This window comes from Gorilla gorilla, chromosome 14, assembly GCF_029281585.2.
Source record: "Gorilla gorilla gorilla isolate KB3781 chromosome 14, NHGRI_mGorGor1-v2.1_pri, whole genome shotgun sequence".
Taxonomy (NCBI): Eukaryota; Metazoa; Chordata; class Mammalia; order Primates; family Hominidae; genus Gorilla; species Gorilla gorilla.
The window spans coordinates 56,712,275-56,784,363 of NC_073238.2; the positions used below are offsets into that span (position 1 = coordinate 56,712,275).

The window sequence follows — 72,089 nt, forward strand, 5'->3', positions numbered from 1 at the left end:
CAGCTGCAAAAGATTCTATTACTACATTTAAGATGGAAATAAAAACAATGGCTGCCTGGGGGATGCTGGCGGTGCTGGCATGGGGGGTAGGATTCAGCAAAGGGGCAGGAGGAAACCGTCTGGGGGATAGAAATGTCCTATATCTTGCTCTTAAAATCTATGTATTTTATTGTAGGTAAGCTGTACCTCACTGAAAAAATATTTTAAAAAGCAAGGACCAAAGAGCTAATGCAAATGTGATGAAATGTTGGTAATTGTTGAATCTGGGGAATGGGCTTATGGGGGTTTATCAAACCATTCTCTCGACATCCTAATCCCTAGAATCTGTGGCTATGTTACCTTACATTGCAAAAGGGAATTTGTATTTGTGACTAAGGTTAAGGACCTTGAGATGGGGGAGATAATCCTGAATGAATCCTTAAAAATGGAGAACCTTTCTTGGCTATGGTCAGATGAGGTATGACTATGGAAGAATGGTCAGAGATGCAACATTGCTGGGTTTTGAAGATGAAGGAAGGAGCTGTGAGCAAGGAACAGGGGTGGCCTCTAGAAGCTGGAAAAGGCAAGAAAAGGGATTCTTCCTTCTAAGCTCCATAAATGCACCCCAGTCAACCCTATGATTTTAGTTCATTAAGACCCATGTTGAACTTCCAATCTACAGCAATGTGAAACAATAGATATGTGTTGTTCAAGCCACTAAGTTTGTGACAGTTTGTTACAGTAGCAAAAGAAAAGCAATATATGCATATAACTGATAAAATATTGATATCAATAATATATTAATAACTCCAAATCAATAAGAAATGCATTAAAAGCAATACAAAATGAAAACAGGATATAAATAGACAATTAACAAAAAATAAAATGCATATGGCCAATAAACATATTTAAAAATGCCCAACTTTACTAGTTAACATTGAAATAAAAAATTACAAAATAGCTGAAAATACTCAATGTTGTGGATGTGTGGATAAACTAGAACTCTCCTACAGTGCTAAGTAGAATAACAAATTGGTATTAATGCAACCACTTTTCAGAGTAATTTGATAAGCTCTGAAAATACATATACTTATGATCTAGATATTCCACTTTTAGGTATATTCTCCAGAGGAACTTGCACATGGGCTCTAGAAGACATGCTCAAGAATGTTTATTAGGTCGTCATTTGTAACAATAAAAGATTGGAAACAATGTAGATATTCATCAACAAGAGTATATACAGCTAACCTGGGGTATTCTGGTCAAAACTGCAGTTGATCTTTATTGCACTCAGAGTCAAAGTCAAAAGTTCTTACCATAGCCTTCAAGGCTGTCTATAATCTGGCCCTCATTATAATCTTATTGATCTTCCTTTGATTTGCTTCATTCCAGCCACACTGGCCTCTCTGCTGATCCTTAAACATTGTAGACATTCCTCTACCTCAGGGGCCTTTGCACTGGATGTTTCCTTCTGCCTGAAGCACATTTCTTCCATATTTCTCACCTTCTTTAAGTATTTGATCCAATGTCACAAACTCAATAAGGCCTGCCTTGACCACTCTATTTAAAATTGCCACCTCCTCCACAACTGATACTACCAACCCACCTTACTTGCTTTCATGACCTTTTGTATAGTATTTATCACTTTCTAACATGGCCAGGCACGGTGGCTCACGCTTGTAATCCCAGCACTTTGGGAGGCCGAGGTGGATGGCTCACCTGAGGTCAGGAGTTCAAGACCAGCCTGGGCAATATGGTGAAACCATGTCTCTACTAAGAATACAAAAATTAACCAGGTGTGGTGGTGCACACCTGTAATCCCAGCCACTCGAGAGGCTGAGGCACAAGAATTGCTTGAACCCGGGAGGTGGAGGTTGCAGTGAGCCAAGATCGTGCCATTGCACTCCAGCCTGGGTGACAGAGCAAGACTCCATCTCAAAAGAAATAAATAAATAAAAATGTGTGTGGCACCCCATCTTCACACTCTGTCTCCTGCTGCCATGTAAGACATCCTTGCTTTCCTTTTGCCTTCTGCCGTGACTGTAAGTTTCCTGAGGCCTCCCCAGCCATGCATAACTGTGAATCAAAAAATTATATAGTCTCAGGTAGTTCTTTATAGCAGTGTGAAAACAGACTAATACACTCATTGTTTATGATGATCTAATTCCATAAAAAACAATAAGGTCCAGAAGGGTGAGGGTCTTGATTGTGTTTCACTAATATATTCTAAGATCCCAAAGTTGTGCCTGACGTGTAGTAAGGAGGCAATACATATATTTTGAATAATTAATAAATGAAATGTATTCAGACAGAGGAATATTATTTACAAAAAGTTTCAAAAACTTATGAATTGTATATGAATATACATGTTTGTATTAGTAATATACAGCAACTTTCATTAGACTGATAGATATTAAAATTAGGGTGCAATTATTGTTGGAGAAAAGGGGAAAGTAAGATGATGGTGGTATATACAGGAACTTCAATTGCACCTGAAATGTTGTATTTCTTAAAAAGTAAGAGTTGAAGCCAATATAAAATTTAAGATTTAAAAATGTGTGATATGTATATGAAGTGTTATTATTCTGTATGCTTGTCTGTATGTATAAATTTTGTCATAATAAATTTTTCAAAAATAACAGAATAGGAAATGTGAAAGTAGAGATAACTCTACTTTAAAATTGTGCTTTAAAATTGTGCTGACACAATTTTAAGGAAAGTTAGCCTGAAAAGAAGGCAAGAAAATGGAAGATAGAGAGAATGTAGGGTTTGAAGGAAAACTTTTTTTTTTGAGACGGAGTCTTGCTTCTTTGCCCAGACTGGAGTGTAATGGCAGAACCTGGGCTCACTGCAACCTCTACCTCCCCAGTTTAAGCGATTCTCCTGCCTCAGCCTTCCCAGTAGCTGGGATTATAGGAATGTGCCACCACCCCCAGCTAATTTTTGTGTTTTTAGTAGAGATGAAGTTTCACCATGTTGGCCAGGCTGGTCTTGAACTCCTGATCTCAAGTGATCTGCCCGCCTCAGCCTCACAAAGTGCTGGAATTACAGGCATGAGACACTGTGCCTGGCCAGGAAAACTTTTTTTAAGATTAAAGACTTGGACATGTCTACATATTGAAGGGAAGGAACAAATAAAGGAAGATAAAGGAATGGTGAGAAGTGATTTAAGACTTTAACTTCTGAGAAGGGTGGGAGATATGGCTTATCAGGGGCCACAAAATGTTGCAGAGCCACACTGATGGACTGGCTCTTATTCACTCATTTATTCATTCATTCACTCATTCAACCAATATTATAGGCCCACTGTTGAGAAAATTTCAGCGTCTCTCTAGAGGATTCCCAGCAGAAGGGGTATCCTTTAGGGAGAACCAATATTCATTCAACATTCAGGGGGGTGGAGAATGTGTTTCTGGAAGAGTTTGAGAATAGAAACATCAAGAGCTAGGAAAAACAAGTTGGAAGGGAAGATAGAAGAGAGAGCACAAAAACTTGAAGAGAAGTTATGAGTCCCATGAAGACAGGAACAGAATCCAACCCTGACATAATGAAGTAGGAGATTTGCCCATTGATAGAATGAACTAGCTTGGTGGCTCCTGCCATGACTTGATGGGGCTGGAGACAATGAGTTTGAGTTGTGATCTGGTACTCTCTGTTGCCCACGGTGCTGTACTGGCTCTTGAGGCCATTCCTAAGTGTAGCGTTAACTCTGTCACCTCTTTTACAGGTCTCACCTACCAAATCATAATAAATATCTATATATTTGGAGATAGAGATGAAAACCATGTGGCCTGTATCCAGTTGGAGTGAAAAATATGAACTGTAAGTATTTTTTTTATTGTGGAAAAAAGCACATGTCATAACTTTCTAGTGTTAAGTGTACAGTTCAGTAGTGTTAAGTATATTCTCATTGTTGTGAATCAGATCTCCAGGATTTTTTCTTCTTGCAGAACCAAAACCATACCCATTAAAAAACAATTCTCATTTGTCTCCTATCCCCATTCCCTAGTAACTTTCATTCTACGTTTTATAGCTATGAATTTGACTACTTTAGATATCTAATGTAAGTAGAATCACACAGTATTTGTCATTTTGTAACTGACTTATTTCACTTAGCATAACGTTCTCAAGAGTCATCCATGTTGTAGCATGTGACAGGGTTTCCTTCCTTTTTAAGGCTGAATAATATTTCATTATGTGGATATACACATTTTGTTAATCTATTCATCTGTCCATGGACACTTGGGTTGCTTCCACCTCTTAACTGTTGTGGATAATGCTGCTATAAACATGGGTGTGCAAATACCTCTTTGAGACCCTCCATTCCATTATTTAGGATGCATACCCAGAAGTGGGCTTACTGGATCATATAATAGTTCTATTCTTAATTTTTGGAGTAATTACCATATTGTTTTCCATAGCAGCTGCACCATTTGCAATTCAACCAACAGTATGCAAGAGTTCCAACTTTTTTTTACATTCTTGTCGCACTTGTTATTTTCTGAGTTGTTGATAGTAGCCATCCTAATAGGTGTGAGGTGATATCTCATTGTGGTTTTGAAGTGCATTTCTTTAATGATTAGTGATGTTGAACATCTTTTCATATGTTTCTTGGCCACTTGTACATCTTCTTTGCAGAAATGTCTATTCAAGTCCTGTGCCCATTTAAAAATCAAGTTATTTGATTTTTTGTTGTTAAGTCCTAGGAGTTCTTTATATATTTTGGACACCAACCCCTTATCAGATATATAATTTGTAAATATTTTTCCCATTCCATAGGTTGTCTTTTCACTCTGCTGATTGTGTCTATTGATGAACAAAAGTTTTTGAGTTTGAAATAGTCTCATTTACCTATTTTGCATCTGTTGCCTATTTCGTGTCATTTCTAAGAAATCATTGCCAGATTCAATATCATAAAGCTTTCCCCCTTTTTCTTGTAACAGTTTTGTAAGTTTGGGTTCTTACCTTTGGGTCATTAGCCCAAGTTAATTTTTGAACATGGTGTAAGATAAGTGTTCAATTTCATTCTTTTGCATGAGGATATCTAGTTTTCCCAATACCATTTGTTGAAGGGACTGTCAATTTTTGATATTTTCAAAGAACTAACTCTTAGTTTTATGTAGTTTTCTATTATTTTCCTATTTTCTATTTCATTTGTCTCTGCTCTAATCTTCATTTTCTCCCTTCTGCTAGCATTAGGTTTAGTTTGTTTTTCTTTTTTGGGTTCCTTGAGGTGTAAAGTTAGGTTTTTAATTCGAGATCTTTCTTCTTCTTTTAATTGTATGTTTATAGCTATAAACTCTCCTCTTAGCACTGCTTTTCCTACGTCTAGTAAGCTTTATTTTTATTTGTCTCAAGATATTTTCTAATTTCTCTTATGACTTCGTCTTTGACCTATTGGTTGTTTAAGATGGTGTTTTTAAATTTCCACTTATTTGTGTATTTCCAGTTTTCCTTCTGCTATTGATTTCTAGTTTATTTTTACCACTTTTAGAAAAAGATATTTTCTATAATATCGATCTTTTAAAATTTGTTGAGCTTTGTTTTGTGGCTGTATATTTTTTTAAGGAAGGACAGCTTAATTGCTTTTAGGTCCTGCATATGAAAATTCAAATTATAGTTAGGTGTGAATTCATGGACACAGTCATTGTTGTTACATCTCTAAATGGGGAATCTGGGAAGTATTACATAATCATGAATCACAAACATAAATCCTAAGTTAAGTCATCTATTTTACAACCTTTCACTCAACGAAAATTATGTATGGAACCTACAATCATAGTCTCATAAAGTTATGTACTGGTCAAATTGGCCTTAGTGGTCACTTAATGTGTTCCCTTATGTTGCAGATGAAGAAAGAAGGAGTTCTGCTTCTTCCAAAGGAGTGATTCCCAAAGGAGCGACTCCCAAAGGAGCAAGAATTGACCATAGGTTATGGCTTGTGTTACAACACACTGATGTTGTCTCTGAGGCCATCCACTGACGTCGTCACCCGTGGCATAAGCAAGTTTTTCTGAAGGTATTTTTGGATGTTTACAATGTTTGCATAGTCTGAAACTCAGAACTATTTTTTAACTAGATTTATTCTTTAGAGAAGTTTTAGGTTCACAGCAAAATTGATCAGAAAGTATAGAGAATTCCCATACCTTCTGCCCCTACACAAGCATAGCCTCCCAAACTGGCAACATCCTGTACCAGAATAGTGCATTTGTTACAACCAATTAACCCGAACTGAGAAATCATTATCACCCAAAGTCCATAGTTTAAATTAGGGTTCACTCTTCGTGTTGGTATGTTCTGCTTTAAAAAAATACGATATTAATACTTATTTAAAATTTACCACTTAGCCATTTATAGCATACAGTTCAGTAGTGTTAAGAATATTCACATTGTTGTGAAACAGATCTCCAGAACTTTTTCGTCTTTCAGGAGTTTAAATAACAACTCCAGTTTTCCTCTTCTCCTCAGCCCCTTGGTAACCACCATTCTACTTTCTGTTTCTATGAATTTGACTACTCTGGGTACCTCATATGAGTGGAATCATACAGTATTTGTCTTTTTGTGACTAGATGATTTCATTTAGCATGTCTTCAAGGTTCATCCATGTTGTAACATGTGACAGGATTTCCTCCCTTTTTAAGGCTGAGTAATATTCCACTGTATGTATATAGAACATTTTGTTTATCCATTCATCCTTCGATGAACACTTGGGTTTCTTCTACCTTTTGGCTATTGTGGGAATAATGCTGCTATGAACATGTCGAGACCCTGCTTTCAATGCTTTTGGATATATACCCAGAAATGGGATTGCTGGATCATATAGTAGTTCTATTTTTAATTTTTGAGGAATTACCACACTATTTTCCTCCATAGCAATTGCACCATTTTACAGTCCTACCAACACTGGTTCCAGTTCCTCCACATCCTTACCAACACTTATTATTCTTTTTTCTTTCTTTTTAAATAACAGACATTCTAACAGGTATGAGGTGTAGAATTTAGAACTTGTTAATCTCTCTCACGGATTTCTTTCTCATGACTGAACTTCCACAGAATTTTGTTTTTTCATTGTGTTAGGGTTAACTGCCAACTTCCTATTTAGGATTGGGACAAAAATTCTACAGACAAAATGTGGGGGAAATGAAATGTTTCCTAAGGAAGAGAAATAGATTTGTGAGATACTATGTATCAATGAATTATTCCTAAAAAGCTTTAAAGTAGGGCAATTATCCTGGATTACCCAGGTGGGCCAGATGTAATCATATGAGCCCTTGAAATCATAACAGGAAGGTACAGGGGAAGTCAGAGAGCTGTGAACCATGACAAGTGCTAAATCCACCATTGCTGGCTTCAAGACAGAGGGGAAACATGGGAACCATGAGAAGGAAATGAATTCTGTCGACAACATGAATGGACCAGAGAGTGGATTCTCCCTTAGAACCTCCCGTGGAGAGCCTTGACAACCTGAGTTTGGACTTGTGAGATCCTAAGCAGAATCCCAGCCTAGTCTGCTGGACATCTGACCTATAAAACTGTGAAATAATAAATAAGTGTTGTTTTAAGCTGCCAGGTTTGTGGTAATTTTTGTGGCAGCAATAGAAAACCAAAGCACTAGATATTCATTATATGTGTTGAAAACAGTAGAATGTTCTCTCCAAATGAAATACTTGGATCACTGCAGAGCTTCTTTGGTCACATCTAGGGAGTGTGTGTGAGACTCCACTGAACATATCTTCCAGGCATCCCCTGAAAGCATTTGAATAGATTTCGATATAGACATCCTATGAGTAAACCTGATCTCAATACTTAACTGCAGTGCACTGTGGCTTCTGTTACTTCTTCATCGTTCCCACTGGACTGTATAGTCCATAAGGGCAGGAGCCATTTCTTCTTAATTTTCATTCCCCAAGAGCAAAACACAGTGTTGACAAAAGGTAGGCACTCAATAAACATTTTTATGAATGAATGTTAAGAGAGTTTGACAACTAATGTCTCCAGAGGACAATATTGGTTATGGGTAGAGGCAGAGCAAAGAACTAGAAGCACAGCAGTGAACAAGATAGGGAAGGAAAGAATTTCATGGACAAAGGAATGTAGAGTTTAATACATGCATAATTATTGTTTGTTTAAAAAATTTCCATGATATATTTCTCCTACTGGTACCACCAGTGGAATCGATTTCAGGAAGTAGGCTGACCATTGCATAAGTGGCTTGTGAAACATCACATCGTAGCTCACATTCCCAACAACTTGAATAAATATGTGTGTGTGTGTGTGTGTGTGTGTGTGTGTGTGTGTGTGTGTAGTTTACCCCCCAAGGACAATTCTCCTGGCTTCCCTGCAGCTGAAGTCAGATTTGTGTTTAGTAATCTCGTGGTGACTATGTTTTCTCTGCGGGAATAGAATACACCAGGGTTGATGCCCCCCATGTGGAGAGGAGCTGAGACTCCGTGCAGCTTGGTGAGCTGTGGGTACACAGACAGTCCAGGGAACTTGGTTCAAGCTCCGAGAACCTGAAGATGGCCTGTGAGGCTGCAGCAGGAGAACACATATTACTGGTTATACCCCAAAGGCAAGCCAGAGGCAGGGGCTGTGAAGATGGCAAGCCAGATATGTCTGTGAGGAAGGCAAGCCGTGGGAGCATGCAGCAAATGGGAGGAACCTTAAGCACACACACCCCCAATTCATTTTTGTGAAGACTGACTCTGTCTTGAAAACTAATTAAATAAATGCCAGCCCATTCTCTCTTCCCAGTGCACTTCTTACTATTTTAGTCACTGTAATTGAGAGTAGAAATAATCTCCACTGTGCCTGAAAAACAGCTCTTGGATACTCTATTTTACATGACGTAGAAAAACATGAGGTGAATGTGACAACTGGCCTTCAAGGAATGGCAACTGGCTGTATATCCAGTTTCACTGGTTTTGCTCTGCAGTTTGTGATTTGTGCAGTTAGTGAAGTAGATCGCCACATGCTTTCAGGGTTTTTGTTGCCCCTGGTGCTGGAGCAGAGAACTATTATCAGGAGTGCATTTTATGACTTCGATCTAGGTTGTGAATTTGGGTCAGCCATTTTACCATTTAAAGTCTCCACTTCTTGTTCTTAAACAAAGCAAAACAAAACAAAAAAACAGAAAAAGTCAAAGAGGAGATGAGAGGTAGAGGAACTTGAAAGTGCTCGCTTTTAAAGCTAGCTTCTGGACTTTTCTTATTTCATCACTTGATGGTTTTGTCTACTTTCCATGAAGTTTAAATTTTATGGTGGGTTTGGAAGAAACATGTCTTCTATATATGGGCAGATCCAGGTTTTGTGGAGCTTGAGCCTTAAGCAATGTTGGAAACCCTCTTTAAGAAAAAGAATACGGGCCGGGCATGGTGGCTCATGCCTGTAATCCCAGAACTTTAGGAAGCCGAGGAGGGAGGATCCCTTGAGGCCGAGAGTTTGAGACCAGCCTGGGAAACATAGAAAGACCTTATCTCTACAAAAACAAAAAGTAAAAAAATTTAACCAGGTATGGTAGAGCACACCTGTAGTCCCAGTTACTTGGGAAGCTGAGACAGAAGGATGGCTTGAGCCCAGGAGTTAAAGGCTGCAGTGAGCTGTGATCAGGCCACTACACTCCAGCCTGGGTGAGAGAGAGAGATCCTGTCTCAAAATAATAATAATAATAATAAGAGAAAGAAAGAAATAATTTTTAAAAACACACAAAGGTACCTACATTGGCAAATTTTACAAAAATATATGACCCTGTGGACACATCATCACCTCCAGGGCCCGGGAATAGTTTGTGCAGATGAGTGGCCCTGAATCTCATGCTTTATGACTTCCTGGTAAATCCAGCTCTGCATCTACACGTGAGAATCATGTTGCTTCCCTGAGAAGAATGGAGTGTGGCAAGAGCAAAATACTGTATTAATCCAATCAGACCTAAAATGAATCCTGCCCTTTTACAGATGAACAGAGGAGGAAACTGGGGTTCAGAGAGGACAAGTAACACCCAACATCACATATACAATCAGTGTTAGAATCTGCTTCCTTTAACTTCAATTTTCAGACTGGTATTTCTGTGCTATTTCCCAGGAAAGCTTGTAAAACCAGAGAAAACAATAGGAGTAAATATGTTACAGTCTATTTTTCCTTATAGAGGTACTGTATACACACAGCCAACAAGGAGGATATAGCCAACCCAGTAGAATCTGAGAGAGGATGACTGAGAGATTTTGCATCATCTGATCCCTTCCTCTTTCCTGTTTTCAGAGGCTTACAAGGTGTGACTGCATGCTTTTTTTTGGTCAAGTTCAAAAGGACATTCATATCCAAATGAATGTTATCTTCTTGTTCCTTTCAAAGTAGGTTCTTATTCCAAATTGCTGCCATTTTTAGAAACTTCTTTTTGAACTAACATTTTGTCAGTTTGAGTCACCCAAGAAAATAGTACTTTGGGCAATTTTCTGTCTTCCTCCTTTCTTCTCTCCCTTCTTTCCTTGTTAATGAAAAAAGCATATTATCTAGTTTATTCACCAGGCTTGGTGCTAAATGATTTTTAGATATTTCCAAAGAATCATGCCCATGATTAAAGGTTTAAAATTTGGTATCATAAAAATATTAAAAATAATTTGATATGGATTCCGAAGAGGACTATAATTTTCACCTAAAACCTATGAGAGGAAGGGAAAAATTTGTTTTAAGTTCAAGGTAGGTAGGATTTATACCTTCTTATATTAAAAATACCTATGCAAGGTGAAAGAACATCTGCCATGTGCCAGGCATTGTCCTAGATGGTTTCATGTGACATTTCTTACAATAATTTGCACTTATTCCTCCAATCTTAGGGAAACTGAGGCACTGAGAAGTTAGAAAACTTTCAGTGGTAGAGATGAGATTAAAACCTAGTCTGCTAGTTCCCAAATCAGTGCTCTTTCCCCTAGTCAACACACTTTACCTTATGCAGTCATCTACATGAATGTCTGCCTTGAATTCACAGTGGGTCTGCCAGATCCTATGTGCTCCCAGCACAGGTTATAACCGGGAAGTGAAGTCACAAAATCAGCCTCAAAGAAGTGCAGGCCAAGTCCACCTGGCAGCCTTCAGGGAGAATTCATGAGCTAGAAATTACCCAAGGACAGCTCTGGGGAAAGATGTAAAGGCCTTGTTGGTATTTTTTCCTGACACAGAATGCTTGAAGCCTGTTTATTTCTCTGATCTGTTTCTGTCTGTCTTTGCCACCACCCCTTCTCAGGCATAGTTCTTTTCACAATTGTCCACATCCCTTCCACCCCAATAAATCTCTTCTTCCAGAATAATTTTATGTTAACACCTTTAGTCATTGCTTTGAACTTCATTTCAACATTGGCTGTACCCTATTTTCCACACTCTGCACTCCTAGTATTCATTATTTCATCAGAATAAGCAATATAAGCAATTATGTATATATAGCAAATAAGACTGGAGCCTTCTCTCAATAACCAAGCCCCTCCTCATCATACACTGAAGTGTGGTGATGGTGAAATTTAGAGAGAGACATTTGAAGGTCAGCATAGTATTATTGATGAAGATTAAACCCCAGACATTAGGTCAACTTTTATCTTGAGGAGTGGTCCTTGTGCATTTTGTACATATTTTCTGATATTCACCCACATTATTTATCCTGGAATGACCCATCTGCTGAAATAAAGGTCTTTGAGAGGAGGGCATCTCTTCAACTCCTGCCAAGGGTCAACAAGTAGGAACATAAGGGCTTTATACTAAGGTAGACCTGAATTTGAGGAAACTGGGTTCATCACCAATTGGCTCTGTGACAAAGAGCAAATTACTTAACTTTTTTGAGTCTCAGTTTCCTCATCTGAAGAATGGGATTATTATAGCTGTCTTAGAGGACTGTGTTAAGGACACAGGTTTTGAAGTTAGATCAAAGTCTGACTCTTACTCTGCCACTGATTAGTTGCATAGTACTAGGCAAGTTAACTTCTCTAGCCTTGTTTCTGCCTAGTAAAATGAAAGATAATAATACTTATTTTATAGGATTGTCAGTAGGATTCAAATAAGTAATATATTTAAAGCTCTTAGTCTAGAATATGGCACAAAGCAAGCACTTAACAAATGATAGCTATTCTTAGAACTAATGAGATGGTGAATATCAAGTTTCCAGCATAACTGCCCACAGTTGAGTTTCAATAAATGTTAATTCCTTTTCTTCCCTCCCAGGAAGAAGCAGCAAAATAAATTGGATACTTAATGATTGTCTACCCCTTCAAGCTAATGTGCATAAGATTAACACTTCTCCATTTCCCACTACTTTGCATCTGGGGACACTTCTTACAAGGATTCATATGCCATGAGGACTGGCATTATGTTCAGGCGGAATAAAGAGCTGGTTACATCCTATAATTTCAGAAGCACTGCAAGCTTTATTTGCCACAAATGCCTATCCTCTAGCAGACTTCTTAGAGTTGGAATAGAGCTTTTTAAGAGGATTTCCTTTGGGTTACAACACTATATCCAGAAAGTTTTTGTTAAAGTGCAGTTGTCTTACCTGAGTAGGATAACATATACCCTGTTATTCACACATCAGCATGGGTTAGTCCAGTAAAGACCATGCAGGACTAGAATATGGGAATGGTGAATTTTAAGAAAGAAGAACTATAAAATCTGGAGCTGTCTAGAGAAGCAGTAATAGGCTTAAGCAGACAGGAGTTTCCTAAATGGGCCCAGGGTGGACTTGGTCTACTTCCACAATTTGCCTTGGGAGCTCCTCTGTAAGAAGGAGCAGAGATTGAGAAGATCCAGAGAACCTCTCTCTGGAGGCCTCTAAGGACTCTGTGGATGGTGGAGTTCAGTAACATGGACACTGCTCACTAATCCTAAGGCAGTAGCAGATTATGATGATAGGTTCTGATGTGGCTCTGTCATGTCTTATCAAATGCAAATTGGAGAGTGCCTAGCTTTGATGGATGTTTCTGTGAAATGGGTCACAGAAAGAATAAAGAGCATGACAGAAATACCAAGTATAGCTAGATCAGGTCAAGTACTCACAGAACTAATAACTCACAGAGACTGGAGTTCGTGGGGACTCAGAAAACAAAGATAATGATGTAACTCCAATGTCACACATAGAAGTGGGTGGAAAGTCAGGATGTCTGAGGATAGGTTGATAGCAAATAAGAAATGGAAATACAGAGTTTTTTTTAAGCTTTAAGAAATAGGGTTTGAGGAACAGCAAGCTATGCAGAAAGAGCTCCTTTTGTATTTAAACTCTGATGTTGAGCTTAAAGACTGGTCTTTTGAATTAATCCAGTTGGACAAAAATAAAGGAAAAAGAATTTAAGGAAATGGACAAAGTCTTCAAGAAATACGGGATTATGTAAAGCAACCAAATCTATGAATTATTATTGATATTGCCAAGAGAGAAGGAGAAAAAGTAAACAACCTGGAAAACATATTTGAGGGAATAATTCAATAAAATTTTCTTAATCTCGATAGAAAGGTAGACATCCAAATATGAAAAATCCAGAGAACACCTGTGAGATATTATACAAAATGAGTATCACCAAGGCGTATGGTCACCAGAATGTCCAATAAAGAAAAAATAGTAAAAGCAGCTACAGAAAAAGGTCAGATCTCATACAAAGGGAACCCCATCAGTCTAACAGTAGTCTTCTCTGCAGAAACCTTACAAGCCAGGAGAGATTGAAAACTTATTTTAAACATTCTTTATGGAAAGAAATTCCTTCCAGAATTTTCATACCCTGCCAAACTAAGCTTCATAAACAAAGGGGAAATAAAATATTTTGCAGACGAGCAAGCACTAAGGGAATTTGTTACCACTAGACCAGGCTTATAAGAGATCCTTAATGGCTGGTCTGAGTACACTGGTGTTTACAACTAATTGATCACAAGAGACCCTTAAGAGAGTTCTAAACATAGAAATGAAAGAATGATACCGGCTGATATGGTTTGGCTTTGGGTCCCCACCCAAATCTCATCTTGAATTGTAATCCCCACATGTTAAGGGAGAGACCTGGTGAGATGTGACCATAAGGGTTATTTCTCCCATGCTGTTTCTGTGATAGTGAGCAAGTTCTCACAAGATCTGATGGTTTTATAAGAAGCTCTTCCCTCTTCACTGCCCCCTCTCTCGTCTGCTGCCATGTAAGATCTGCCTCTTCCCCTTCTAGCATTATTGTAAGTTTCCTGAGGTCTCCCCAGCCATGTGGAACTGTGAGTCAATTAAACCTCTTTTCTTTATAAATTACTAAGTCTTGGGTAGTATCTTTATAGCAGTGTGAGAATGGACTGGTATAGTTAATTGCTACTGGTAGAGTAGGTCACTGGTATAAAGATACCTGAAAATGTGGATGTGACTTTGAAACTGAGAAATGGGCAGAGTTTGGAACAGTTTGGAGGGCTCAGAAGAAGACAAGAAGATGTGGGAAAGTTTGGAACTTCCTAGAGACTTGCTGAATGGTTTTGACTAAAATGCTGATAATGATGTGGACAATGATATTCAGGCTGAAGTGGTCTCAGATGGAGATCAGAAACTTCTTGGGAACTGGAGCAAAGGTCATTCTTGCTATGCTTTAGCAAAGAGACTGGTGACATTTTGCCCCTGCCCTAGAGATCTGTGGAACTTTGAACTTGAGAGAGATGATTTAAGGTATCTGATGGAAGAAATTTCTAAGCAGCAAAGCATTCAAGATGTGACCTGGATTATTCTGAAATCATTCAGTTTTATGCATTCACCAAGAGATGGTTTGAAATTGGAACTTATGTTTAAAAGAGAAGCAGAGCATAAAAGTTTGAAAAATTTTCAGCCTGATGATGTAATAGAAAAGAAAAAACCCATTTTCTGGGGAAAATTCAAGCCAGCTGCAGAAATTTGCATAAGTAATGAGGAGCCAAACGTTAATCACCAAGACAATGTGAAAATGTCTCCAGGGCATGTCAGAGACCTTCATGGCAGCCCCTCCCATCACAGGCCTAGAGGCCTAGGAGAAAAAATGGTTTCATAGGCTGGGTCCAGGGCCCTTCTGCTGTGTGCAGCCTTGGAGCTTGGTGCCAGCCACCCAGGCATGGCTAAAAGGGGCCAAGGTACAACTCAGGCCATTGCTTCAGAAGGTGCAAGCCCCAAGCCTTGGCAGCTTCCATGTGGTGTTGGTCCTGTGGGTGCACAGAAAGACAAGAATTAAGGTTTGGGAAACTCCGCCTAGATTTCAGAGGATGTATGGAAGTGCCTGGATGTCCAGGCAAAGGAGTGCTGCAGGGGTGGAGCCCTAATGGAGAACCTCTGCTACTGCAGTGTGGAAGGGAAATTTGGGTTGAAGCCCCCACACTAACTTGCTTTTGAGGACTAATTTGCTTTCGAGTCCCCACTGGGTGGAGCACTATCTAGTGGAGCTGTGAGAAGAGGGCCACCATCCTCCAGATCCCAGAATGGTAGATCCACTGACAGCTTGCATTACATGCCTGGAAAAGCTGCAGGCGCTCCATGCCAGCCATGAAAGTGGCTGGGATGGGGGGCTGTATCCTACAAAGCTACAGGGGCAGAGCTTCCTAAGACCATGGGAGCCCACCTCTTGCATCAGCATGATCCAGACGTGAGATATGGAGTTAAAGGAGATAATTTTGGAGCTTTAAGATTTAATGACTTCCCTGTTTGATTTCAGACTTGCATGGGGCTTGTAGCCCCTTTGTTTTGGTCAATTTCTCCCATTTGGAATGGGAGCATTTATCCAATGCCTGTACCCCCATTGTATAATAAAGGAACTAACTTGCTTGGGATTTTACAGGCTTCCTTTATCCATCCTTTGGAACAGATTGCTTCACAGTCAAATTCCACAAGATGCATGAAGAAGAGCTGGTACGAATTCTACCAAAACTTTCCAAAAAATTGAGAAGGAGGGGCTTCTCCTTAACTCATTCAATAAAGCCAGCATCACCCTGATACCAAAACCTGGCAAAGACACAATGACAAAAGGAAACTACAGGCCAATATCCCTGATGAACACAGACACAAAAATTCTCAACAAAATATTAGCAAACTGAATCCAGCAGCACGTTAAAAAATAAATTCACCATGATCATGTAGGCTTCATTTCTGGGATGCAGGTTTGGTTAAACATATGCAGAAGGAACTTCCTTGTTTCAGATGAGACTTTGGACTTGGACTTTTGAATTAATGTTGGAATGCATTAAGACTTTGGGGACTGCTGGGAAGGCATGATTGGTTTTGAAATGTGAGGACATGAGATTTGAGAGGGGCCAGAGGTGAAATGATATGGTTAGCTTGTGTCCCCACCCAAATCTCATCTTGAATTGTAATCCTCACATGTCAAGGGAGAGACCTAATGGGAGGTGATTGAATAATGGGGGTGGTTTCCTTCATGCTGTTCTCATGATAGTGAGTCAGTTCTCACAAGATCTGATGGTTTTACAGGGGGCTCTTCCCCCTTCACTCACCCCTCTCTCTCTCCTGCTGCCATATAAGATGTGCATCTTCCCCTTCTGTCATGATTGTAAGTTTCCTGAGGCCACCCCAGCCATACAGAACTGTGAGTCAATTAAACCTCTTTTCTATATAAATTACCCAGTCTTGGGTAGTATCTTTATAGCAGTGTGAGAATGGACTAATACACTTGCTTCTACAAAACACACCTGAGTACATAGCCCACGGACCCTATAAAATAACCACGTAGTAGAAACTACAAAAGCAACCAGCTAACAACTTCATGATAGGTTCAATATCTCATATATCAATATGAACCTTGAATGTAAATGGTCTAAACACCCCACTTAAAAGGAACAGAGTGGCAAGTTGGATAAGAAAAACAAGAACTATCTTTCTGCTGTTTTCAAGAGACCCACCTCACATGCAACTACACCCATAGGCTCAGCAATAAGGGCTGAGGAAAGATCTATCATGCAGACAGAAAACAAAAAGAGATAAAGATAAAATAGACTTTAAACCAGTAATAGTAAAAAAGAATAGAGAACAACATTACCTAATGATAAAGAGTTCAATTCAACAAGAAGACTTAACTATCCTAAATATATATGCATCCAATATTAAAGCACACAGTTCCAAAAACAAATACTTCTGACCCACAAAAAGGCTTGAACAGCCACACAATAATATTCAGGGGCTGCAACACCCCACTGACAGCATTAGACAGATCATTCAGGCGTAAAAGTAACAAAGAAATTTGGGACTTAAACTTGACATGTGACCAACTGGACATAATAGACATCTACAGAATTCTCCACCCATCAACCACAGAATAAAAATTCTTCTCATCTGCACATGGAACGTGCTCCAAGATTGACTATAAAAATGTCTGAATAATTTTTTTAAAAATCTAAATTATACCAAGCACACCCTTGGACCACAGTGGAATAAAAATAGAAATATATATCCAGATCTTTCAAAATCACACAATTACATGGAAATTAAACAACCTGCTCCTGAATGACTTTTGAATAAAAAAGAAAATTAGGGCAGAAATCAAAAAATTATTTCAAGTAAACAAAAACAGTGACACAGCATACCAAAACCTCTGGGATGCAGCAAAAGCAGTGTTAAGAGGAAGGTTTACAGTGATAAGTGCTTACCTTAAAAAGTTAGAAAGATCTCAAAGCAATAATCTAACATCACACCTAGAGGAACTAGGGAAACAAGAGCAAGCCAACTCCAAAGCTAGTAGAAGAAAAGAAGTAACAAAAATCAGAGCAGAACAGAATGAAACCGAGACCCAAAAATCCATATAAAGAGTCAATGAAAACAAAAGTTAGATTTTAAAAGGATAAACAAAATTGATAGACCACTAGATAGATTAACAAAGAGAGACAATCCAAATAAGCACAAACAAGAAAGGTGACATCACAACCAATCACACAGAAATACAAATGATCCACAGTGACTATTATGAGTACCTCCATGCACAAAAACTAGAAAATCTAGAGGAAATAGATAAGTTCCTGGAAACATATAACCTCCCAATATTGAATCAGGAAGAAACTGAAACGCTGAACACACCAATGTTGAGTTCTGAAATTGAATCAGTAAAAAAATCTTACCAACCAAAAAACCCCTGGAACAGATGGATTCACAGTCAAATTCCACAAGATGTATAAAGAAGAGCTGGTACGAATTCTACTGAAACGTTCCAAACAATCGAGAAGGATGGACTTTTCCCTAACTCATTCAATAAAGCCAGCATCACCCTGATAGCAAAACCTGGCAAAGACACAATGAAAAAGGAAACTACAGGCCAACACCCCTGATGAACATAGACACAAAACTTCTTAGCAAAATATTAGCAAACTGAATCCAGCAGCACATAAAAAAAGAATTTGCCATGATTAAGTAGGCTTCATTTCTGGGATGCAAGATTGGTTAAACATACACAAGTCAATAAATGTGATTCATCACACAAACAGAACTAAAAACCAAAACCACATCATCATCTCAATAGTTGCAGAAAAGGCTTCTGGTAGAATCCAACATCCCTTCAAGATAAAAACCATTAACAAACTGAGAATTGATGGAACATACCCAAAATAATGAGCCATCTATAATAAACCCACAGCCAACATTATACTGAATGGACAAAAGCTGGAAGTGTTCCCCCTGAGAGCTGGAAAAGGACAAGCATGGCCACTCTCACCACTCCCATTCAATACAGCCCTGGAAGTTCTAGCCAGAGCAACCAGGCAAAAGAAAGACTAAAAATAATTCAAATAGGAAAAAAGTCATCAAACTATCTGTCTTTACTGATGATATGACTCTATACCTACAGCACCTTGAAGACCCTGCTGAAAGTTTCTTGGAACTGTAAACAACTTCAGTAAAGATTCAGAATACAAAATCAGTGTACAAAAATCAGTAGCATTTCTATACATGAATAACACTCAAGCTAAGAGCCAAATCAAGAATGAAATCCTATTTACAATAGCCATACACAAAAATAAAATACCTAAAGATACATCTAACTGAGGAGGTGAAAGATTTTTGCAAAGGGAACTATAAAACACTGCAGAAAGAAATCATAAATGACACAAACAAATCGCAAAACCTTCCATGCTCATGGATTGGAAGAACCAATATTGTTAAAATGACCATCCTGCCCAAAGCAATCTACATATTCAACACTATTCCTATTGAACTACCAATGTCATTTTTCATAGATGAGAAAAAACTGTTTTAAAATTCATGTGGAATCAAAAAGAAGCCTGAATAGCCAAAGCAATACTGAGCAAAAGACAAAGCTGAAAACATTACATTACCCACATCAAACTATAAGACTACCATAACCAAAATAGCACAGTATTGGTACAAAAACAGACACATAGACCAATGGAACAGAATAGAGAATCCAGAAATAAAGCCACAAACCTACAACCATCTGATGTTGACAGGGCTGACAAAAGCAAGCAATGGGGAAAGGACTACCTGTTTGATAAGTGGTGCTGGGATAACTGGCTAGCCATAGGCAGAAGAATGAAACTAGACCCCTACCTTTCATCAGGTACAAAAATTAATTCAAGATGGATTGAAGATTTAAATGTAAGACCTCAAACAATAAGAATCCTAGAAGAAAACCTAAGAAACACCATTCTGGACATTGGCTTTGGAAAAGAATTTATGGCAACATCCTCAAAAACAATTGCAACGAAAACAAAAATTGACAAGTGGGATCTATTTAAACTAGAGAGCTTCTACAAGACAAAAGAAATTATCAACAGAGTAAACAGACAACCTACAGAATGAGAGAAAATATTTGTAAACTATGCACCGACAGAGGTCTAATATCCAGAACCAACAAGGAACTTAAACAATTCAAGAATCAAAAAACAAATAATCTCTTTAAATAATGGACAAAAGGGTTGCTCTTCTCGAGGAGTATGTTTGTGGTTTCTCCATATTTCCTGAATTTGAATGTTGGCCTGTCTTGCTAGTTTGGAGAAGTTCTCCTGGATAATAGCCTGAAGAGTGTTTTTCAACTTGGTTCCACTCTCCCCGTCGCTTTCAGGTACACCAGTCAAACATAGGTTTGGTCTTTCCACACAGTCCTATATTTCTTGGAGGCTTTGTTCATTCCTTTTCATTCTTTTTTTCTCTAATCTTGTCTTCACGCTTTATTTCAATATGTTGATCTTCAATCTCTGATATCCTTTCTTCTGCTTGATCGATTCGGCTATTGATACTTGTGTATGCTTCACGAAGTTCTTGTGCTGTGTTTTTCAGTTCCGTCAGGTCATTTATGTTCTTCTCTAAACTGGTTATTCTAGTTAGCAATTCCTCTAACCTTTTTTCAAGGTTCTTAGCTTCCTTGCATTGGATTAGAACATGCTCCTTTAGCTCGGAGAAGTTTGTTATTACCCACCTTCTGAAGCCTATTTCTGTTAATTCGTCAAACTAATTCTCCATCCAGTTTTGTTCCCTTGCTGGCGAGGAGTTGTGATCCTTTGGAGGATAAGAGGTGTTCTGGTTTTAGGAATTTTCAGCCTTTTGCACTGGTTTTTCCCCATCTTCATGGATTTATCTACTTTTGGTCTTTGATGTTGGTGACCTTCAGATGGAGTTTTTGTGTGGATGTCCTTTTTGTTAATGTTGATGGTATTCCTTTCTGTTTGTTAGTTTTCCTTCTAACAGTCAAATCTGTCTGCTGCAGGTCTGCTGGAGTTTGCTGGAGGTCCATTCCAGACCTTTTGTGACTGGGTATCACAGGAAAAAGCTGCAGAACAGCAAAGATTTTTGCCTGTTCCTTCCTCTGGAAGCTTGGTCCCAGAGAGGCACCCACCAGATGCCAGCCAGAGCTCTCCTGTATGGGGTGTCTGTTGACCCCTGCTGGGAGGTGTCTCCCAGTCAGGAGGCACGGGGGTCAGGGACCCACTTGAGGAGGCAGTCTGTCTCTTAGCAGAGCTCAAACGCTGTGCTGGGAGATCTGCTTTTCTCTTCAGAGCCGGCAGGCAGGAACATGTCAGTCTGCTGAAGCTGCGCCCACAGCCGCCCCTTCCCCCAGGTACTCTGTCCCAGGGAAATGGGAGTTTTATCTATAAGCCCCTGACTGGGCCTGCTGGCTTTCTTTCAGATGCACCTTGCCCATAGAGGAGGAATCTAGAGAGGCAGTCTGGCTACAGTGGCTTTGTGGCACTGCAGTGGGCTCTGCCCAGTCTGAACTTCCAGGTGGTTTTATTTACACTGTGAGGGGAAAACTGCCTACTCAAGCCTCAGTAATGTCAGACGCCCCTCCCCCCACCAAGCTCCAGCATCCCAGGTTGACTTCAGACTGCTGTGCTAGCAGTGAGAATTTCAAGCCAGTGGATCTTAGCTTGCTGGGCTCTGTCGGGGTGGGATCCACTGAGCTAGACCACTTGGCTCCCTGACATCAGCCCCCTGTCCAGGGGAGTGAAGGGTTCTGTCTTGCTGGCATTCCAGGCACCACTGGGGGTATGAAAAAAAACTGCAGCTCGCTTGGTGTCTGCCCAAACATGACCGCCCAGTTTTGAGCTTGAAACCCAAGGCCCTGCTAGTGTAGGTGCCTGAGGGAATCTCCTGGTCTGCGGGTTGCGAAGACCATGCGAAAAGCATAGTATCTGGGCCAGAGTACACTGTTTCTCATGGCACAGTACCTCACGGCTTCCCTTCGAACTCCCTCTCTGACCCCCTGTGCTTCCTGGGTGAGGCGATGCCCCACCCTGGTCCTGCTCGCCCTCCGTGGGGTGCACCCACTGTCTAACCTGTCCCAATGAGATAAGCCCGGTACCTCAGTTGGAAATGCAGCAATCACCTGCCTTCCATGTTAATCTCACTTGGAGCTGTAGACCGGAGCTGTTCCTATTTGGCCATCTTGTCAGCCACCGCCCATTGCAGTATTTTTAATTCCAAAGGTGTAAACAATGTAAATAGCCCAAAATAGAGTTGTGATAAATATAACTATTCTGTGGCATCATTAAAAATCATGTAAGGACATGGGTCAGTGCTCACAGTATACTAAGAGGGAAACTGTAAGGTTAAAAACAATATATAAATTATGATCCCACTTACTTTTAAGTACTTATACATTAATTTATTTTAAAAAAATCCAAAATATTAAATATGTTATAATTTCTGGATGATTCCAGTCCAAGTAATTTTTATCTGCTTTATATTATTCTGCATTTTTTTTTTTTGAGACAGAGTACCACTCTTTTTGCCCAGGCTAGAGTGCAGTGGTAGGATCTCAGCTCACTACAACCTCCACCTCCCGGATTCAAGGGATTCTCCTGCCTCGGCCTCCTGAGTAGCTGGGATTATAGGCACTGGCCACTACGCCCAGCTAATTTTTGTGTTTTCAGTAGAGATGGGGTTTTGCCATGTTGGTCAGGCTGGTCTCGAACTCCTGAACTCAAGTGATCGGCCGGCCTCAGCCTCCCAAAGTGCAGGGATTACAGGCGTGAGCCACTGTGCCTGGCCTATTTTTCTGTATTTTACAAAATGTCTGCAATCACTATATATTACTTTTAGAATTAGGAAAAAGAGGATCCTTTTTTTTTATTTTTTTAATTTTCAAGTTCAAACCATCCAAACACCACTAAAGAGCTAGTTGTGTTCTGTAACGCTGCAACAGGCTAATGGGTTACAATGGTCAAGTCAGCCTTCTGTGGGGCTAGGTTTTCCTGTTCATCATGAAGAGAAGTGAAATGTCTCTGCCTCCCTCATAGCTAATGTAAGAGAGCTTCTACTGAGGCTCCTAGTCTTCCAAGCTATTTGGCTTCTCTGACTCCCCTGGATAAGGGACAATTTTCCCCTCCCAAAGCCTTTGCTCTCCATCTTCTTCCTGGACCAGGCAGACAGAAAGAAAACACACATGCCTGCTGCCCATTCACCTCTGAGGTCTTCTTAATGCAGGAGGGCACCACCACCCAGCCACCTTCACTGCAAGGTAACAGACCAACGTGTTCCAGGCAAGAACCCAAGGTCTAGAGAGATTACGTGGTCAAAGTTCTCCTGCTTCTCCAATGCTGCACACTCACACTTTCCTTTGCTTAAGGAAACCAGGGAACATTTGAGTGAGAAAATGGCATACTGAGAATTTTCGACAACAGTGAATCCAGGTTTCCTACCTACATTCTTTCCAAGGTAGTTAGTGACTAAGTCAATGTTCCAGAACTTGAATTCTAACACACTAGATGTATTCACCCTCATCAGCAAATTCTCATTGGGTACTATTGTGCCCTGCACTGGGCGAAGTCGTACGTAAAAAGAAGTGACTGCAGTTTTCCTGCCCTTAGGAATTAGAATAAAGGGAAAGTCACATAACACTATTATGGAAGCATGAGCTTATTGTTGGTAGAATAATATATTTTGGGGACTTCCAGCTTTTTATTTTAAGTCTCCCTGTGCTATAAATTAAAAAAAGGCCAGAATAACGTTAGTTTTATTGTACAAAATTAACATTTAAAAACATTTGTGTATTCTCCCCCCAAATCTCAGTGTTTCAAGAGACTGGAATTTAATTAATGTAGCTATTTAGAGATACAAATTACTCTAAATAGCTGTTCTTTTTTTCATAAGGATATTGAGCTTAATGATATCATTATCTTCACTAGCTTCTAACACCAGAGAACATAAGATTGATCCATTTTCCCCAAAGCTTTTGTGTAGTAAGTTTTTATGTAAGTGGAAAACTTAATGCTAACAGAAACAAATTCAACCACACTTTTAAAATTACAGGATAATTGCTAATTCTGTGGTCATTCATTCCCAGGCCATACTCCAACAGAGGAAACTATGAGAAACATAAACACTGGTAAAATTAAACCTGCAATTATAGCACCAATTTCTAGGATATGTTGATTTTTCTCTATTTTGCAACATGTGCACAAATATATAAAATTTTCTCATTTATTTATCATGTTGACCTTTTAAATTCAGAGTCTGTCATATCATGATGAATATACTTAAGACAGGTTTCTCGCTCTGTTGTGCAGGCTGGAGTGCAGTGGCACTATCTTGGCTCACTGCAACCTCTGCCTCCCAGGTTCAAATGATTCTCCTGCCTCAGCCTCCTGAGTAGCTGGGATTACAGGCACCTGCCACCACACCAAGCTAATTTTTGTATTTTTAGTAGAGACAGGGTTTCACCATGTTGGCCAGGCTGTTCTCGAACTCCTGACCTCAAGTGATCAGCTTGCCTCATCCTCCCAAAGTGCTGGGATTACAGGTGTGAGGTACCACACCCAGCCTTAAGACACGTTTTTATTCTGCTTATAGTCTTCTTTATTAGTTAAATTTTTAAATTGTCATTGAATGTCAAGGGCAATAATATACTCGGTGAATTAGTATAAGCTACCTTTGAAAATATGAATCAGAAAAAAAAAGAAACAAGCATGTAGCAAACCCAGGCTTTATCCTAATCCACCATCCTTTTGGATAATGATTATCTTTGTCACCTAGCAGTTGGATCAGTCTCTCTATTTGCAATAAAGTCTCAATGCACCCCATATCTTTACTAATATCCACCATCGGCTTCCAGAACTTTTTCTAGGTACCCTCTATTTCTCTCATCCACTACCCTCAGCCTTTCCTAGTTCTTGGAACTGTGCATCCAACGCTTCACTGTACCCTAACCTAGAATTATTCACAAAACTCCCACATATTCCTCATTGGTTGAAGCTTTCTCTAACCAGAATCCTTCTTCTAATCATAATTCGATGCATAATTAGTTTTTGATCTTTTTCCTTTTCCATGGCCTTAGTAAACTGTTAGTTTGTTATATTTCATCCAATTCTACATATGTGTTGTATGCCTCTCTGGATCAGAGTTTTTGGCTCTAGTGCATCAATTCTATTGGAAGGGGCCCCGGCTAATTCCAACGACACAACAGCACATCTGGTATGACACAGCCCCACCCACATATTGGGAGTGGGGACGATGGCAATTCTAGAAATAGTAAATATTGAACACTCAGTGTTTTGCATGTACTATCTGGATTGAAACCCAGACAGTCTGAATGTAGAGCCAGCACTTTTCACACTGCACTATGCTGTGGTGATGAAGAGGAAAGAAAGTAAGATGCAGAAGAGGAGGAGGCAACAGAAGAGGAGGAGGAGGCAGGAGGTGGAATTCCAGTGGTTAAATCTCTGGATCCAGAAAAGTACTGTAATAGAATCCTCACTGTGGCACTTCCTACTATATGGCTGCATATATGGCCCAAGGGCCACATGTATTGAACAAATACAAACTCTCATGTACCAGGTTGTGTGCTATGTGCTACACACTGCCTATTGAGCAAATACCCTGCTCTTCCACGGCTGGCAGCTTAGTAATCCAGAAAGATAAGGGGGCATAGAAAACCATGGAGACAGTGCGGTCTTCTCAGAGGAAGTAATGTCTGATGGGTGGCAGGATGGATTAGTATTAATCAGATGGGTTAAGGATGGGCTAGTGTGCATCAGAAAGGGGCAGAGAAGGGCATTCCAAACAAAGGAACTAGCCTGTGCAAAGGCCCCCACCTCATATGAAAGTGAGGTTTATTAAGGCAGTGCAAAGAAAGCACTGAACATAGTTCCTGGCACATGTTAATAATTGAGAATGTTTGCAATGATGACAATAATAACAATGATGATTGTGTTGGTGACCAACTTTGTGATAGAGGAACATATCCTTCTTAAATTATTGCCATTATGGTTTTTGATTTCTTTTGTTTTATTTTGTTTTTTAGTGATAAGGTCTTGCACTGTTGCCCAGGCTCGAGTACAATGAAGTAATCAAAGCTCACTGCAGCCTCGACCTCCTGGGCTCAAGCGATTCTCCCACGTAGGCCTCCCAGGCAGCTAGTATTATAGGCCTGAGCCACAATGCCTGGCTAATAATTTTTTTTAAAAAATTTGGTAGAGTTGGAGTCTTGCTTTGTTGTCCAGGTTGGTCTCAAACACCTAGGCTCAAGTGATGCTTCTGCTTTGGCCTCTCAAAGTTCTGAGATTACAGGCACGAGACACCATGCCCATAATCACCACAGATGATTAACTGAGATTTATTTTTCCCAGCTCCCATCTCACCCTTTAATGAGGGCATTTTTTAAGGTACATTTCCCTAAGGATAGGCAAGAAAGGGAAAAAGAAGGAGAACTGGAAGCCCAAATCATGGATATGTGACTAATCTTGCTCTTATTTATAGATTTGTTTAAATGCAGTATTATAGGGCTAGTTGGTTTAATCTTTACAAATGGAAAAAAATATAGAGATAATGTGTTGTGTTCATTATGGTATTGGTGATCAGTTTCTCCAGAGAAACACCTAACTAGAACAATTAGATGAGACATTTACCTAATGATTCGAGTTTCTCAGTAGTAGCAGAACAAAAAAAAAAAAAAAATTTTCCAAAGTAAACAACATCTTCCAGACCACACCTTTTTCAGACCACTTCTAAGAGATGAATGTCAAAGGCAGTAGGGATTTTCTAACAGTCTTGCAGAACGTGTGGAAATCATGGTCCATGTAGTTTCCTTGTTCATCTTCATATTAACCAGGCAATTCAAATACATAGATACTTCCTACAAAAACTTCTGAAATGCTATGGTAACGTATGCCATGAAATACAATTTGCATGGATGATTAAGTTCCTATTTACAGCCTTCACCTCTTTTTACAGCTGCTGTACAAATAACAAAGTTCAAAGAATGGAAAATCTAACAGTTATAAACATTGAATTCCCACACCCAACAGATTTTCATAAAAACCAAATAGAAACATACAGAAAGGTGCGGTTGCTCACTCTCATTTTCTTTTAAGTTGAGTGACTATTTCCTATTAGACTTCACCTTGTTTGTTTATTTAATGATTCTTTCCAGTAGGCTGTTATTACCTGAAGGAGCATAAAATAGAAACTACAAGCATGAGTTAGAGAAAACTACAATCTTCCTACCAGAGCATGGGAAATAATTAATACTCTAGGAACATTTTTCCACCCAAATCCTGAAATTATGCTCAGAACTGTGGTTCTTATGCGTAGGTGCACTGTTCCTCCTTTAGGAGAGGAGCCATAGCTTTTTTGGGGGTCTTCAATAAAGTCCATAGCTTCAAAGAATCGTTAAAACACATTTTTCAACAGTGTTTTCCTTTTGCTATACTTTCACTCAGTAACATTTCCACACCTAGAAAGATACTTTTAAAAGGAAACACCTTTAAGTGCTCATAAATTAAGCCTGAGCAACATAATGTACCATAAGTATAAAAATAATATGGATGTTAAACAGTGTGGCAAAGTGGTCACCAGTCCAATCATCAGAAAATATCAAGAGGCATCACAGATTAATTGGAATATATGACCCTATTTATTTTTTTCAGTTGCTGTTTTAAAAGTTTCAAAACCTCAGGGTGTGAGTAGATTATTGTGTGATGTCCTTTGGACAAAATTCTTTTAAGTTGACATGCAGGACAGGAATTTGAGTGCTGTAGAAAAATCACCACATTTGCTGATATCATCTTTTTTGCAATTGTCATGGTCTGTGAATTTTTGGAGTCATAGTTTCTTTTCCCCCACTTGGTCCTTCTATGCCTTGCTCATTTTTTCCAATGATCCTCATCCTTCAATGGTTATAATCCTAAATATCCTCAAAGGTGGGATGCTACAGATGATAAGTGAGTTCATGTCTACCAGTAACCAATAATTTATACTGGGAAGTTAAACTAGCAGTTCTGGAACAACATGAAATGCTGGGGCGTGGGATGAGCAGTTTGGATGAAGTGATACTATTCACTCATCATCCAGGACATAGTAAATACCTTGAATTCTTTTCCTATAAAAGTAAAAGATTCCACTGAGCTTGCATTACTTATGTGATGTCCTTTTTAAGATACCTTTTCAGGCACATTATCATTAATGATGTATGTTTATAAAATAATTTTTAAAAGGTTGGTTTTTAAAAGAAGAAGGAGGTGGAGCAGGAGAAATAGAAGCAGCAGCAGTAGTTGAGGTGAATCAGAGACAGAGGAGGAAGAGGAGAAGTAGATTGGGAAGAGAAGTGAATGTCCAGAGAATTGCTGGTGCAATATAGCCTTTAAAGAATAAGCCGGGCCAATAAACACTAGTGTCTTGGAGCTAAATTTCTGTCTTTCTGTCTGTTGAGAGGAGAAGACCAAAAATGAAGAAAGAGGCAGGAAGACCTAGCCCTTTCTGTCAAACTCCAGATGGAGTCATCCTGGTGAAGGGTTCTGAGGAAGCATGGACAGTGCCCCCATAGTTCCAGGCACTATTTGTCTGAAGCAGAGGTTCTGGGAGGAACATTCCCCATCCAAATCCTAAAATTATATTCAAAATGATGCATTCATATGCAGAGATGCATTTTTTCTCCTAAGGGGAGGAGACATAGCTTTCTTTAGATACTCAACACAGTCTATAACCTCAAAAAACATGATGAAACAGGTTGTTCAAGGTTAGGGATTCCCAGAACCTCTCTTTCCAGAAGCATCCAAGTTGTCCTGCATCTATCTCCTAAGCCTTCTTCCCTAGGGGGAATAACTAACCCCTAAGGGTATTGGAACAACTTTTTCCTGAGGATAAAACCTAATTAGCTTGAACCATTGAGTAACTTCAGCCTCCTTAAGCTTATGTGCTAAATTGGTGAACAGCCCAGATTTCAGATGATCTGCCACGGCTATTTGTGGGCAGTATTTTGCAGTTTTTCATCATTCTTTCCCATTTGCTATGTCATTTGTTACTCACAACACCTTTGGAGTTAAGTAGGACTCCTTCCCTTTAGTTCCCATTTACGGAACAAGAAATTGAGAGTAAAGCGACTTGCCCAAGTTCCCAAGTAGCAGCCTGCCAGGCTGAGAATCTAGGCAGGGACTCCAGGGAGGGTAAGGCATGTCTGTCTGCAAGGAAGTTAGTCTAAATACAGCTGTGTTGTCATTGTTTTCCTCCAATGGCAAAATTTATATGTGCGTATATATATATATATATATATTTTTAAAATTTGTTTATTTTTTAAATTATACTTTAAGTTCTAGGGTACATGTGCACAATGTGCAGGTTTGTTACATATGTGTACATGTGCCATGTTGGTGTGCTGCACCCATTAACTGGTCATTTACCTAATTGAAATGTTTTAATTCCCCTAACCCAACCCTACACACATTCTTCCACCACATCTTGGCCTTTCTCAGAGAAAAACTTAATCAAAATCATGCAAAGAGAGTCTGTGCTTTTCTCAGACAACAAAGAAATAGGCAGAGCGTATCATGCTGCCAGAAAACTCCAGACACTTCAGAAAAACAAACAAACAAACAAACAAACAAACAATGTTCCTCATTATGTTTGAAGATATATTTTGTTTGGAAGTACAGAGCCAGAAACTACCTCATAGGGAAAAGCATCTCCCTTTTGTAAACATGTATTGTGCATATTAATGTTTTAAGAAATATTTTTGTTTACTAGAATCTTCAATAGATAGTGTTATTGGCTCTAACATTTTCCTCCTCTCTGTATCTGCATTGTTCTCCACAATGCACCCGCAATGTGGGAAAGATGTGCTTCTGAGATTCTTGGCTTTGGGTTTGGACATAGGACTTGCTTTTGCCAACAGAATTAGGCCAAAGTCATACTGTGCTCATTCTGGGCAAAACCACAGAAGCCTTGTGTTTCCTCTCCCGTCTTGTACTTCTGCTGTCACCTTGAGAAGACAATGCCAGGCTAACCCATTGGTACCAGAAGGGAAGAACAGACATTTAGGACAAACCTACATCAACCAAGTCACCCCCACTCATCGTAGGCTGCATTAGCCAATGCCCCAAAAGATACCACTCTGAAGATGGCATGAAGACCAAACTATCAGCTGTGTTTGTTACAAAGTGAAGTTCTCTTCGCAATAAACCATGTATTTTTTTGTCCAAATGCAGCAGATAAGGCAGTATTACTTGATCTCTGCTGCTGAGTTTTCATAAAGAATTTTTAGGACTCCTTGGTTCCCTTCCATGAGTTCTCTTTATGTAGGAAAGACCAGATGTACCTAAGGAGTTTGGCTCAATTGCTAACTGGACTGTTCACAAGTATCTCATCCTCCACACCAACCCATTGTTCTTGTCTACATGAAAGTTTGTAGTTGGAAAGACAGAAATATAAAGAGAATAAATTACTGAGTTGATAAATAGCCTGTGATAAAAATTTAGATTCCATCACAATGTCTTGAAAATTCTAAGGGAAAATGATTTGTAACCTGAAATTCTATACCCAGCTAAACTATTATGCAAGTATATGGGTAGACAAAGACATTTTCTTTTTTTTTTAATTATACTTTAAGTTTTAGGGTACATGTGCACAACGTGCAGGTTAGTTATATATGTATACATGTGCCATGTTTGTGTGCTGTACCCATTAACTCATCATCTGGACAAAGACATTTTCAGATACATAAGAACTACCTGAGAGAATCTCTGCGACACAGCTAAAGCAGTGTTTAGAGAGAAATTTATAGCACTAAATGCCCACAGGAGAAAGTAAGAAAGATCTAAAATCAACACCTTAACACCACAATTAAAAGAAGTAGAGAAGCAAAACCAAACAAATTCAAAAGCTAACAGAAGACAAGAAATAACTAAGATCAGAGCAGAACTGAAGGAGACAGAGACACGAAAAACCCTTCAAAACTTCAATGAATCCAGGATCTAGTTTTTCAAAAAGATTAACAAAATAGATAGACTGCTAGCCAGATTAATAAAGAAGGAAAGAGAGAAGAATCAAATAGACACAATAAAAAATGAAAAAGGGGATATCACCACTGATCCCACACAAATACAAACTACCATCAGAGAATGCTATAAACACCTCTATGAAAATAAACTAGAAAATCTAGAAGAAATGGATAAATTCCTGGACACATACACCCTCCCAAGACTAAACCAGGAAGAAGTCAAATCCCTGAATAGACAAGTAACAAGTTCTGAAATTGAGGCAGTAATTAATAGGCTACCAACCAAAAAAAGCCCAGGACCAGACAGATTCCCAGCCGACTTCTACCAGAGGTACAAAGAGGAGCTGGTACCATTCCTTCTGAAACTATTCCAATCAATAGAAAAAAAGGGAATCCTCCCTAACTCATTTTATGAGGCCAGCATCATCCTGATACCAAAACCTGGCAGAGACACAACATAAAAAGAAAATTTCAGGCCTATATCCCTGATGTACATCGAGGTGAAAATCCTCAGTAAAATACTGGCAAACTGAATCCAGCAGCACATCAAAAAGCTGATCCACCATGATCAAGTTGGCTTCATCCCTGGGATGCAAGGCTGGTTCAACATATGTAAATCAATAAACATAATCCATCACATAAACAGAACCAATGGCAAAAACCACATGATTATCTCAATAGATGCAGAAAAGACCTATGTTAAAATTCAACACCCCTTCTTGCTAAAAACTCTCAATAGACTAGGTATTGATGGAACATATCTCAAAATAATAAGAGCTATTTATGACAAACCCACAGCTAATATCATACTGAATGGGCAAAAGCTAGACACATTCCCTTTGAAAACTGGCACAAGACAAGGATACCCGCTTTCACCACTCCTATTCAACATAGTATTGGAAGCTCTGGCCAGGGCAATCAGGCAAGAGAAAGGACGTATTCAAATAGGAAGAGAGGAAGTCAAGTTGTCTCTGTTTGCAGATGACATGATTGTATATTTAGAAAACACCATCATCTCAGCCCAAAATCTCCTTAAGCTGATAAACAACTTCAGAAAAATTTCTGGATACCAAATCAATGTGCAAAAATCACAAGCATTCCTAGACACCAATAACAGGCAAACAGAGAGCCAAATCATGAGTGAACTCCCATTCACAATTGCTACACAGAGAATAAAATACCTAGGAATACAACTTACAAGGGATGTGAAGGGCCTCTTCAAGGAGGACTACAAACCATTGCTCAACGAAATCAGAGAGGACACATACAAATGGAAAAACATTCCATGCTCATGGATAGGAAGAATCAATTTCATGAAAACGGCTGTACTACCCAGAGTAATTTATACATTCAATGCTATCCCCATCAAGCTACCACTGACTTTCTTCACAGAATTAGAAAAACTACTTTAAATTTCATATGGAACCAAAAAAGAGCCCGTATAGCCAAGACAATCCTAAGCAAATGAACAAAGCTGGAGGCATCATGCTACCTGACTTCAAACTATACTATGAGGCTACAGTAAGCAAAACAGCATGGTACTGGTACCAAAACAGATATATAGACCAATGGAACAGAACAAAGGCCTCAGAAATAGCACCACACATCGACAAGTCAGGAAAGAACAGATGCTGGAGAGGATGTGGAGAAATAGGAATGCTTTTACATTGTTGGTGGGAGTAAAATTCAGTTCAACCATTGTGGAAGACAGTGTGGCAATTCCTCAAGGATCTAAAACCAGAAATACCATTTGTCCCAGCAATCCCATTACTGTGTATATACCCTAAGGATTATAAATCATTCTGCTATAAAGACACATGTGCACATATGTTTATTGCAGCACTGTTCACAATAGCAAAGACTTGGAACCAACCCAAATGCCCATCAATGATAGACTGGATAAAGAAAATGTGGCACATATACATCATGGAATACTATGCAGCCATAAAAAAGGATGAGTTTATGTCCTTTGCAGGGACATGGATGAAGCTGTAAGCCATCATTCTCTGCAAACTAACACAGGAAGAGAAAACCAAACACCACATGTTCTCACTCATAAGTGGGAGTTGAACAACAAGAACATGTGGACACAGGGAGGGGAGCATCACACACTGGAGCCTGTCGGGGAGTGGGGGGGCTAGGTGAGGGAGAGCATTAGGAGAAATACCTAATGTAGATGATGGGTTGATGGTGCAGTAAACCACCATGGCACGTGTATACCTATGTAACATGCTTCACATGTATCCCAGAACTTAGAGTATAATAAAAAAATGGGCAAAAGACGTAAACAGACACTTCTCAAAATAAGACCTAAGAGTGGTCAAGAAACATGTGAAAAGATGCTCAATGTCACTAATCATAAGAGAAATGCAAATAAAAACCACAGTGAGATACCATCTTACACCAGTCAGAATGACTACTATTAAAAAGTCAAAAAAACAACAGATGCTGGCAAAAATGTAGAGAAAAGGTAACACTTACACACTGTTGGTAGTAATGTTTTTAGCTCAGCCATGTAGAAAACAGTTTGAAGATTTCTCAAATAACTTAAAGCAGAACTATTATTTGACCCAGCAATGCCATTACTGGGTATATATATATAAAAGAAAATAAATCATTCTGCCAAAAAGACACACTCTATGTTATCAAAAAGATTCACTCATATGTTTATCACCACACTATTCACAATAGACATGGAAGCAACCTAGGTGTCCATCAGTGGAGGCTTGGATAAAAAAAATTGGTACATATGCATTATATAATACTATGCAGCCATAAAAAGAATAAAATCATGTCCTCTGCAGCAACATGGATGCATCTGGAGGCCATTATTCAAAGATTAACGCAGGAACAGAAAACCAAATATCGCATGTTCTAATTTTTAAGTGGGAGCTAAACATTAGATACTCATGGGCATAAAGATGGCAATAATAGCCACTGCAGACTACTAGAGTGGAGAGGGAGGAAGAGGGGCATGGGTTGAAAAACTAACTATTGGGTACTATGCTCACTACCTGGGCGACAGGATCATCCATATGCCAAACCTCAGCGTTATGCAATATACTCATGTAGCAAACCTACACATGTACTCCTTGAATCTAAAATGAAATTTGAAATTATTTAAAAAAAACCCTCTGGTGTCTAAATACCATAGTAGCAAAACCAACACTACTTACACTACTTTAATAAGTGAGTTTACATACTTTAGCACTTCTTTCTGAAAGCTTTTTATTCATCAGAGCTTAATTATTGTCGTTTAAATATTTTCATATTTGTTACATAATTAGGAATGTTGCAAATACTTTGTCATTTCCAGTTCACAAATGGAATGATGAAGGAACAGCTAGACTATGGCTTGTGTAACAGATACACATATTCCTTGTGTGTCTGTCTGTCCGAAATCCAATTTTCTGTTCAGATGTGTAAATATACATACATATCATTATGATTAATGTTCTATAGAAGGGGTCTGGTGGAGCAGAAGAAAGGTAAGAAAGGTTGCCTCTTAAGTATAATTATAGCTGCTGGGGAGGGCTATTGTGAGAATGAGAAATATAGAGAAAGTAAATAACACTACACAATGGAGAGGTTAAAGTCTTTCAGGAATTACACAGATTAGAAATTGATCCTGTCTTGCCAAAAGCTAAGGGAGCTTTAAAACCCTTCCTCCTCCCACAGTGAGACATTTGACAGCAGTCTTTCTCTAGACTCATAGGAGAGTTGTATTTACAGCATTCGTATAGCTAATAGTAACCAATAACTCTTATTGAGTAATTGGAGTAATTGCTATGTGCCACACTGAGTCCTTCATATAGTTTGTCTCATTATATAATTAGAATCTATAAAGTAGCAAATGACAGACATGCTTAGAACCAAGGAAATAGTGCGGTTAGAACCAAGGAAGTAGTAAATAAAATTAGACGTGGTTAGAACTAAGGAAATGAAGATTCTACACTTAAAAAAGCAACTTTTGAGTAATTGCAGAAAGGCCTGGGATTTTCTACAATTTGTAGATAAATCCTGATACCATCTAATGATGTTTACTGTGGTTTCTGGGCCCAGGTAGAGTGTAACAAGGACCAGCAAATAACCTCTTAAATAGGTCCGGGTCAATAACCAGAACAGAAAACTTGCTTTTGGCCACACCTCTTAAGGAGGGGCCATTACTAGTTGAGAAGAGAGTTCCATATTAAATAAATAAATAAATGTTCTGGTTGTGGGTTGTTTAATTCAAATTCCTATTCAGTTCATCTGATAATAAACTATATTTAATTCATGATGTAATTCTATGTTCCGTAATGGTTTGTACAAAGCCCCAACTTGAAAAAACTTTTTTGGGTATTGCTTATTAGTGGATGCAGCTGTTGAGAAGGGGCAAGGTTTTGACTTTATGTTGTAGTTCATGTTCACTGATGCAGAGAGGTGTTTATAATGTATTGTGAGTGACTTAAGCAGAGCATAAAACACCATATTATCCCATTTTGTAAAACAAAAAAACAGGCAAATGAAACACTAAATAACATTATTTATTAACATTAGAAAATTTGAAACATCAAAACATACTTCAGAGCAAAGAAAATGGGGAACACCTAAATGTTTAACTATAAAGCACCAGCTTAATAAATTGAGGTAGATATATATGTAGCCTTGAAATATGGCTGTATAAAGGAGTACTAAGAGGGAATTTTGTAGCTATAAGTGCCTACATTAAAAAAGAAGAAAAACTTCATAAAAAAGAATGATGCATCTCAAAGAACAAACCAAAGCCAAAATTAGTAGAAGAAAAGAAACAATAAAGATCAGACAAAAATGAAATTGAAATAAAGAAAATAATACGAAAGATCAATGAAACAAAAAGTTGGTTTTTGAAAAGTTAAACATAATTGGTAAACTTTTAGCCAGACTGAGAAAAAATAAGCAGATCCAAATAAATAAACTCAAAGTTGAAAAAGGAGACATTACAACTGATACTGCAGAAACTCAAAGGACCATTATTGGTTACTATGAGCAACCATATGCCAATAAATTGGGAAATTTAGAAGAATGGACAAATTCCTACACACATGCAATCTACCAAGACTGAACCATGAAGAAATCCAAAACCTGAACAGACCAATAACAAGTAATGAGATCAAAGCTGTAATAAAAAGTCTCCCAGTAAAGAAAAGTCCAGGACCTGATGACTTCACTGCTGAATTCTACCAGACATTTTAAAAAGAACTAATATGAATTCTACTCAAATTATTCCAAAAAATAGAGGAGGAGGGAACACTTCCAAACTTATTCTGTGAGGCCAGTATTATCCTGATGCCAAAACCAGACAAAAACACATCAAAAAAAAAAAAAAAAAAAAAAAAAAAAAAATTACAGGCCAATATCTCTGATGAATATTGATGCAAAAATCCTCAACAAAATACTAGCAAAACAACAATACATTAAAAAAGGCCATTTCTCATGACCAAGTGAAATTTATCCTTGGGATGCAAGGATGGTTCAACATATGCAAATCAATCAGTGTGATACGTCATATTAACAGAATGAAGGACAAAAACCATGTGATCATTTCAATTGATGCTGAAAAAGCATTTGATAAAAGTTAACCCCTTCATGATGAAAACCCTCAAAAATCTGGGTATAGAAGAAACATACCTCAACATTATAAAAGCCATATATGACAGACCCACAGGTAATATAATACTGAATGGGGAAAAACTGAAAGCCTTTCCTCTAAGATTTGGAACACGACAAGGACGCCCACTTTCACCACTGTTATTCAGCATAGTACTGGAAGTCCTAGCTAGAGCAATCAGACAAGAGAAAGAAATAAAGGGCATCCAAATTGGAAAGGAAGAAGTCAAATTATCCTTGTTTGCAGATAATATGATCTTACATTTGAGAAAACCTAAAGACTCCACCAAAAAACTATTAGAACTGATAAACAAATTCAGTACGCTTGCAGGATACAAAATCAACACACAAAAATTTGGCATTTCTACATACCAATAGTGAACAACCTGAAAAATAAATTAAAAAGCAATCCTATTTACAATAATCACATATAAAATTAAATACCTAGGAATTAATTTAACCAAAGAAGTGAAAGATCTCTATAATGAAAACTATAAAATACCCATGAAAGAAATGCAAACACTAAAAAAATGGGAAGATATTCCATGTTCATGAATTGTAAGAATCAATGTTGTAAAAATGTCCACACTACCCAAAGCAATCTACAGATTCAATGCAATCCTTATCAAAGTACCAATGACATTTCTCACAAATATAGAAAAAACAATCCTAAAAATTATATGGAACCACAAAAGACCCATAATAACAAAAGCTATCCTAAGTGAAAAGAACAAAACTGGAGAAATCACGTTACCTGGCTTCAAATTATACTACAGAGCTATAGTAACCACAATAGCGTGGTACTGGCATAAAAACATACATGTAGACCAATGAAACAGAATAGGTAACCCAGAAACAAATCCACACACCTACGGTGAACTCATTTTTGACAAAGGTGTCAAAAACGTACACTGGGGAAAAGACAGTCTCTTCAATAAATGATGCTGGGAAAACTGGGTATCCATATGCAGAAAAATGAAACTAGATCTCTATTTCTTGCCTTATACAAAAATCAAGTCAAAATGGATTAAAGGTCCGGCATGGTGGCCTACGCCTGTAATCTCAGCACTTTGGGAGGCCAAGGCGCGTGGATCACCTGTGGTCAGGAGTTCAAGCTAGCCTGGCCAACATGGTGAAACCCCATCTCTACTAAAAATAACAAAAATTAGCTGGGCATGGTGGTGGGAACCTGTAATCCCAGATACTTGGAAGGCTGAGGCAGCAGAATCACTTGAACCCAGGAGGCAGAGGTTGCAGTGAGCCAAGATCGTGCCATTGCACTCCAGCCTGGGTGACAGAGAAAGACTCTGTATCAAAATAAAAAAAAATTTAAAAAAAAAGGATTGAAGACTGAAATGTAAGACCTCAAACTTTGAAACTACTACAAGAAAACAACAAGGAAGCTCTCCAGAACATTGGTCTGGGCAAAGATTTCTTGAGTAATACCCCGCAAGTACAGGCAACCAAGGCAAAAATGGACAAATGGGGTCTCATCAAGTTAAAAAGCTTCTGCACGGCAAAGGAAACTATCAACAAAGTCAAGAGACAACCTACAGAATGGGAGAAAATATTTGCAAGCTACCCATCTGACAAGGGATTAATAACCAGAATATATAAGGAGCCCAAACAACTCTATAGAAAAAAATATAATAATCTGATTAAAAACAGCAAAATGTTTGAATAGACATTTATCAAAAGAAGACATACACAAGGCAAACAGATATATGAGAAGATGATCAACATTGTTGATCATCAGAGAAATGCAAATCAAAACTACAGTGAGATATTATTTCATCCCAGTTAAAATGGCTTATATCCAAAAGACAGCAATAACAAAGGCTGCTGAGGATGTGGAGAAAAGGGAACACATGTACACTGTTGGTGGGAATTTAAATGAGCACAACCACTATGGAGAACAGTTTGAAAGTTCCTCAAAAAACTAAAAATAGAACTACCATGTGATCCAACAATCTCACTGCTGGGCATATACCTGAAAGAAAGGATATCAGTATATTGATGAGATATCTGCACTCCCATGTTTGTTTCAGCACTGTTTGCAATAGTCAAAATTTGGAGGCAACCTAAGTGTACATCAATAGATGAACGGATAAAGAAAATGTCCCATATACACACAATGGAGTACTTATTCAGCCATGAAAATGAATGAGATCCTGTCATTTGCACAAGATGGATGGAACTGGAGGTCATTATGCTAAGTGAAATAAGCCAGGCACATAAAGACAAACAGCATATTCTCATTTATTTGTGGGATCTGAAAATCAAAACAATTGAACTCATGGAGCTAAAGAGCAGAAGGATGGTTAACAGAGGCTGGGAAGGGTAGTGGGAGGGTTGGGGTGGGGGCACGGTGGGGATGGTTAATGGGTACAAAAAAATTAGAAAGAATGAATAATTCCCAGCATTTGATAGCATAATAGGGTGACTACAGTCAATAAGAATTTAATAGTACATTTAAAAATAACTAAAAGAGTATAATGGGATTGTTTGTAACACAAAGGATAAATACTTGAGGGGATGAAAACCCCATTTTACATGATGTGATGTAAACACATTGGATGCCTGTATCGAAACATCTCATGTACCATATAAATATATATAGCTACTATGAACTCACAGAAATATAAAATAAAAAATTAAAAAAACAAATAAAAGTAACCATGGACAATATATAAACAAATGGATTTCATGTGTTCCAATAAAACTTTATTCAGAAAAAATATAGCTGTAGAAAAACTGATTGACACTGACAATATTCATTACTTATTGTTAAAAGCAATAAAACATAATCCAAAATATTTCGATTTATTTTTATAAAAGAAAATGTATACATAGATAAAACATTTAGAAATATAGATACTAATATATTAACATGTTTACTTTGAATGGTGAGATTACAATTGATTTTTTTTACATAATTTAAATAGACTTTTTTTTAGAGCGGTTGTAGATTTACAGAAAGTTGAGAAGATAGTAGAGTTACCATATATCCCATATCCAGTTATCCAGTTTCCCCTATTAATACCATCCTATATCAGTAGCATACATTTGTTACATTAATAAATCAACACTGAAATATCATTAACTAAAATTCATACTTTGTTAGAATTTCTTTAGTTTCTATTTAGTGTCTTTTTCCCTGTTCCAGGATCCCATCTAGGATACCACATTACATTTAGCATCATGTCTCCTTAGGAACCTCTTGGTTGTGACAGTTTCTCAGACATTTGTTTTTGTTAACCATGACAGTTTTGAGGAGTATTGGTCAGGTATTTTGTAGGATGCCCCACTATTGGAATTTATCTATGTTTTTGTTATGATTAGGCTGGGGTTATGGGTTTGGGGGAGGAACAGTTGATTTTTGTATTCTTTTAATTAATTTATCTATTTACTAAAATGAACATGTTTTACTATTGTACTAAAACAGTTACGATGAAATCATGCATACACACACACACACACGCACACACGTATATGCATTCATCATTGCTAGCCATCAGATATAAGGATGGTTGCCTGGGTCGGCACTAGGTGAAACTGCGGTTAGCAAATTTTCTCCTCAGTAAATTTCAGCTGCTCTGTTCAGTATCCTCTCATTCCCGTTTCAATGTGTCTGACAGTTGGTAAACGTTTAAGATTCAGCTTCTTTATGAAGACTCTTGCATTTTAATATAAGATTCTAAAAATCTGATAAGTTTTCAATACCCAAAGGAATTAGACTCTAATTCCTTTGCAAGTGGATAGAGGATAGAGAAGTTGCAAGTGGATAGAGGAGGAACTGTTCCCCGCACCTCTATTCCTGATTTTGCAAAGTGATTATTGTCTATGTGAGATGCTCATACAAAGACTCATCAGAGACAAGCAACGTACAGGTTAGCAAAGGAATCAAATAAACTATCTGTCAGAAACTGAATTATGACCTTAGAATAGTTTTCTCCCTGATCCTAGGAATCTGTCGTTTTTGTCTTCAAAACCCTATTTCTTCCTTCCTTTTATAATAGCAGCCTCATTTTTCTTTAGTGGTTCCCTTTCTCCCACTCTCTCCTTCAATTCCAGAAATGACTATCTGACCAGACCTAGAGTCCAATAGCTCCCTCCCTTCCCACAGTGATTGGTGGATCTGGAATAAACATGTGACTCTAATTGAGCCAATGGGAGCTTGTCCTGAGACTTTTGCCAAAGCTGTTAGGAAAGAGGAGCTTTGTTTCTGTGATGGATGTTAAGCTGATAGGATGTAAGACTGGAGTTGCTAAGGATTATCCAGACTACGACAGAGAAAAAATCTGTCTGAGAAGGAAGCCAACACAAGATGAATAGATTCTTGAAGATAATGTGTGATTTTTCTGACAAACTAGATTTATCTCCTAGACTTTCCAGTTACATGAGCCAGTAAAGTTTTTGTGTGTGTGTGTTAAGTCAGTTCAGGTTGTGTTTTTGGGACTGCAACTAAAAGACCCTCCATCAAAAGACTCTCTTAAGTTCCTATTCTTTTAAATAAATTAACTATCTTCTTACTCAAGTGTCTGATCTCAGCATACTTTCCATTTCTCAACGTTATTTTTTTAAAAATCTTTGGACTCTTGTATCTTGTTCTTATAAAAAAAAAAGATAACCTGTTAAAAATTCAGTCAGGTTGATTATTTGGTTTCATGTAGTCTAATATAGTTTATTTCCACTGGTGATAAAATCAAATTCAGAATACACTAAAATATCGAACATATTGAAAATATCTCTGTGATTAGGATATAGCTACAACTTTGTGACTTTAAAAGATTTTGGGCTAGGCACGGTGCTCATGCCGGTAATCCCAGCACTTTGGGAGGCTGAGGCAGGTGGATCGCTTGAGCCCAGGAGTTGGAGACCAGCGCGGGTCACATAACGAAACCCCATCTCTACTAAAAATACAAACACTAGCCAGGCGTGGTGGTGCACACCTATAATTCCAGTTACTCAGGGCACTGAGGCAGGAGAATTGCTTGAACCTGGGAGGCAGGGGTTGCAACGAGTCAGGATTGGGCCACTGCACTCCAGCCTGGGGGACTGAGATTCTGTCTCAACAACAACAACAACAACATCAACGACAACAGCAACAACAACAAAAGCCGTAAAAGATTTTGTTTAATTTTTTTTTTTTTTGAGGCAGAGTCTCACTCTGTTGCCCAGGCTGGAGTGCAATGGCACAATCTTGGCTCATTGCAACCTCTGCTTCCCGGGTTCAAGCGATTCTCCTGCCTCGGCCTCCTGAGTAGCTGGGATTACAGGTGCGTGCCACCACATCTGGCTAATTTTTTTTTTTTTTTTTGGTATTTTTAGTAGACATGGGGTTTCACCATGTTGGTCAGGCTGGTCTCGAACTCCTGACCTCGTGATCCACCCACCTCAGCCTCCCAAAGTGCTGGGATTACAGGCATGAGCCACTGCACCCAGCCGACTTTGTTTAATTTTAAGCAAGCCTGTTAACCGGTGGGGACCTCTCTCTTGCCCCAGTAGTTTCTCAACTATCAGAAAATTCTTCTGGTCAGTTTCCATGGCAGCAACACCAGCTCAGGTTTCCTGATTTTAATGTGTCATTTGGCAAATGATCAATCAGCCACTTTCTACCACACTTCAATCACTGGCCAGTGTGAAATGAGTTAAATGGTATTCTTTGCACTGGAAGAAATGTGAAGGTGATACAATTGCTCTCAAGAATTCATTCATACAATGTAAGGGTTAAATGCTTAGACATTTCACAGCCTCTAAAACCTGGATCTCAACCCCAGCTCTGCTGTTTACTTGCTATCTGACTGCAGAGAGGTAACGAAAATCTCTGTGATTCAGTCTCATCATCTAAGAAACAGGAATAATAATAGAAAAATAACCTAAAATAATATATAATACAATATCATATAAAACAATAGGGCTGGTGTGAGATTAAGAGAACTGGTCCATAAAGCACTAAACATGGTGGCTGACACAGAGGAAATGCTCAGTCAGCATCAGGTGGCTCTTTAGATATGCAGTTGTGATCACATCTGGAATTCACTATATGCTTAAAATGGATACTTTTTATGAAGTCTATCTATTTGAGATATCCCAAAAAATTAAAAATCAAGCTGACTGGTCTTTTGAGAATGAAAGATGTGGGGAAAAATGCAATGAAGATTGAATTTGGGTCAATTACTCACTGTCTTGCTTGTTCGGGAATTATGACTAGAAGTGTTAATAAAAGAATTAAGCCATGAGTTACTCTCAGAAGTATTGCTATAAACATTTGACCTCTGCTACCATCCCTGTTGTAAGGACTCATTGAACACTTACATGTTGCATGGTGCATGCTCATTAATTTTTCTATTGCACTAAAGTTAACATTCTACATAGATATCAAAATTATTCCTACTTCACACATCTGTATCAGAAAAAGATTTTCAAGACAAGTGCCATTGCTTATGACTTTTCCGAACATAGGTCATGGGAAATCTAACCAGCATCAAAACTATGCTAGCATTTCTCATATTTTATTTTGAAAGGACAGCAAATGATCTCAGGATGGTACTGGCCCATCTCTCCAAACACTCTCTGTAGTTGCATGATAGAAGAGTGTGTGAGAATTCAAATGATAATTCATAATGGATTTGAAGGATGTCTTCTTTCTTGGTAATGAGGGGCTAGCATAAAGGGAACTTGGTTGACTTCCAATCCTTGAAGCTATTGCTTCTGATTCACTTCTGTTAAGCAGATATTTTTGGATAATGATACTATAGGATAAATGCTGATTAGGTCCATTGTTAGCAGAGGGGAGCTGAGCTAAAGCAATTTGCAAGTTGTGACCGTAGTTGCTTGATGAACTATTGAACTAATTGCCTACATTGCTGAACTAACTAAAGAATTTCTTTAAGTTAGAGGATGATGACAGGGAAGAGACTATTTACAAATAGTGCTTCTTGTACAGCTGGGTAGAATTTAGGGTCATTCATTTATGTTCAGCATTTCCAAAGGTTAACAATATGAATCATACAACTGAAATTGGCATCACATGGCTTTAGAATGTCACCACATCAAACACGCAGCTGGCGTCAGGGAAGGAGGCCTGATGTCATTGTATGTTTGGCCTATATGTTTTCTTAACCCAACAGCTAGCTTCCTGTGAAACAGTACATCTGCATGGAATGTCTCCGTGGACTACACGTAGAGTTCAGGATACTTCTGCCATCTTAGTTGTGTGAGTGAGCCAAATCACACAGCCAAATGCCCATTTGGAAAATAGTTTCTGAATTTATACACATGAAAAACCAAGGGAAAAAGATTTGCCTATAGAGAGATCACACCAAGGATACTGAGCTGGGGATGATTAAAATAAAAGTGACATTGACCAGGTAAAATTCCATTTTAGGTGACCATCACTGTCACACAGACAGTTCTAGTGATACATTTGCAGCAACCAACTTTGCAAGCTACAAAGGATCAGCCTTATGATCCAGATTTGGCTTTTGATTTGGGGGATGCTATTTGCATTATGGCACTCTTCCTGTGATGAGCTTTATGACTTCTTATTACCCAGTACATAAAACTCTGCTATTGCATTGTGATGACTATTCATTTTAATCTTCAAGAATTTATAACCTGACTCGAAGTGAGTGATTTAAAATAGAAAAACAACCAAAGACATATGTTACAAATACCAATGCTTCCCCTGAGTTCTCTGAGGCTAGTGTTGGGCTCTCTTGAGGCCAGCATGGTCATGGTTTCTGCTCTACCACCTCCGTGCATCATGAACCTGGAGTGTCTATACCTTCCCCATGTTTAGAACGGACAGATTTGATGGATGAAGAGTCTCCAGCTAAAGTTTCCTGAGGGAAGGTTCTGTCTCTTATACAGCATTATATAAATCTAGAGTCTGGCATGGTGCCTAATGTATAGTGGGAATGTAAGTATTTTGATTGAATGAATAAACAAATATAGATGTGCCCATGGGAAGTAGACCACACAGGAAAAGTTACTGTGTATTGATTCATTTGCTGACTAGCAAATAGGATGTTTGCAAATAAATTGGTCATATTGCTATTACCGTCCAAATAATCACATTATTTCTACAGATTGCAATATAGGCATAAGCATCATGTGAAGTAGGTATCCATTCTGATTATAAAAATAAGGTGGTGCCATCTGGGAAGTGAGGAGCACCTCTGCCCGGCCGCCCTATCTGGGAGGTGAGGAGCGTCTCCGCTCGGCCGCCCCGTCTGGGAGGTGGGGAGCGCCTCCGCCCGGCCGCCCCGTCTGGGAAGTGGGGAGCGCCTCTGTCCGGCCGCCCATCGTCTGGGATGTGAGGAGTGCCTCTGCCTGGCTGCCCCGTCTGGGAGGTGTACCCAGCAGCTCCGAAGAGACAGCGACCATCGAGAATGGGCCATGATGACGATGGGGGTTTTGTCAAAAAGAAAAGGGGGAAATGTGGGGAAAAGAAAGAGAGATCAGATTGTTACTGTGTCTGTGTAGAAAGAATTAGACATAGGAGACTCCATTTTGTTCTGTACTAAGAAAAATTCTTCTGCCTTGGGATGCTGTTAATCTATAACCTTACCCCCAACCCTGTGCTCTCTGAAACATGTGCTGTGTCCACTCAGGGTTAAATGGATTAAGGGCGGTGCAAGATGTGCTTTGTTAAACAGATGCTTGAAGGCAGCATACTGGTTAAGTCATCACCACTCCCTAATCTCAAGTCCCCAGGGGCACAAACACTGCGGAAGGCCTCAGGGTCCTCTGCCTAGGAAAACCAGAGACCTTTGTTCACGTGTTTATCTGCTGACCTTCTCTCCACTATTATCCTATGACTCTGCCACATCCCCCTCTCCGAGAAACACCCAAGAATGATCAATAAATACTAAAAAAAAAAAAAAAAAAAAAAAAGTGGTGCATCGAATGGCAAAGTGATTAGGAATCCCTTTGGACAGTTCACTCATAGGGAATTTGATTCTGAACTTTAAATTCCTTCTGGTAAGGTGAGCTAACTTGCTTTAGCTAACACTTGCTCTGCCTGATTCTTGCATATCTCGATGGCTCTGTTATAAAGCACAGTAGTGACTAAATCAGTAGAAAACACTGCAGCCACTCCATGGGTCAGGGGGCTGGAGGGGATGATATTTAAGGACCCTTCTGTCCCTGAATTGTTCTAAGCCTATTAAAAAACCAACAAAATAAGACAACAAAAAAGGAAAAAGCTCACTTCCAGAAGCAGTCTTTTCTGTGGAAAAAAAAAAAAATTCATCAAACTGTTATTTGGCATCTTGTTGAAAAGGCACAGTTAAAAAAAAAAGATTATGAGATAAGTTTTTTTAATTTGCATTTCTACAAGTTGCTTTGCTGTCATCTAGAAATGGCTGAAGCCTTATGTTTCGGATCTTAGCATGAGTCAGGAGGGGCTTAGCTTCTGCCCCCAACCCTTATCCACCTGCTGATGGTGATGGGGAGGCTTTTGCATTTGTCTCCATGTCAGCTGACCCTTGGGCTTGGGTTCTGGAGCCTGCAATGTCCCTCACAGGGACAGGGACTGATCCTGGAAATGGCCTGGCAGTGTACTCACCCAGCGGGGTGAACTCAGGCAACCGACAACTTGGTGACTTCGACAGACGTTTTTGTCTCAAAGCCTTGGGCACCTTGCCCTGCTGTCTCGCATGCGGAGGGTGATGCCTGGCACCCTGCCTGGTGCCACCAGGAATGAGTATAGCCCCAGGGAGTACTGCCAAGTCATGTCGGTGAGCTGCTTTCTGGGGGCCAACTGGCCACTGGATAAATGTGTTGGTCGGCGTGTTCAGAACAGTCAGGGGTCACACTAGCTTAAGTATCTCACTGCTTTATGTGGCTGTAACTTCTAAGTCTATGTTCTGTGTTTCAAGCCATTTTGTTTATACATTGCATTTGCTTCATTGTGCAATTGTGGTGACTGAGGGGGTTCATTGGACAGAAGCCATAGGTTTCACGGTTGTGTCTGTAGCAAAATATTAGTGGGAAAACATGCTGCCCCGAGTGTATTCTGGTTCAACTCTGAAGATTGAAGTCACCTAAACAATAAATAAGAGATAAACCGTGCCAGTCAACAACAGATTACATAGACCCACTTTTGGTAAAGCATGGTGCAGTTGAAAAGCACTGAGCTTGTAGTCAGGAAGCCTCTGCATATTCTGCTTCACCATTTATAAGCTGGGCCCTTGAAATGTTTTCAATGTATTTTAAATTTGGTACTGTTCCTATTTTAATAACTTTATTTTGTATTGAAGTATCTCTCAAATTAAAAAGAAAATGAGTGAAGAGGTTGCAAATTTATCAGGTTACTTAAGTCTTTGTGCCTCAATTTCCTTACCTGTATAATCGAGTTCATTTATTCATTCAATACACAGCAGTTGAATATTTTCTCTCTGCTAGGCACTGGCCTGGGTCCTGAGGGTACAATGGGGAAGAAGACTGGGTCCTGCTCCTGTTCCAGGGAACAGAGTCATTATTCAGGGACAAATCCCAGAGCAAAGAACAAGGTGCTCTTGCAGAGAAAAGAACCCAGAGTTATTGGAATATGGAGGCCAAAGAAAGTTATTCTGCTGGGACCTTAAGCTCCATCTAGAGGTGATGTTTTGAGCTGAGCTAAAAAGATGAGCTGGGATCCTGTCAAGACTTGGAGCAGGAGCAGGGTGAGTGCATTCTGAACAAAGGGGAAAGTGTGTTTGGTCACACGAGGCAATGAAAGAGTATCTGGAAACAGGGAGATGCTGCTCCTGGAGAAAGACAGAGTGGCAGAAGTGCAAAGCGCAGCAGCAGTGAGGTGTTGTGCCTGTACTACCTTACTTCACAGAGGTGCTGGGACCATCAACTATGACAACACTCTGCAGGCTAGGAAAATGATTAACAGAGGTTTTTTTTTTTTTTTCTGATTGTGAAAACAACCTAGTTTTATTGTAGTTAATTTAGGAAATACACGTTAGTATTAAAAATAAAAAACCCTCCAGAATCTCTCCCTGGAGAAAGAACTGTAACTTTTGGATGTGTTTCTTAACACCTAGGTGTGATTCCTTGTTACTCTCTGTGATGTTTAAACTGAGACCTAAAGATTAAGAAGGGAGTGGTGGCAGAGACATGGGAGGTGCCTCCAGGCAGAGATGAGCTTGTGGAAGGCCCCGAGAGGGGAGAGACCAGCCTGTGGAAGGACCTGGAAGAAGATCAGGGGGCTGGAGTCAAGGGTGAGAGCAGGAGCAGTGGGATGAAGTTGCAGGTTGGCAGCCAGATCACATGGGACCTTGTGGGGCATGCCCAGCATTTGGGCAACTGGGAAGTTTGATGAGTTTTGACCAGGAAACTGATATGCCGTGGTCTTTCTTTTCCCAAAGACCACTGATTGTGGGAGGCAGGTGTGGAAGCAGGGAGACCAGATAAATTCTCGTGAAAGATTATGGTGGCAGTGGAGATAGAAAGCATTACATTTAAGGCCAACTTGGGGGATGTGATTGACAGGATTTGGTGATAGAGTGCCATGGGAGCTGAGGAAGGAGAAACTGAGGATGAGTAGTCATGGGTTCACAGACGTTAAAGTGCAGATAGTTTTATTATACTCAGATCATAGAAGTGAACTGTAGTTAAGATGTTTCTGATTTCCCCATATTTTATCAATGCTCTATCATCACTTATCACTGATTCTTGTGTTTTTCCACTTTAGGCCTTGAAGAAATGCATGTTGGTTGAGAAGATTGCTTTACTTATCCCCTTTGTTTTCTGACCTTCCTTCTCTCTACCCCTAATTCCAGGAGTTTCCATCCCTTTCTGGGTGCTGGTCAGAACTCATAATTTGGAGCCACACCCATGATGTGGCCTAAAGGGGAGGCAGAGGAGACTTGGATGAGCAGACACAAGACATCCCAAAATGTGCTGGACAGGCAGGGGAAGGGAAGTGCTGCCCTTCCTTCTGATGTGGAACCTGCCCTCCCCACTCCCACATTCTGGATGAATCTCTCGCCTCTCTTGATCTTCTAGGTTAAACCAATATCTGGAGGTAAAGCTGAGTTGCTGAAGGTCTCATGAGTAGATGAGAAAACCAGTCTTAGTGAGTGAGAATGAACTCCAGTCAGCTTTAGAACACTGACAAAACTCAAAGCTGATGGTTTGACATGGAGTTGATGTTAACTGGTTAGGATGACTGGCTGGTGGTGAACTAGAATGTTAGCAGTGGGTATCTCTAACTCGTGAGGTTACAGGTGACATTAATTTTCTTCTTTGTATGTCTGTGTATTTTACAAGTTTTCTGCAATGAGCACGTGCTCTTTAAAAAACCTGATGAAAAATCAGTTTTATTATTGCCATTGCTGTAAAATTATATATACTTCTCTAATTCACCAGTTTTAATAACTATGTGAAATGTGTTTAATTTTAGGGAAAAGATGGCTTAGTTTTTATTGAAAGGAATTACCATTCTGTTTCTTTTGAATAACAGAGCTGAGAGCCCCTAAAAATAGATTGCCTATTTGTAAATCTGCCTTGTATACTTGGAAATTTCTAAGAAAATGCAAATTGAGATTTTACTCAAAATGTTTAAAAATATAAGTAGTAGGCCAGGCATGGTGGCTCAGGCCTGTAATCCCAGCACTTTGGGAGGCCGAGGTGGGCTGATCACGAGGTCAGGAGATTGAGACCATCCTGGCTAACACTGTGAAACCCCGTCTCTACTAAAAATACAAAAAATTAGCCAGGCATGGTGGCGGGCACCTGTAGTCCCAGCTTCAGGAGGCTGAGGCAGGAGAATGGCGTGAACCCGGCAGGTGGAGCTTGCAGTGAGCCAAGATCATGCCACTGCACTCCAGGTGGGTGACGAGCGAGAATCTGTCTCAAAAAAAAAAAAAAAGAAAAAAATAAGTAGTATATCTAAGAACTTTAACCATATGATTATCATATATAAGCTGTGGCATATGTGTGTATGTGTATACGCACATACTTATATATATATATACACACACACACAATATACATTTACATACATAAAATTTACATATATAATATACATTTATACATATATGAAATCTTTGTATCACCCACAGAATTTAACTTAGTACCAGAATATTAGTTTTAGTATCTCAATAATTGGTAAATAATTGTTGGAAGTATGTGCTATTCTGGATTTTACTTATTAAAAATGGTAGGAAATGCAAATGACAGGAGAGAGCTTACTTTAAGTTTTTTTTTTTTTTTTTTTTTTTTTTTTGAGACAGGAGTCTCTCTCTGTCGCTCAGGCTGGAGTGCAGTGGCACGATCTCGGCTCACTGCAAGCTCCGCCTCCCGGGTTCACGCCATTCTCCTGCCTCAGCCTCCTGAGTAGCTGGGACTACAAGCACCCGCCACCACACCTGGCTAATTTTTTTTTGTATTTTTAGTAGAGACGGAGTTTCACCATGTTAGCCAGGATGGTCTCGATCTCCTGACCTCGTGATCCACCCGCCTCAGCCTCCCAAGGTGCTAGGATTACAGGAGTGAGCCACCGCGCCCGGCCAAAGTTTTTAAGCTTTTTAAAAACAGCTGTATGTTTGGATGAAAAAAAATCAAGTAGGTACAAATAAAAGGACTTGATATAAGAGCAGTACATCCAGAAAGGAGATAGAGGCTTTAGTTTACTAAGATCTCAATATGATGTAATGATTAAAAATAAAGAAATATAATTTTAGGCTGCATTAATATAATACAGTATCTTCAACAAGCGATATAGTACTTTTCACTTAAAAACAAGCACTGTGTAGGCCGGGCATGGTGGCTCATGCCTGTAATCCCAGCACTTTGGGAGGCCGAGGTGGGCAGATAGATCACTTGAGGTCAGGAGTTCAAGACCAGCCTGGCCAACATAGTGAAACTCTCTCTACTAAAAATACAAAAATTGGTCAGGTGTGGTGGAGCATTCTTGTAGTCCCAACTACTCAGGAGGCTGAGGCAGGAGAGTCACTTAAGCCTGGGAGGTGGAGGTTGCAGTGAGCTGAGATTACACCACTGCACTCCAGCCTGGGCAACAGAGAGAGAATCCGACTCAAACACAGAAAAAGACAACCAAAAAACCCACCAAACCCTGTGTAATTTTCTTTGAAGAGAAAATATCTTCACATGGTTCAAATATAAAAAAGTATAAAAATATGTTTATTGAAAAATATACACTCCTTTTCTATCCTCTGTCAGCCTGGTTCCCATCTCCCCCAAGAGGTAAGCACTGGTGGTGTCAACTCGTTTACTCTTCTAACGATTTTGTGTAGTTTCAAACATTCTCTTCCTTTTAAACAAATGACAGCATTATGCACAGTGTTCTATACCTCTATGCCTTTTTAAATTAAAAGAGTATTTCAGAAATTATTTAATATAGGTTCTTCTTTATAGCTATATAATATTCCATTGTGTGGATGTACTATGATTAACAAATCCCCTGCTAATAAATAGTTAGGTTTTTCCCTCTTTTCCCTTGGCCAAACAAAGCTTCAGAAAAACATCTTAAAGCATTATGTGTATAAATATATTAGTAAGATACATTTCTAGAAATGGAATTATTAACTCAAAGGGTATATACTTTTTTTTTTTTTCGGAGGTGGAGTCTCGCTCTGTCGCCCAGGCTGGAGTGCAGTGGTGCAATCTCAGCTCACTGCAACCTCCGCCTCCTGGGTTCACACCATTCTCCTGCCTCAGCCTCCTGAGTAGCTGGGACTACAGGCGCCCGCCACCATGTCTGGCTAATTTTTTGTATTTTTAGTAGAGATGGGGTTTCACCGTGTTAGCCAGGATGGTCTCGATCTCCTGACGTCATGATCCACCCACCTCGGCCTCCCAAAGTGCTGGGATTACAGGTGTGAGCCACCGCACCCGGCCCCTCAAAGAGTATATACATTTTTAAAATTATAGAGTTCCTGATAATTTTTCTCTAGGATTAAACAATTTATAGTCCTATTAGCAATGAATAAGAGTAACTATCTATATTCTCACCGACAATGTGTTATCAAACATATAATTCTATAAGTGAAAAGTGGTATTTCGGTGTAGTTTTTGATTTCTATTTCTTCAGTGGAGGGAGGACACACGTGTTTCTAGGTTTCTGGGTCATTCATATTTCCTTTTCTGTGTACTCTCATTCATACATTTTGTCTAGTTTTCTTTTATGTTGGTTATATTACCCCGTTAAAGCTAAACCCTTAGTAGGGTCCAGAAGGCCTTATGATCTGGTACCCAGGTGTGTAAAATTTTCTGTGGATTAGAAAATACCGGAGAAAATTTGTGAGAGATGATAAAAATGGAAAAATGATGCTAAAGCATTCCAAAGGCTATGGCCTGGGTGCTCACTTTTACTTTAAAAACTTCCACATACTGGGAATATTTCCTTGGGAAAATAATTGGATTTCATAGTGGAAATTAGAAGAAAATATTTGTGTTAAGAAAATTCATGTTATCTTCTACTTTGATGGAAATCAACTTTTTCCCCATTAAAAAATATAAATCGTGTTACAGATTCAAGTGCAAGTGATTTTTAAAGTGACATGGCAAAGTGAAATGGAGGATTGGAGCAGTTTTCTGGATAGCCCAGGCTACCACCTGACCACCTCGTCTGATATGTACATGTAATTAACAATTTTTCGTGAGAAGTTTAAATCACTATAGCAGTCAACTGTTTTCCCAAATTCATTCTTCTTTTCTTCTACTCTACTGGATTGTTTTCCTGAGCACAAAGAATTTTGCCACAGCTAAAGTCAGTATTTCTCAGCTTCTTATTGCAGCTAGATGTGGCTGTGTGATTATGTTTTGGCGATGAGATATGAACAAAAATGATATGTGGCACATTCAAGTCCTGACCTGAAAGGATTGTTATGTGAACATCCATTGTGTCTCCTCCCTTTCTGCTGACTGAGATGTAGTTGTGATAGCAGGAACTGGAGGAGCCACTTTGGACTCAGAGATGGAAAACCTGTGTTGAGGAGTCCTGGACTTTTGTGTGAAAACTTCTATTTAAACTATTGTATGTCTGAGTCCTTTGATCACAGCATCTTGTGCTGTATTCCCAAAAGTACAATATCTTTGCTTCATAATAAACTGTCTCCAAATGCAGTGACTTAAAAAAACAATCATTTATTAGCTCCTGATACTGTTGTTTGTCAATATGGTCTATGCTCATCTGGGCAGTTGCCTGGGTTCACTCACATGGCTGCAGGTAGCTGGTGGGTGTGCTAAGGGATAATTGGCTCTGGATGGCCTAATTCATGTGATTGACAGGGGCAGTGGGAGCAACTGAGTTCCATGTCTCTAGCATTTAACAAGTTCAGGCTTCTTCTCATGGTGGCTGGATTCCAAATGTAACCAGAGATAGCAAGCCCCAGTGAGCAATCACTTTTTACACCCCTGCTTGTGTTATACTTGGTAATGCCACACTGGCCAAAAAAAATAACATGGCCAAACCAAGAGTGAATGTGGGAAGGTGTATATTTACAGCAGGGTTTCTGAACAGCAACACTACTGATATTATATTGGGGCTGGAAAATTCTTTGTCTTGCGGGCCATCCTGTGCATTGTAGGACATTCAACAGCATCCCTCGCTTCTACCCCTCAGATATCAGTAACAGTTCAGGCCATAACCTTCACACACCCCAGACCATAACACACAAACATGTCTCTAACATTGCCAATAACATTTGCATGGAAAAATTGCCTTCCGTTGAAAATAACTGGTTTACAGGGAGATGTGAATCTGGTGTGAAACTTTGAGGACTATTAATGCAACAATCTGCCACATACAACAATTGATATAGTCAGTTTATTTTTCTTTGCTGTGTTGTTACTCTTAAATTCGGACACTGTTGCTAATTATCTCCACTGATGTGTATGTTTTTGAAAAGCTGTTGTTTAGTTCAAGGACTCAGCCCTTGTGTTTACAGCTTGATGTTGTTTGTGATTCTGCCTTTTATACTTGGACTACTAGCACAAAACTGGCCTTAGTTACTAGAAAATATTAGTATTGTGATATATTGGATTATTATACTCAAATCTTTGCTTCTTCTCTGTAATAATACATTTCTTCCTGTTGTCAGGTGACTTACCATGCCTCGACTTACCATGCCTCACAGAAGGCAGAATACACATCTTTGCTCCATTGTCCTTGGGCTTGGCCGTGTGACTTGTTTTGACGGATAGAGGGTGGGCATATGTAAATGCCAATTCTGACAGAGGTTTTAAAAGGCTTTGCATGTTTCTGCAGGTCTCTCTTGTGCTCCTGCCTCCTGCCATGAGAACAGCAAGTCCCAGGTAAGAACTAATCCTTCTGCCTAACTCTCCATAGGAGAAAACCTGAACTTGACCTACGGTCTGGAACAGAGCCACCCAGATGACCCACAGACACTGGGAGAGAAATGAAGACTTATTGTTTTAGACTTTGATATTCTGGAATTGATTGTGGCATCATTACGGCAAAAGCTGACTAATACAATTCCACTTTTTATTCTATTAAGTTCTTTTTATTAAAAAAGTATATAACCATTGTTGAAAAATTAGAAAATACAGAAAATCAAAATGAAGAAAAAAATTGGGTAGGAAGACAGGCTCAAACAACTATGATGCAATTACATGTTTATTTACAATTGTGATAAGTGCTATAAAGGGAAAGCCTGTATTCTAGGATAATATTAATATTTAAAAAGAGGGCATAGGCTAGGCATGGTGGTTCATGCCTATAATCCCAGCACTTTGGGAGGCCGAGGCAGACAAATCACCTGAGGTCAGGAGTTTGAGACCACCCTGGCCAACATGGTGAAATCCCATCTCTACTAAAAATACAACAATTAGCTGGGCATGGGGCACATACTTGTAATCCCAGCTGGTCGGGAGGCTGAGGCAGGAGAACCACTTGAACCCAGGAGGCGGAGGTCACAGTGAGCCAAGAGCACACCACTGCACTCCAGCCTGGGCGACAGAGCGAGACTCCATCTCAAAAAAAAAAAGAAGGCATGATATAATCTGGAATCAGGAAAAACTTTCCAAAAGAAATAATGTTATGCATATCATGTATTAAATACATAAAAACTATAATGTTGCATCTATTATAATACACACATACTTTTATATTACAAATAGGTTAGTTCTTATATATATATTTCTTATACATATTTCTCTCATATATAATGTAACATGTATAAGAGAACATAGTACTGAATTTATTCTCTTCAATGGACAATATAAAATTAACATCTTTCCACATTAACAAGTATGTTCTCACATCATCATTTATTTTAATGCCTGTCTCATATTCCAGTGATATGTGTGGGCCATGGTTGATTCAACCCATCCTCTGATGTTGGACATTTGACTTGATTTTTATTTTTTGTCACTCTGAACAATCTTGTAATGAACATTCTAGCAAGGACTCTAACCTGTTTGCTGAAGAGAAATAATTGTGGTGAAAATGAGAAAATTATGTGCTGTGAAGCAAAATTCTATGACATATCCTGACCTTATGTATCCCCTCAGGAAGCATAATGGAAATATTTATGTTTGAAATAAAATTTCTCATGTACTTCCAGCTACACTCAGTGAGTCATTCCTGAAGATCCTTGGGGAAAATTTAGACTATGTTTCTTGGATGAAGATTGATTGGTGGCAGACAGGGGCAGAACATCAAGGGAGATGATATATATGTATAAAGTGGAGGAAACTAGACTATTACTTCTGCTTTTTCAAGTCAAGATGTGATCTGCTGTCATAATATTATATTGCTGGCTTGGCTTTTTTTTGTTTTTTTCTGTCAGTGTGGTTATTGTTACTTCATCTGTGGCCTGTTTCCAAAAGCAATGAGTGAGCCCCCGCAAGATAATCACTAGATTATCTGGTTCTTTCATGACTAATAGGCCGGGGGAATGTACTAAACAAACAGTTCAGCTCGAACGTGTTGCAGGGGATTGAAACTGTCTGAATGAAAATAAAATATGATAAAATAATATAATTCACATGATTCATCTTCTGCAGGACAACCAAGTCTGACATTCCTATTCCATTTAAGAAGTGGTAATTTCAGAGTGTACATTCAGTAAGGATATAAAATGTAATTTTGGCAGGTTTCATGGTGTAAAGTTATAATATGGTTTTGGGGGTTTATAATATGGATGACTCTATTTACCTTGTGGCTGACTATGAGGTAAACTTGCAAATATGTGTCCATATTACATTCATCTACTATGAGCAAATACTTTCGGGTTGTGAACCCAAGGGAAGAAAGTGGTAAAATGGCTTATTTTGCCACATGAATTTCAGTTTACTCGGGTAATACGAACATGGCAGAGGCACATTTGTAATTTAGGGAGTTATAACATCAGTGGTTACATGTAATTAAATGACCATCAAAATGGGATTATTTAGGAAGCATTTCTTCTTCTTTTTGGTTAAACCTGGATTGACTCACATTTTAAAGCATTTTTGTCCAGAAGAGTAATGGAATCCAACAACTCTCTATTTTAAGTCAATGACTTTGAATCAGTGAGTGGTACTCATAAGAAAAAATACAAGCCAGTTTTTCAGGGGAAAGTATTTCTTTCCTTTACTCAGATATTAGACTCTCGCTCTCAGATGACACATGGGGGTACATTTCTTATCTTCCAATTTTCTTTGGAAAGGATCAGATCAGAAGATGAGAAAACAAATGTTCAGTGTCCACAGAAATCCTGCTTCTTTTAAACAGTGAAATTATGGCTATAATGCTTTATTCGGTGTTCAGTGCAAGTTTAACCCAGCTTTCTAAATGGCGATTTGGTGACATTCAAACCGACAGCCATGACAGGGGCTCAGAGAGGTGAATGACCTCTCAGTCCTCTAAAAGGAAGCCTTTATATACCCAAGCTTACTGTCCTTTCAGAAAATCGTCAACCAAACGCACTTTATTCTTTCAACAAATGTGTACTGAATGTCCCCCAAGTGTCTTTGTAGTCTCTGACTTTTTGAAGCTTAAGATCTGATGAGAGAGACAGAAAATATGCAGGTTTTTTTAAAAAATGAAGAGTAAGTCTGTGAAAGCAGTAAAAGTAGAATATAGGAGTGGAGAATGGGGCGGGGGGTGGCATAAGAGGAAGAACAAATTTAGACAGGGTGAGGAGGAAGGCCTCTCAGCTAAAGGCTGAGAAGGCATCAGCCATGAGCATCAATTGCTGTATCCATAGTACCTATAACAAGACCCAACACAGAGTAGGATCTCAATAAATACATGTAGAATGCACAAACGGACAGATGTGTGAGTGAACAGTGCTCGGGCAGAGGAACTGGGCTGGAGAGCAGACAGGCAGCCAGTGGCACTGGAGCACTGTGGACAAGCAGGGAACATGCTGAGAGGGGAGGGCAGACAGGCAGGTCGCACACAGGTTACGCAGCAGGTTGTGGGTCCTCTTGGTAAGAAGTTTGAGTTGTACATGTCATAGGAAGATATTGGAGACTTTTAAGATGAGAGAAATCTGAATTTTGGTTTAAAAGATTGTCTAATATTATCCCAAATAGCCAAAACAATCTTCAAAAAGAAGAACAAAGCTGGAGGCCTCATATTTCTTTATTTATTTTATTACAAAATTGCAGTAATCAAGACAGGGTAGTGCTGGCATAAAGACAGACATGTAGAACAGCGGAATGAAATACAGCCCAGAGATCCTGTATACAATCAAATGATTTTCAGTAAGGGTGCCAAGACAATGGGGTAAAGAATAGTCTTTTCAACAAATGTTGGGAAAACTAGATCTCCCTGCAGAAGAGTAAATTTGGATCTGTCTTACACCATATTCAAAAATTGACTCGAAATGAATCAAAGACCTAAGCATAAAACCTAAAACTATAAAACTCTTAGAAGAAAACATAGGGGAAAAGGTTCTTTGGATTTTGCAATGATTTCTTGGATATTACCCAAATGTACAGGCAACAAAAGTAAATGGACTACATCAAAATAAAGAAAAAAGAACTTCTGTGTATCAAAGGACACACTCAACAGAGTGAAAAGGCAACCTATGGAATGGGAGAAAATATTTGTAAATCATATATTTGATATGGGGTTACTGTATAGAATATGTAAAGAACCCTTACAATTCAGCCAGGTGTGGTGGTATGCACCTGTAATCCCAGCTACTTGGGAGGTTGAGGCAGAGGATCATTTGAGCCCAGAAGTTCAAGGCTTAAGTGAACTATGATCGTGTCACTGCACTCTAGCCTGGGTGACAGAGTGAGACCGTCTCTAAACCCCGCGCCTCCCTCCAAAAAATTATACACATGCACACACACACACTTCTTGCTCCTTCTTGCTATCCCCATTTCCTCTGCCTTAGTTTAAAAAATTAAGAGAGAGAAATCTGAATTTTGGTTTCAAAGATTGCCTAATATTATCCCCAAAACAATCAAAAACAATCTTCAAAAAGAAGAACAAAGCTGGAGGACTCATATTTCTTGATTTATCTTATTCCAAAATTACAGTAATCAAGACAGGGTAGTGCTGGCATAAAGACAAGCATGCAGAACAATGGAATGAAATAGAGCCCAGAAATAAACCCTCCTCTATAAGATCAAATGATTTTCAGTAAAGGTGCCAAAACTAACTCCTACAACATAATAACAAAAAAAATACATAACAACATAATAACGTAATAACAAAAAACCCCACACAAACTATTTAAAAGTGGGCAAAGGACTTGAATAGACATTACTCCAAAAAAAGATATACAAATGGCCAGCAAATAAGCATATGAAAATAAAATGCTGAACATCACTAAGCATTAGGAAAATGCAAATCAAAACCACAATGAGATATCACCTCGTACCCATTAGGATGGCTACTACCAAAACACAAGAAAATACCAAGTGTTGACAAGGATGTGGAGAAATTAGAAAACTTGTGCACTGTTGGGAAAGGAAAATGGTGCAGCTGCCTTGGAAAACAGAATGACAGGTCCTCAAAAAATTACAAATAGTGTTACCATATCATCGAAACAATTCACTTCTGGATATGTATCTATTGAAAGCAGGGTTTCAAAGAGATATTTGTACATCCGTGTTCATGGCAGCATTATTCACAATACCCAAAATGTGGAAGCAACACAAGTATTCATCAAACCGATGAACTGATAAACAAAATGTGATATGTACGTACAATGGAATATCATTCAGCTTTAAAGGAAGGAAATTCTGACATATGCTATAACATGGATGACTCTTGATGACATTATGCTAAGTGAAATAAGTCAGCCATGAAAAGACAATTACTGTATTATTTTACTTATATAAGGTAGGTGCCAAAGTGTAGCCCAATTCATGGAAGCAGAAACTTGAATTGTAGTTGCCAGAGGCTGTGGGGAGGGAGAAGAAGGGAGGTGTTGTTTATTGGATATCCACATAGAGTTTCAGTTTTGTGACATTAAAAAGTTCTTGAGTTTGATTGCATAAAAATTTAAATACACATAACACTGCTGAACTCTATGCTTAAAAATGATTAAGATGGCAAATTTTATGATATATGTATCTTGCCACAAGTAAATGAAAGATCGCCTAATATTAATGCCCTGAGGCAAAAGGTATCCTTCCTTCTCCTAGGAGTAGGCCCACGTTGCTCTCTTCTGTGTAAATAGCATGCCAAGTGACCTGAACACTGAACCAGGTGTTTGCATTAGGCTTGCAGAGTCATTCATTTCTGTGTGCTGGGCTCACCCTCCCACTGGACTGGAACATCCCTTAGCAGAAGCTGCTTTGCCTCCTCAATGCCCTGGCAGCCTGGCCACAGTCTGCTCTCCATGAATATCTGTCACCTGCACAAAGTTAGGTGCGATGCCCACAGGGAGCCTCTTCCTCAGATGAGAAGGGCAGTGAGATTCAAGTATACAGGGCCTGACAGCCTCGGGGATCAAGGCCTATAAAAGACACAGGTGAAGAACTAGCTCTACAGACTTTGAGAACATCACCCTGGAGGCGTTAGTGGGGGCTTAAAGGCAGTGGCACCATGTCAGCCTGGGCTTGGGAAGGTTCTGATTGAGTAGATCTACGCAGTACTGTCAAAAGCACTAGATGGTGACTGGCAGAAGCATATATTAGAACAATTTCCATTTGGTATCCTTCCAAACATGTAGTAGGACATTATTGGCTTTAAGGTGTAACCAAAGGATTTACAACATTTTGGTGCGTCCAGTTCACTCTAGTTTGGGGTACACAGTCCCTAAGTGGATTGCCTTTCTTAGTCCATTTGTACTGCTATAACAGAATAGCACAGACTGGGTAATTTATAAAAACCAGAAATTTTTTTTCTTACTATTTGGGAGGTAGGGAAGTGTAAGATCAGTAGATTTGGTGTCTGATGAGGGCCTGGTCCCTGCTTCTAAGGTGGTGTCTTGAAGATTTCACCCTCTGGAGAGGAGAAATGCTGTGTCTTCAGATGGCAGCAGAGCAGAAGACAGGTCAAACTCAATCCCCTAAGCCCTTTTTATAGCAGCTTTAATCCACTCATGAGGGCACCACCCTTGTGACCTAAACACCTCCCATTAAGTCCCACCTCCCAATATTCTTGCATTTGGGGATTAAGATTCCAACAAATGAATTTTGGGAGGGAATACATTCAAACCATACCAGTGATCAACTGTCAATTATCAAGATGACCCAAATATTTGCATATTTGGCATCAATTGAATTGCTTTCTCTACACCCATCCCCAAACTCTTAGCTTTTTATCATCGTATTTTAGCATAGCCTTACTGTTCTAAACAGTTTGCAAACATTGGGTTGAGGGATTCATAGGGAGGAGAAGGACGGAGGTAAGAAGAGGGGGAAAGGGACCAAGAAGGATAGGAAGAGAAGTGGAAAATATATTGTTTGAGCCCCTAAACCAGTGGTTCTCAAACTTGAACGTGCATCAGAATCACATGGAGGTTTGTTAACATGGAAGCCAGGTGCACCTGGGTTTCTAATTCAGGTCTGGGTTGGGGCCCAAGAATTGGCATTTCTAACTCATTCCCAGGAGATACCAGTGCTGATGGTCCAAGCCTACACATTTGAGGGTCACTGCTCTAAACAAAAGTAGTGATCTTAATCATGATCTTAATCATGACTGAGCAGCAGACTCACCTGAGGAGCTTTGAAAAATCCTACTGCCCCGGCCATACTCCAGGCCAATTACAAAGAATCTCTGAAGGCAGAACCCAGGCAATAGTATTTTTCAAAGAGTCCCAAGTGTTTCCAATGGGGCAGCGAAGCTTGAGAATCACAGCTGTAGGCCCTTCCTTCTGAATTTTGCAGGGCAGACCAGCAGCAACAGCATTGCTTGGGAGCATCTTAGAATGCAGAATCTCAGGCCCCAGCCCAAGCTGCTGAGTCAGCACCTGCATCTAAATGAGCAAACATCTCAAGCCTCCATGTGCATTGGGAGCTCTGCAGAGAAATCAAGCAGTGAGAAGCAAGTCCAGCAGAGATTTTGAGATGCTCACTACAGGATAAGAACCAAATATCTGCAGAAACTGGAAACTTGCTGCTGGTACTGACTCACTGGAGAGTGTGTGAAAGGAACAGATACTCAGACCAGGCAATAGAATATGCTCGTGACTGAATCCACCTATCAACGTTGATTCTTAATGTGTCCAAACATGGTTTCTTGCAGTGAGCCTTTCACTTAATAAATCAAATTGAGGCCGGGCACAGTGGCTCACACCTGTGATTCCAGCACATTGAGAGGCCAAGGCAGGAAGATCGCTTGGGCCCAGGAGCTAGAGACCAGCAACACGGTGAGACCCCATCTGTAAAAAAGATTATAAAATTAGGCTGGGCACTGTGGCTCAAGCCTGTAATCCCAGCACTTTGGGAGGCTGAGGTGGGCGCATCACCTGAGGTCAGGAGTTCGAGACCAGCCTGGCTAACATGGTGAAACTCTGTCTCTAATAAAAATACAAAAATTAGCCAGGTGTGGTGGTGGGTGCCTGTAATCCCAGCTACTGGGGACTACTGGGGAGGCTGAGGCAGGGGAATCGCTTGAACCTGGGAGGTGGAGGTTGCAGTGAGCTGAGATCGTGCCACTGTACTCCAGCCTGGGAGACAGAGTGAGACTCCATCTCAAAAAAAAAAAAAAAAAAAATTAGCCGGGTGTGTGACACATGCCTGTAGTCCCAGCTGCTTGGAAGGCTTAGGTGGGGAGGATCACTTGAGCCCAGGATTTTGAGGCTGTGATTGTGCCACTGTACTCGAGCCTGGTGGCAGAGTAAAACTCTGTCTCTAAAAAAGAAAAATCATAATAAAATCATATTGAGAAGAAATGCATTTTAAATCTTCATATGGATGAATTCCTTAGAGTATTACAACAGTCAATTTTACATTGAATGTGCTTAAAATACCAATAGCTACAATCGTTATACCTTGTAGCACCAAGAATAGCAGCTGCCTTCGTGCAGGGAAGGCCGCCGGAGCAATTTCATCTGTGTGGCCCTTCATTTGGCCTCCCTGGCTCATGGCATCACCATTCTTCAGATGCTGTTTGGTTAACTTTAAGGGTGATCCGAAAGTGCCAGATATGAGGTTCTGATCTTACCAAAAACAAAAACATCAGCAAACAAGGACAACAACAACACAAAGCCAGAAGCGGCTCACGTGGTGGAAAGCTACCAAAAGAGGCAAAGGGTATAGCAAAGCTTAGTGATTAGGCACAGGGGCTCTAGAGCCCAGCCTTGTGGGTTCAAACTGAGGCTGTGCCACTTACTAGCTGTGTGTCCTTAGCAAGTGACTTAATCTCTCTGTACTTCATTTTCTTCATTTCTAAAGTGAGGATGACAATGATAGTCCCTCCCTCGCAGGGGTTTTGAGAGTATAAAATGAGTTATTATGTGTCAAGCTTTTAATTCTGGCCAACTATAGTTGCTATATGATAATTATTAAATGTACAGGTTAAGAAGCATAAGGATTTATATTGTTTTTTACATTTTTATTTCTTAGAGACAGGGGTCTTGCTCTGTCGTCCAGGCTGGTCTTGACCATCTGGCCTCAAGCGATCCTCCCACTTCAGCTTACGAGTAGCTGAGGATTTATATTCTTTTGCATGGCTCAACCCCAGGAAAAACCTGAAAGATAATATCTCAAGCTCTGATGCTGTGGTTGAGTCAATTTGGTGAATAAATTTCTCTAAAGAGGATGGGACATAACTCTCAGTTGTGTAGCTGAGTAACAGGAAGTAAGACGTGATTTGGAACAATTATAAAAAGGACATAAATTAATGAAGAGGACTATTTTTAAAAAAGGAAAAAAAAAACACTAACAGTCAACAAGTCAATAATAACCCTAATAGTTAACAATAAACAATAAGGAGTTTAGAAAAGCCCCAGTCCTAAAGAAAAGGATTGGATACATTAAGTTCAGAAAAATAGGCTTTTGTCGACTATTTACACACAACAGAATTCATATTAGAATATTATTTTTTAAATGCTCTCAACAGACAAAATGAAAAATAAAACTTCCCCCACCCCCTCTTTGGTAAATGGAAGGAAATGTCCTCAGCAGACTTATTCAGAGGGTGTCCCTGGTCTCAAGGTTCTGTTTCTTGGGGCATGTGGGTCCACTAGCCACACAATCCAAACATACTAGAAACATACACAGGAAAATATAACCCAGGCTGTTTTCTCCAAACCTAGAGCTTCCATGAAACCACTGTGAGCTATACACAAGGATCACATCACATCCCCAAATCACACATTTCAAATTATAAAAACAGCCTAGAGAGAAGTTTCTCCCTCCTGATTTGAAAGAGAGTTGCCTCTGGTCAATCCTCATCCACTTCTTTTGTTGGTTCCTTCTTTTCTTGGCTATCTTTTAAAATAGAAGTCTCCTGTCCTTGACTTTCTTCTCTGTCACCAACCCCTCCCTTGAAAACCTCATTCTCATTTGCTTTTGTATCTCCAGTGTAGACCTCTCTCCTGAACTCCAGACTCATTGTACACAAGTGTCTACCCTTCCTCCAGCATATTTCTCAGATATCTGAAACCTATCACATCCAAAGGTGAATTTTTGACTTCTCCCCAAACCTCCTCCTTCTAAATCTCAGTTGATTGCAACTTGAAGCTTCCAGATATCCATGCCAAAAACCTCAGAGTTCTTCCTAAGTCTCCTCTGTCACATCTAGCATTGGTTCTCCCAGGAAATCCTGATTCAAAAATTATCCAGAATGTGACCATGTCTCACCACCTCTGCTGCTGAACCACCCTGATCTGTATCTTTCCTGGATTATTGCAACAGCCTCCTAATCTTTTGAAAACATTACTCAGATCATGTCACTCCTCTGCTGAAAACCCTGCATGGTTCTGGTTCCATATTTCTTTTTTTGTTTGTTTTTGAGATGGAGTTTCACTCTTGTTGCCCAGGCTGGAGTGCAATGGCACTATCTTAGCTCACTGCAACCACCACCTCCTGGGTTCAGGCGATTCTCCTGCCTCAGCCTTCCAAGTAAGTGGGATTACAGGCACCCCCCACCATGTCTGGCTAATTTCTTGTATTTTTAGTAGAGATGGAGTTTCACCATGTTGGCCGGGCTGGTCTCAAACTCCTGACCCCAGGTGAACCACCCGCCTCGGCCCCCCAAAGTGCTGGGATTACAGGTGTGATCCACTGTACCCGGAAGGTCCATATTTCACTGAGTAAAAATAAAAGTTCTCAGAACCTTCCATGGTCTGGTCACCCTCCTTGTTACCTCGCTGATGTCATTTCCTACAGCTTTCCCCCTCTCCTCCAGCTCTCCACCCATACCAGCCTCCTTGGGTGTGTTCCATCCTAGGGCCTTTGCACTGCAAATAATCCTTTTCATTCTGGTCACCTGCATGCTCTTGACTCAGGTGACCACGTGGCTTACTTCCTCACTCCCTTACAGTCTTTGCTCAAAAGTCATCTCCTCAGTGAGACCTACTCTGACCACTGTTTTTAAAACTGTAGTCTTCCCACTATATTCCCAATTCCCTTATCCTGCCTTACTTTTTGTTTCCCTGAGAACTTTTCATCTTCTGATACACTGAATAATTTACTCACTTACTATCTGTCTCTGCTTGCTAAACTGTAAGCACTGCCAGGTCATGGAAATTTGGCATATTTTATTCACATAGTAGGTACTCAGTAAATATTTGTAGAATGAATGAATTATTGATTGACTTGGCTCCTGGTGTTAGTATTCAACAATCCTATGGGGGGCAGGGAGTCCCGACAATCCTGCTATGTCATCAGAAGGGTGTATTGCATTTAAAAGACTGAACAAGCATCCTCTTCCAGTAAGGAGCACTGGGCTTTGTACCTCTGCAAGCCCATGCCTTGTCCCTGCTGGCTTCTCCCTCCTGGCCCCAATGCCCACTTGCCTTGTCAAGTACCTGGCCACGCCAGTGGTAGTCCTGGTTAAGCTCTACCTTATATCAGTCTGCTTGGGCTCTGGCACCTTCTGCCACCCAATCCAACCCAAATGTGTATAATTCAACAATACCAGCTGACCTTGTATGCTGTGGTCAGTCACTGGTCTAGCGCCAGGCTTCAGTAGGTAGAGGCATGTGTTTAGATCTGGTATCTTTAATTTTATATATGGTGTAATGTACATCCCCATCACTGCTTTGGAACCAAAAGGAAAGGACAGTGATACCAAACATAATGACACCTTATAGCCTAGCTCCTTGAGGGCCATTTCACAGCCCTCCTATGTTTAGAATTGTAAAATGCCGGCCGGGCGCAGTGGCTCATGCCTGTAATACCAGCACTTTGGGAGGCCGAGGCAGGTGGATCACAAGGTCAGGAGTTCAAGACCAGCCTGGCCAACAAGGTGAAAACCCATCTCTACTAAAACAATACAAAAATTAGCCGGGCATGGTGGCATGTGCCTGTAATCCCAGCTACTCGGGAGGCTGAGGCTGGAGAATTGCTTTAACTCGGGAGGCAGAGGTTACAGTGAGCCAAGATTGTGCCACGGCACTCCAGCCTGGGTGACAGAGCAAGACTCAGTCTCAAAAAAAAGATTAAAAAAAATTATAAAATGCCTATCCCTCAAAGTTGTAAGATTTGGTCGAGAAAGCTACAGATTCATTTCAGAATGAGTAGTCAGGGTGAGCCCCCACAGATTACTGAGAAAGCCATCAATCCCTGTCATCTAAGAACTGCTGATCATCATCTCATCTTTCTCTTTGCTCCAATTAACTCTTACTCTTCCGTTAAAACAACTAAGTTATGGGGGAATTAAAGGAAATTCTGTATTGACAAATACATTGGGCTGAACGGTGAATATATGCTAAGTAAGAAAACATATGTCTATTGAAAATTTAAGACTCTTTCCAGATGTTTACATAATTTATTTTTTCTTTCACTATACATGTAATGATTTAAAATGTTTTTTCCATGAAAGAATAAATTATGTTTAAATAGTAAAATGCCTATTGGCCTTGGGTTCTTCCAGGGAAGGCTACCAGTTCCCTTGGAGGTAAAAGCTAAGAAGTAACTAGAGGAGCAACATTGCTTTTGAGAATCCACACTGTGCCAGCCACTGTCATAGACATATGTCAGCTTGTTAGATCTTCAGAAGCACCATGAATGTTAGATGTTATACCTGTTTTACAGATATGGAAATGATGGTTTAGAGGGTGAAATAACTCGTCCAAGGTCACACAGCTAGTAAGTGGTGGAGTCAGGTTTTAAATCTAGGCAAGGCTATACTAAGTACCTGGATCATACCACACTTCTCCCCACTTGAGTCATGGGCTACTGCAGTTGGGGAAATGACTCAGACTTAGAGATAGTGCATATGTACATTCTCTGGAATAGTTCCTGGTATTGAGTAAAGGCTCAGTGCATGTTAGTTTCTCACATCCTTTTCTCTAGGATGATTTCTGACAGTACATGAAGTCATGAAGGGGACACACATGAAGTGTGGCCTTAGATTAAAAGTGTGCAGTGTAATCATAATAATACCAAATAGTCCCTACTATTTGCCAGGTACTGTACTATGTCATTTATGTGTATTAATTCATTTCATCATTTCAACAATCCCATGAAATACGTTCTACTTTTGTCACGCCATTTAACACTTGCCAAGGCTTCACATTAGAGCTGGTAAATGAGAGAAATGGGACGTGAACTCAGGCAGTCTGTCTCGAGTCCAAGCCTTTAACCACTATGCGATACTGCCCACTAAATTATTAGCCTGCTGTAGTCTAGATACTGTGTACATATGTGTGTGTGTGTGTGTGCGCGCATATATGTGTGTGTGTGTGTGTGTACTCCACCCTTGAGAATTGCGTTGATATGATTCTCTGGGTCCATCTTACAATGCCATATTATGATTCCACAATATGAGATTGTCCATTATCCTATTACAATGGCTTAATCAGACACATGCTATGAGCCAAGTGGTGGAGATGCCTTCAAAACACCCAAAGGAGTTGGCCAAAGCCAAAGAGGTTGACTTACGGCCCCACCACTCTTCAGCTCCAGGCACTGCACTGGAAACATGCACAATAAGGGAAAATTGCAATTTGAGTTGCAGATTGTACTGATGGTGTGGTTTGAATAAATACCATGCCCTTTGAAAGTCTTATATTATTACACTAGACACATGAGGGTTTTCCTATTCCTATTGCAGGCAATAGGCAAAAATCTATCTTCATAGCTGAAATCTGTTTTGGAATTCATTGCTGCCTTTCTGGAAAGACACTGTTTAATTCTGTCTCCTGGGTGTGTGACCCTATGGTCTCTACCTTCTTTGTAGATCTGTGAATAAAGCTCTTTGTAATGAGGCCACTTTTTGTGCAACAACAACAAAATGTTTCTGAGAAGGATGTTAGAGCCAGACTTTCTTTAAGTAGTGGTGTCTGGTGTTGTTTACTTTTAAAATAGTTTCTAGTGCAAGGGAGAATTGTGTCCTAGAAGAACTGTCCCAAGGAGCTCATGAACAGGAATAATGGTTTGTACCACTACTTTCTGGAAAGCAAACGGGGATTTTGATGTGAACCCAGAAAGGGGTCAGACCACATTGACATATATTTTCTGGTTTCTAATCTTACCTCCACTGCCATTATGCACTGCATTACACAACCCTCTACCCTAAGGCCCAGCCACCCTACAGCCTTTTATCAACTCACAGAATGGTCTCAGCACAGCATGAATCTAGATGAGGGCTTAGGGACCTGTGGGTGGCCAGACCTCAGGCTCTGGGCATCAACAGGCAGACCTCCAGTTCTGCCCTGAAATAGAATTATGATATCATTGTGAGCCAATCAAATTGCCTGTCTGAGTTCAGTCCTGGATGCTCTGGGGTGGTAATTCCCAGATGATTTGATCTATGGTATTTTCTAGTAGTCTAATTTGATAATGTCATTTAACTGAAAAATATTTCTCTCATTATTATTATTATTATTATTATTATTATTATTATTAATTTGCCAGTGTAGAAGGAAGTTAAGAAAGGGGGATTAACTTTAATTTTCTTCAGTTTAATGGAACATATACTAAGAAAAAAATGTCTCAGTAAGTGATGCTCACCATCCACTCAATTGTCCAATCCAAAATTTTAACCGGGAGTTGTTTATGTGTCCTTTCTCTCACTCGCCGCTGATGTCCAATCCATCAGTAAGTCTTGTCCTGTCAATTTCTGAATTTGGCTATTTTCATCATAACCGCTGTTAAGATTCTCATTCAAGGCATATCAACCGTCCCTTGTCTGGACCAATGCAACAGCCCCAACACTGATGTCCTGCTCCCCGTCTTGCCTCTCTGTCTCCACACAGAGGCCAGAGAGGTCTTTGTAAAGAACAAGTCATATTATATCACTTGCCTGCTTCAAGCTCTTCAGTGCTTTCCCTTCCCAACCAGATGAAAATTCTGATTCCTTACAATGGATGGCCTGAAAGATATCGCATAGTGCCTGATCCTTGCTTCTCTCATTGACCCCCTCTCTCTCCACTCACCACTGCATTCACAATATTCAGGCACATTAACCTTGTTCTTGTTTCAAAGCTTTTGCATTGATGGTCACTCTGCCTGGAATGCTCTTCTTCTAGATCTTTGCACAGCTGCCTCTTCCTTATCACTCAGGTCTAACTCAAATGGCACCTCCTCAAGGAGGAAAAATGCATATCATGGCAACTTGCACACTTGTAGAATTCCTGCTCCTGTGCTCCAAGTATAAATGCCATGAGGGTCGGGACAGTGCCAGTGCTGTTCCTTCCTTTATCTGCAGTGCATAGCACCATGTCTTGTTCAAAAGAGGTATTTAATAAATGAATGAATGAATTCATGGATCCCAGCTAATTTGGTTGTTTACTGCTGGGGAAGTTCTCTAGCATGATATGTAACAGGCACTTATAAACTGCATTGCACTGCAGTCCTATGATGATAATAAAAAGCACACTGATCTTTAGTTGGTTTTGTTACAGTTTTAAGAATTTCTACAGAAAATGCACCTTCTTATTTCCTCCATGGCATGGGCCATTCCCACTGCCTTGCCTTTGGTATGGTTCTGGGAAAAAATAATAGCCTTCCTCATAGCATTGAGGGTAGAAGACAGAGTCAGCTGACCCATGGAACATAAAATATTCACAAAAATATTCACATGAGAGGGAGGCACAAAGCAGTGTCACTAAAATGTACAGAAATAAATCACTCCTGGTACATAAGCAATTAAGGATAGAAATTTTGCACAGCATTTTGGAAAAGCATCTGTATTAGACAGGATAGGTAGGATTGTGCTGCAGTAACAAATGACACAAAAATCTCAGTGGATGAGCACAGGTTTCTTTTGTTTGTTGTCTTTCACACCATGGTACCTGTTCATTGTGGAAGGCTAAGAGACTTCCCGTTCATTGTAGTGACTCTGGGACAGAGGCTTTATCTGAACATGGGGTTCATGTTTGTTGAAGTGGGAAAAGGGAACATGGTAAAGTATGTACTAGCTCTTAAAGATTCTGCTTAGAAATGACACCTTCCTTCTACAAAGAATTCAAACAAATTTACAAGAAGAAAACAAATAACCCCATCAACAAGTGGGCAAAGGATATGAACAGACATTTCTCAAAAGAAGACATTTATGCAGCCAAAAGACACATGAAAAAATGCTCATCATCACTGGCCATCGGAGAAATGCAAATCAAAACCACAATGAGATACCATCTCACACCAGTTAGAATGGCGGTCATTAAAAAGTCAGGAAACAACAGGTGCTGGAGAGGATATGGAGAAATAGGAACACTTTTACACTGTTGGTGGGACTGTAAACTAATTCAACCATTGTGGAAGTCAGTGTGGCGATTCCTCAGGGGTCTAGAACTAGAGATACCATTTGACCCAGCCAACCCGTTACTGGATATATACCCAAAGGATTATAAATCATGCTGCTATAAAGACACATGCACACGTATGTTTACTGTGGCACTATTCACAATAGCAAAGACATGGAGCCAACCCAAATGTCCAACAATGATAGAATGGATTAAGCAAATGTGGCACATATACACCATGGAATACTATGCAGCCATAAAAAAGGATGAGTTCATGTCCTTTGTAGGGACATGGATGAAGCTGGAAACCATCATTCTCAGCAAACTATCGCAAGGACAAAAAACCAAACACCACATGTTCTCACTCATAGGTGGGAATTGAACAATGAGAACACTTGGACACAGGAAGGGGAATATCACACACTGGGGCCTGTTGTGGGGTGGGGGGAGGGGGGAGGGATAGCATTAGGAGATATACCTAATGTAAATGACGAGTTAATGGGTGCAGCACACCAACATGGCACATGTATACGTATGTAACAAACCTGCACGTTGTGCACATGTACCCTAAAACTTAAAGTATAATAAAAAAAAGAAAAAAAAAGAAATGACACCTTTCACTTTTACTCATACTTTAATGATCAAAGGAAATTGCATGATCACCCATAACTTCAAGGGATCAGGAATATATAATCAATACCATGCAACTGGAAGGAGACCTGGAACTATCTGGGGAACTGCTTTAATAATGATCTCACTATCCTGGCAATCCAACTGATTAAAAAAGCTGTACTTAGGGAACTTTGAGCAGCTGCAAATCTACAAATGTATACAGTGGATGCATACACTGGTATGGGTCATACAGATATGGCCCAACAGCATGTGAAATATGGAACCATAGAAGAACTATCAATTGGGCATTAAGAGAAGAAAAATATGGATTGAATCAGACCAGAAATAATCCTTGTTACCAGCCCATATCAACCAGGATTTTAGGGGAGAATTAATCCCTGATGTTATATGCATCTACAATGGTACTCTCCTATGTATCCTTAGGAGAATTGAAAAAAAATAGTTTTCAGTAATTTTCTCTAACAGCTTAATTCTCACATGGAACCCTGGTTGGAGAAAGGCTGTTTGTCATACCTTTGTAAGTGTTTCCCCCAAATCCCTAAGTAGGAGGGTGTGGTAATTTACCAGTGAAAATGATTTGAAATTACTTTTGTATAACAAGGCTAAAGTTATCTAGAATGAGCTATACATAATTTTGTCCCCATCGTGTGGATTCCATTATCTTCCATTTTTATGCAACCTTTTATATGCTATCAATTGCTATAACCTATCAGTCTTACTTTCTAAATTTCATTCTTCTATCAAATCCTTTCTGTTTCTACCAACCTATCCAAGGTACCTCTATATCCTATCTTAGTTATAACGATAGCTTTCTAACTGGCTACCTCTCATGTGCTGTCGTAACCCTCCAAACCAATTCATACATTGAAGCCAGAGTGCTTTTCAAAATTATTTCATGACACACACACACAGCCAAAGAATTTTCAGTGGCTTTCCATTGAAGATCAGGATCCTCAACCTCCTCTGTCAGAGCCCAGACTGTCTGACTCCAAACCTCTCCAGCCTCATCTCGCACCACTCTGTCTCCTCCTCTCTGTTTGCCACGCACACTGCCACTGCCCTGCTGCTGCCGCCACCTTCTCCTCTTTTGATCAGAGTAATAACGTATACTAATACATGATGAAACAAAATCAAACAACACTGAAAAGGTTATAAATGTAAAGACAACAGATAAGACCTCTATCTACCATTCCTCCCCACCTAAGAAGCAACTTAACTTTTAGCTACTTCATATGATACTTATGGTCATATTTATATAGAATATGCTTATACTGCTACTTCACATATCCATTTTTATACATTACTTATTTCCTGCTATTTGATGAGGATTTGACTATTCTTCTGCCATTCCCTTACCTCCTATCCTTCAAATACTACTAATCACTACTTTATATTAAACTAAAACTTGAGTCAGGTGTGGTGGTTTAAGCCTATAATCTTAGTTATTTGGGAGGCTGAGGCAGGAGGACTGCTTGAGCCCGGAAGTTTGAGGCTGCAGTGAGCCGTGACTGTGCCACTGCACCCAAGCCTGGGCCACAGAGTGAGACCCTGTGTCAAAACAATAAAAAAAAACTATCACTTGAGATTTATTGTATTATGATTACATAAGTAAAATCCACTGCAGAACCAAGTATAGTATTATGATTGTCTTTCTTGTATAGATTTTTCCTAGGGGACTTAATTGCTTCATTATATTTCTTTCTGCTCATTTATTTTTTATTTTTCTAAAACTCCATCAATTGACTTTTAAGATTCTTGAAAGACTTTCTTCCTAGGACTCCCACCTTTCCATTCCAATCCTATCTGATAGTTCTTAAGGTCTGCTGCATAGGTGTCATCCTAGGTTTTTCCTTCACTTATCTCCTGGAGTAGGTTCACTTATAGCTTGCTATTTCTTTATTTACTTTGTTATTTTGCTGAATCATATTCTCAGGTAGTTCTTTTT

General features: G+C 39.5%; 1 long non-coding RNA gene across 1 annotated transcript; it reads left to right on the top strand.

Moving 5' to 3' along the window:
- Positions 1-3,706: 3,706 nt before the first annotated feature.
- On the top strand, positions 3,707-54,828 carry LOC134756974 (uncharacterized). The gene is made up of 3 exons (XR_010130546.1): positions 3,707-3,801; positions 5,829-5,998; positions 53,509-54,828. It is a non-coding gene; the product is annotated as an uncharacterized lncRNA (long non-coding RNA).
- Positions 54,829-72,089: the final 17,261 nt, after the last annotated feature.